The sequence below is a fragment of the Toxorhynchites rutilus genome, chromosome 2 (assembly GCF_029784135.1).
Source record: "Toxorhynchites rutilus septentrionalis strain SRP chromosome 2, ASM2978413v1, whole genome shotgun sequence".
NCBI lineage: Eukaryota > Metazoa > Arthropoda > Insecta > Diptera > Culicidae > Toxorhynchites > Toxorhynchites rutilus.
The window spans coordinates 4,525,836-4,586,783 of NC_073745.1; the positions used below are offsets into that span (position 1 = coordinate 4,525,836).

The 60,948-nt window shown below is 39.2% G+C and overlaps 2 protein-coding genes and 3 long non-coding RNA genes across 5 annotated transcripts; 3 read left to right on the top strand and 2 right to left on the bottom strand.

Moving 5' to 3' along the window:
• Positions 1-32,840: 32,840 nt before the first annotated feature.
• LOC129769775 (cyclin-dependent kinase inhibitor 1B) lies at positions 32,841-47,174 on the top strand. Its single transcript, XM_055772243.1, has 3 exons — positions 32,841-33,759; positions 33,864-34,309; positions 45,224-47,174. Exons 1-3 carry the CDS (start codon positions 33,605-33,607, stop codon positions 45,388-45,390), a joined length of 768 nt encoding a protein of 255 aa, XP_055628218.1. The 5' UTR covers positions 32,841-33,604; the 3' UTR covers positions 45,391-47,174.
• A 974-nt stretch (positions 47,175-48,148) lies between these two features.
• On the bottom strand, positions 48,149-50,306 carry LOC129768865 (uncharacterized). Its single transcript, XR_008741751.1, has 3 exons — positions 50,120-50,306; positions 49,911-50,006; positions 48,149-49,845 (listed from the first exon to the last, which is right to left on the bottom strand). It is a non-coding gene; the product is annotated as an uncharacterized LOC129768865 (long non-coding RNA).
• A 715-nt stretch (positions 50,307-51,021) lies between these two features.
• LOC129768866 (uncharacterized) lies at positions 51,022-52,399 on the bottom strand. The gene is made up of 4 exons (XR_008741752.1): positions 51,803-52,399; positions 51,700-51,746; positions 51,406-51,463; positions 51,022-51,220 (listed from the first exon to the last, which is right to left on the bottom strand). It is a non-coding gene; the product is annotated as an uncharacterized LOC129768866 (long non-coding RNA).
• A 3,910-nt stretch (positions 52,400-56,309) lies between these two features.
• LOC129764254 (uncharacterized) lies at positions 56,310-57,131 on the top strand. The gene has a single exon (XM_055763172.1). It carries the CDS (start codon positions 56,310-56,312, stop codon positions 57,129-57,131), a length of 822 nt encoding a protein of 273 aa, XP_055619147.1.
• Positions 57,132-57,689: 558 nt separating this feature from the next.
• LOC129768881 (uncharacterized) lies at positions 57,690-60,306 on the top strand. Its single transcript, XR_008741754.1, has 2 exons — positions 57,690-59,679; positions 59,735-60,306. It is a non-coding gene; the product is annotated as an uncharacterized LOC129768881 (long non-coding RNA).
• The last annotated feature ends 642 nt before the right edge of the window (positions 60,307-60,948 follow it).

Genomic DNA, 60,948 nt, shown 5'->3' on the forward strand with positions numbered 1-60,948 from the left:
ACACTATTAATACTTAATGGAAGCTTCGAAGTTTTTAAGGATTTACCCATAATAGCATTCATATTTTTCCAAAGTTTAGAGTGAGTTGTATTGATCAGTAGATTTTCAAAATAATTTCGCTTGGTTTGTTTCTTGGCTGAATCTATTTTTTTTAGACGTGTTTCAAAAGCTCAGATGCTCGCACATTATTTGGATTTCTGAGACATTTCTTCAAATAATTAGTTTTAATTTTCATAAGTCGCCATAAGTCCAAGTTCATCCAAGGGCACTGTGTGTCTTTGGTGTTAACAGTTTGAGTCACAGTTCTACAACAATCTTTCAAGATAGTGTTGTAGCTTGAAATAATATTTTCGAAGCATTCGTTCACATCACGAACTGTATCTATGCTATCCAAATATCTTTTGAATTCGTTCTCAAGTTTATCATGATTAATTATGTTTTTCGATAGAAGAATCCGGTTGGAGCCAACATCCAACTTGTATTCTGATATGATTGGAGAACGATCACTGAGGTCACTAAAAAGAGTATGATTGCAAAGTGTTAAATAACTGTTTTGGAAGTGACAATTTCAAAGCTAGTATCATTCAATGTGTGATTATTAATTTTATCCCAGAAATTCATGTTGAACTTGATTGTTTCTATCAATCAAATTAAAGTTCCCAAACCACTCTACAATTTGTTCTTTGACACCCAACTTCTATCTTTCTCAATGTCGCTGCAATATCGATATAAACAATGCCTGGTGAAAATTCAAGCAAAATCTTCAAAAATCACGATTTTTACCCCACTGTACATATAGTAGCCAAATTACAGTTTGACGTTCAAAGGTCACGTTTTTTTTGAGACAAATCATATTTGAAATGTAAAAATTGTTTTTTTTCAAACTGTATATAATCGAGTCGAAAATTATATATAATCGAGTTCGACCTGTACATGATTTTTAAAGGTTAAGATCTGTACTTCAATTTGTTTTTCACGCAATCCTGCTATTTGTTTTCGTTCGCCTTCTACAAGCGTGTGTGCATTACGTATCAGCCCACCTTCGTGTCTATTGTGCTGGGTAGTTCGCGGTGTTTGGAAATGGAGTCATCTTTCATTAAATGATTTAGTTGAAACGAATTGAAATAAGCAATAAATAACCGCTGAAAAGCAACTGCAGTGTCGAGTCAAACATTAACTAATTGGTTTATCTACAGGAATAATTTATTCAATCATGAAAAAGTAATCTGAAGAAGTTCTATACAATTGAACGGAATGATAAAAAATCTCGAAATGAAATAATCCCTTATTCTCGAAAGACTTTTCCCTTCGAGATAAAGTCATAAAAGTTTCATAGATTCATAAAAGTAAGATAACCAACAGCATCTGTCGAACTCGACGGAGCACAAGTTAACGAATTCCATATACCACACCACCATCTTCTCACGCGTAACGGCAGATCGAAGCCGTATTCGGGATGCAAAATAAACCCGTTGTCTTTCCACCTCATTTCGCTGATAAGATTCAACCTGGAATCCGTTAACAGGATTTGCCTTACCGTGAAGGGTGTTCAGACCAAGACAGAATCGAAAAATTTAACCCTATAATCCTGTTAGGAATTACAACATAAAACGTTATCGAACACGCGAAGCGAAACAATGCCAAAAAATTGGTGCCAATAAAACCTACTTCTAAATTTTGGGTTGCGCAACGAAGAGCATTGCAGCGTTTTACAACCCAAAGCCGGGAATCCATGCATACTCACACCCGGTCCTGGAAGCGATCGAAGGCAGCACGGACGGATGGAAGGAAGACTGCAATTAATAGGAATTATTCCGGAATACGAAACACGATGAGCGGGCAGAAACGCATTACGTCCATTTGATATGGTACATAAAGTGCTGGGTTTTATTACGAAGCCGCTTGCGTCGTCTAGGTTTGGAACGTTTCGATTCGAGCCGAGTAAAAGGATTCTTGCGGAGCCTCGCGCATCATGAGAACGGAGCGTAGTCGGACAGCCATCGGCGAGGATGCGTTGGGAATGTTATCCGTCTCAGATTTCTCAGTTCATTATTTGTTCCATACGCTATCCGGTAAATGAAATTGGAAACTAATTTAGCCGTCCTTTTGTTCCACCACGAGAGCCGACAGTGGGGCTATGGTATCGAATCGGTTACAATGAGTGGCGTGATGATGAGATTCGTTTATTCTGAGCAGCAGGAATTTTCAATTTCGTCATCCCTGTGGGTGAGACCACTATTGATTGTCACGTGAAATTTCCGGTTTAATACCTCCAACAGATAAATGATGCACCCAGCAAACAAAAGTTCGGACGTTAGGTCATTTACAACCACACGTGGGTATAGCCTTTATAGGCGCCAAGTTGAAGGAAGTCTAACTCATCGACAAAAGAGGTAAAAGTATAGTAATTTAAAGTTACACGCACGGCTACCAATCCACGCATATATATTTTACGATCGATGCCACGTATCCTTGAGGTGGTGAAGACGGCGAAGAGGTAAGCATTGATCGAAGCTTAAGCCGGAAAAGAATTGCGTGTATGGTAAGAAGCCCCCTTTTCGATTGAACTTTCCACTTCGTTCTACCCCCGGCGGAAGAAGAGTGCAGCGTTAATGCATAAAAATGTGAGAAAATTATAGAGAGGAAAATACCACAAGGAGATTGGTTACATCCTCTGTGGCGAGCCCCGACCGAGTCCATCCGCTCGATCCGAGCTTGTGTTTCGAATGTGGTGCTGGTGCTGGCTGGTGGAGTAACTCTTTTCGACCTTGAAATTGTGATAATCTCCGTGGAGAGAAAGAAAAGATGTGTGGGAAGCAAATAAACAGTGAAGTTCTTTTTTTTCGTGTGCAAAGGATTCTAGTTGTTTGCGTTTACAGCTCCCGGCTACTTCAACGTGAGAAATGAATTAGCGGTGCCTCATGGAAACGGAAGGCTATATTAGAAAAATCGATAATTTCATAATTATCTAGCCGCTTTCTCTATTCTGGTTTTGATTTCAAGCAAATCGTTCATTCTCCCGACCTAAAAATATTCTTTAAATAGAAATATTCTTGAGAGCGATCAACTTTATACCTTTATGGCAAAAATGTATAAAACCATTTTTCATTTCATTTCATATTTATTCTTATTTTGCAACGTAAGACCAAGTCTTTTTTATGTTACATTGAGTTGTTCCTAGTAGAAAGTGCCATTTATCAATTTGGATTTACGAGTTTTAAGTTATACAAAATATTAAAAATTTCTTATCAAAAAATGCTCTTTACAATACACAAATATACTAACTTAACTGAAATACTCTTTACATCCTCGTTTGAAAGCTAAGAATGATTTTTGATTGGAAAGATATACAGGTAATGAATTCCAATGTACGACACCTCGAACAAAAAATGAGTTCCCGTACTTGGTTGTACGATACCGCGGTAATATGTATTTTTTGTAACGATTGCTCCTCATAATTTGAAGTTTACTGTGCAAATAATTCGGTTGTTTTGTACTCGCGATGTTATGCAAAAGAAAGCAACAACGAAGTTTGCTGAAATGTATTAATCGACATCCAATAAGTATATGCTGCAGATGTGAAACGCTAGAATACCGACTTAAATTAAAAACGTAGCGTATACATGAGTTTAAGGCGACCTTTAATTTATTGAAGGTCGCCACATAAATAGAGTCAAGTAAAAAATCGCATGCTATAAAATACGGGAGAATTAAACTTTTAAATAGCATCAGTTTTGTAGCAGTGGATAAGAATGAAGAAGTTCTGGAAAGAGTTCGCAAACAGGCATATATTTTTCCACATTGTGACATTACATGATTGTCCCATTCGAAGTTTGATTCGATACGTATACCTAAACTGATTGCGCTGTCGACGAATTGAACAATCTCATTGTTCAACAACAAAACCGGTTTTAGTGAATCGTTTAAAGAACCACCAATAAAAATTGCATTTGTTTTATTAGCATTCAGGTCTAGTTTATTTTTGCACGCCCATTCATAAATTCTCACTATGTCTTCATTAATTTCCTGAGATATTTTAATTGCACATTTTCCTAAACAATTGTAATATATTTGCGCAGACCAGACAGCTTTTAGAAGTGTCCTTTGAATATGAGTAGCAATGTGCGATGAATATTTGTGGAATCAGGTCGGGAAAGATGAATGAAAGAGATATTTTGACATTCTTATTCTCTCTGCTTCATGGAAACATACAATTTTTTGTAATTTTAGCGATACTTAGATGACATTTTTAGTGTTAACAGAAATCTTCGAAGATGAAAAATGAAAATCGACTCTCCTCTCAGTAGCTTCACTTCGACTAGGACTACTTCAGCATTCGCCGTCAACATAATTTGAATTGACTAGAAAATGAATTGAGCGTTGAGAGGGAGGATGACTGACGAACTATTTTAGTCAATGATTATTCTAAATGACGTTACTAATGAATACAAATCTGCCTCTTCATTCAACTAACTTCAATCCACACTTCTACTGCCCCCTGACACGAATCTCTTTACCCGCATACACAATCTTATTTTTACGTCCATATAAAGTGAAATGAAAACTTGATTTCTGATGCAAAAAAGTAGTTACACCATTAATGGACGGTTTATTGTCTACCCAACTAACTTAGACAGTTATCAGGTATGCCATAAAGGCCCTCGCGTTAGTATTAGTTAATAGCATGCAAACTGACGTGCAGTTTGGGAGGAATTCTTAACAAAATTTTAGTTCATTTTGTCTCCAGGTTCAATTTTGTGAAAAAAACATACAGAAAAGCGGGTTTATATCAACAAAATTCACAAATTCGTCAGTGGTTCTGAACACAACACTGCACGCTATTTTATACGTGTAAATAATTTTCTTGTGCGATACAAAAAAATCTAGCTCACCTGGAGTTATATGTCAAACCACGTTGAACTTAAACTTACATACATACGTGATACATGAGAGAGAGAAACGAATTCATTTTAAAGAGGGTCAATTCGAAATGCAATGAAGTCCATTTGACGGGAAAGAACGAATTGTGATAGTCGAGTCGTAGAGGAAGATAGCGACTAAACGCCCGACCGACTATTGAGTCATGTTGACGGAGAAACTGCTGGAAGAAGCCAAAAATCATTTCCAATTGAATACGAAGGGGAATCTGTTCATAGTCCGCTGACTATTCTTAGTTGAATATGACTACGCCGAGCCCTGGCTAACAGTGTCGATGTACGTGACGTGGAAAAATAGTTTGCAATCAAGCAACAATTTACCGAAAGGCTACTGCTCAAGGACTAAAAGTACAACTATTCTGTAGCCCTTTTTGTCACTTCAATAATGAAAATAAGTCACAATAAAATTAATTGAAAACCAAACAGTTTTATGATTTTATTACATTTTGGCTAAATAAGATATTGAAACTGTGAGTATTTTCAACAATTATTTGTTTCTCCAATATAAACTTCAAATTCGATGCAATTGATGATTGATGATTGAATTGAATCTTGAAGCTCCAAATGTAGAAATTTAAGTAATTACAACATAAATTACGAGATTGCTCATTGTGATGCTGTGAACGAAGAATAGTAATTATAAGAGCAGTGTTTCAATGATTTTTTTATATTCATATATGGTCGGTGCTAAGTCAGAGCGGACCAAGTCGCAAAATTGAAAATTTCCAGTTATTAATTACATTAGGTTAAGTATGTTGTAAGCTACATTCCACCTTAATCAGATCTGGAAAACCACGCGCACAGCAGGAATAACTTATCGAAACTGTTTTGAACGCTCAATGAAAACCCCTTATAGCACCAAACTTCAAACTCGTTTTTCTCGAAATCAGTATAATGTCACATGGTCCAGTCTGACTTAACACCGATCATACTAAAAGCAGTACTAAAAAAATGAAACAGACTTTTTGTCTGATCACCAAAAATTCATTTTAAGTCGTATGTTTTTAAAACTCTCGGGGAATAAATAAACACATTTTAGCTATGTTTTTGGAAAGTTGGTTTATTCAACCTCCTCTCCTAGGCTTAATGCCCACTCCTTGGATTTAACGCTACCCATTAAATTCTTTGCACCACTTGCACCATCTTTCTTGCACACTTTCATCCATTCTTTCGTCAAATCCTGGTAGTTTTTGAATAACTTCCTGTTTTTCGGAGCCTGCCCCTGCCACACCAAGTGCTTCTTGGGAAATTTGTTGACTTTCTTGGCGACTCACATACCAAACGAATCGGGAATTCCCATAGTCTGTATATGGTTTAAATTGATGAAAATTGGAAACATTCCCATTTTCTCATATATTTATTCTGTCCATTTGTGTGCTTTCCCGAGCAGAGCTGTCAATAACGAACAACGAAGGGGAAATCGTAAGATGTAAAGTCTCCGTGAACAAAGTAAATGAAGAAGAACGAAAGGGAATATTTGCCTAGAGTATAAACAGTGGATCTCGCTGAGGCAAACTTTCATTCTTCGTGAGGAAATCGACTGAACAACATCGTTGCTGGGCGAGCCGGACAGTGAGGGATCGAGTGCCTTTCTCAAGGCAATGGGGGTGCAAGAGTAATATTATGGAGAAAGTAAAGTTTTCCAAGGACCTGTTTGAAGGTTGGAGACGAATGAACTGAAGAAGTTTAAAGTCTCAAGCAAGGAAGAAAGGCAAACTTTCCGTATCGTTCAGTATTCAAAGCAAAATTCTTTCTTGTTCTGCGTCATCACATGACTTCGTTTCGGATTGAGCTGTGGACGCGACCAAATTACTCACTTGCTGATGTCTCTGGCATTACAATCATTGCATCAAACTGACGCCATTGCATTAAGGTTCTGAACTACACAATTGTGTTGGGGATCATCAAACTAGGCTATCGTCAGCCCAGCAAGAAAATAGATGTTCTGGAATTTCGTCACTGATTTGGTTTCGCATGACGGTAGGAAAATTCTCCACAGAGGATGACAGCTAAGCTAATCCACGGCTTACAGAGACAAGGCTAGTTCTTTAGCGAGTAAACATTTTTTTTGATGACGTCATCCGAATTGTCAGTGTCGCCAGTTGTATTTTGTTTTCCGACTTACGCATAAATGTTCCGGAAATGAAAGATCGAATGGTTCAATGCGCTGTGAGCGGGTGTATGAATTATGAAAATGACATCATCGGGCCAAAAAAGAGATTCTTTCGCTTTCCGAAAAACCGAGAATTATGTTCTTTGTGGATAAATGTTTTATCAAATTATTCATGGTGCTAAATATAATCAACTATATTATCAACGCACAAACTTACAAAGCACGAAAAATAAAAAATAAGAACACATTGTTTACTTCAACGACTCAGATGACGTCACTAAAAATGACTGATCCGGAGTAGCTAGCCTTGTCTCTGTAAGCCGTGAGCTAATCAGACTGGCAATATTGAGAGGAAGGGCTTCTGTTGAGAGGAGCGCAAAACGGAGATAACTGTGTGTATATTTAGTTGCTATTTGTATGCGTAGTGGTGCATCTTTGTACTATTGTATAATGTTCTACTCCCCAATACATGTGTATCATTTGTATAATATATATGCTAGAGCCAATATGAGCGAGCGACAACAGGAGACACATTGAAATGAAAGCATATGAAAGCTTTTTGTACAGTTTTCCAAATACACGGCTCATACAGAGAAAATATATATTTTCGTTCATGTTCTTCACTATCCTCATAGAAAAAACTTTCCAACTTCATTTTATGATGAGGTGTAATATTATCACGCTTCTATATAACAGCGCTGGCAGCTATATGGATAGCGTGGTCGTGTGAAATAGCTTTGCATTCCAGCCGCCCTTGGTTCGATACCCATCGACGTCGTATGGACATTTTTTTGACACAATCCCAAATGAAATGAGAAAAGCAAACAGAAAGAGATGTCTGCTCGCATACATACAAACCATTCTTAAGCTTTTAGAACAGCTCATTATTTACGCATTTGACCCTCCAGCACACGAAATGGCATCATTTCTGCCAAAGGTGAAATGTTTTCCGCCAACGCTAGTTTGGGTGTAACTGCTCCCGTGTGCATTGGCACTGTAACGATACAACAATCGCCTGATTATTTTATGCTATGATTGACGATGGTGTGGTGTTGCAAATTATGCAGTCGTAATGATAAATATAAACAAGGAGAGGAAATAGCGGGAGAGAAATATTCAGCCTTTTTCCAAACAGTTAACATTGTTTGTTTCCTGTCATCAATGCATTGAACTGACGCTATGGTGAAGCAGGCGTTAAGGTTGTGCACCAAAAAATTATTTGGGGAATACCAAGTTATTCAATAAGTTATATTAATTTATTAATTTATTTGGGCTTGCGTGCCAAAACTGCTTTAAACTAGGATTGCATTTGCGCTTATCTTGATCATAATGAAGCAATGCTATTCTTTTCGAGGTTGTTGAGATTAACAGATAGAGTTTATTTAGTTTATTTTGTCACCAAGAAAGTAAATGTCGATCTGAAATTTTGTGTGTGATTTGGTTTCGCCTGTCAGTAGCAAAACTTTCTCCACTGAGGATGACAGTTGCTCTTATATCGAGCATGTATTGTTATGCGAGCACAAGAATGAATCATCAAATAATTATAGTCAAATGATTCTACAATAAAAAAAAACATTTCAGGGCGGTCCAACTGGTAGAATGGTTATTTCAAAATTTTCGTAGCATTATAAAATAATATCCGCAGTTATAAACAAGCGACTTGAATTAAACTACAGCGTAGTTCTATGTTAACAATGCGGTCGTGTCTTGAACACAACCTCCTATAACTTTTGTTCGGAACGTCCAGGTGGAATGTGGGATCTGCTTGGCGTCCGCTTTAATGTACGTCTCGTCGTCCATCACGATGCATTCAGGGTGCACCAACTACTCGCGTGGCTGCACGCAACCACTGACCTTCTTGGCCTCGTCCCAAATCGAAAGGTTCGGATTGCGCTTGAAGAGATCCCTCACCGTCCTTGCCTTCACTGGGTCGGTCGTCTTCGCTTTTCTTCCGCTGCCAGCTCGCCGCTGGATCATCTGGGTCTCGCTGAACGATTTTACCATACGAGACACGGTCGAATAGTCAATTTCCAACAGCTTCGCGATCCACCTGTGGGACTGGCCTGGATTTTCCACGACCGAGCTCATATTTTTTTGTCGAAGCATTTCTCCGAGCCATCTCGATAACCACTTGACAGATTATGACGAATTTTTGCACATTTTGCAAATTTTGTTTTCATGCAATAAAAAGCTATACACAAAAGAAAATGTTGCAAAAGCATTGTTTTTGTTTTGATTTTGATGTACAGTCTACCGCTAAATTTAGTGTACAAATGCTCCTTGACGACACTTTCCATTTATTTGGTATAAAATATTTTGAATACATTGATCCTTTTGAAACATATTTATTGCTCACACATTTAACAAGCTGTACGTGCAATAAAATTCCGAGAAAAGTTATCTGCTAATTGTTTATTCCTAAAAATAAAAACAATCCCTATTCTAGGCATCGCAAAACCCTCAATTTCTCCGAACCTACTACACTCTGTCCAACTTCCATAAGACCAGGTGATGATCTTGCTGTTTCGTGTCATTGCAAACAAACGGTGACCGGAATAAATCGCCACAGTAAACAACTGCAACAGAAACAACCGCTTAGAAAAAGTGTAGTAGGCTAGAAATATTTGGCGCGGGAAAAACATCATGTGCCTCACATTTCTATTATAAATTTATTCTCTTGTTCTCGTTTTTCGAAATTTATTCTGAGGACAATGTAATGGGGACGAAGTCCCCATTTGGCGAGGATAAGGAATCGAGGCGGCCCATGCCGCCAAGATGACGCAATCCGAGTCCACCGCCGACCCGCCGTCGGAAGCGGCGGTGTCTCGCACGCAAACCTGGGATCCACTGATTGCCCGGTTAGTTTGAAACATAGGATACGATCCTTTAGCAATGTCCGACCGAGCTCTAGCGAGCGTCGGACGGTATACGTCTGCCCGGGGCGTTACGTTTGCCTGGGGCGATACGTTTGCCCGGTTAATTCTTGTTTTGAAATACAATACCGCGCCACAATATTTATAGCCTACTACACATTTTATAAGCGGTGGTTTCTGTTGCAGTCGTTTTCTGTGGCGATTTATTCCGGGAACCAAACAAACAATGCTTCAATTTATATTCTAGTGTAGGTATTGGTGACTACCATACAATTCATGATTTTCATATGTGTGTGTGCAAGCGCTGAGCGTAAACGAATGTTTTTGTATTTTCAACTGTCAAGTTTCTATAAGACCAGTTACATTTTCCGTTGTTCTAGTTGTTTTGATCAATTAAATCTGGCAAATGCCGAAAGGAAAGTTCTCACGGAGAGAGAAGAAAGACAAATCGATGCATTCCAACAAAAAAATGTTGATATCAGAGAAATTCATCAAGTAGTGCTCAATTGTTTGGCGAATCCTCAAAGATACGGTAAGAAGGAGAGAGCTCCACGTAAATCGACGCTCTCTGACCGGGATAAGCGGGAAATAGCTAGAACAGGTTCGAATACCTAAAAATCGCATGCTCAAGATAGCTTTCACATCATTCAAGGATTACACACATGTTCTGGAATTCTCTCTCCTACCGTTTTTGCGTGGATATCATCACAAAAAATTCACATTCCAGCAAAACAATGTTACTATTCGTACCAGCAAGTAAACTAAGCAATAGATTAAGAACCAAAAACTTAATTTTTTGGACTGGCCGGCTCGCTCTCTAGACTTGAATGCTGTTGAAAATCTTAGGGGGGATCCTTGTACGCAGAATCTACACTGAGAGGAAACGATACACCACGATTGAAGAGCTCAAGGTCGAAATTCCGGAAAAATGGATCCATGGATCCAATCAATTCAACAGAATTTGGTAAATAGCAAGGTTACTAATTATTGACATGTAAATCAGCCGATCGTTTTGAATTTTTCATTGATAATATTTATGAATTTTGAAGTGGTCTTATAGAAACTGGACAGCTGAGATTATTATATTTTAGCACAATAAATAAACAAACAACTCTTTTGAACGAAATTGACGTTAAATATACTTCATTCTAAGCATTCAACAATGTATGAATGTATCTTGTTGAAATTCTAACTGTTTGTGTTGCAAAGAAATAGAATCAGGATGGTCTTATAGAAGTTGGACAGAGTGTAGTCTTGTAAGTATGTTTCTTTGCCAATTAGCGTACTTTTTTTCATCAGTGATTGTTGTCAACACTTAACCATTGCTTGGGCAGTGTTGGTTTTGGAGAGTTAGTGGAAAGAAACAGATATTGTTACACGTACAATGATAATAAATATGAATCGTCGTGGAAAGGCATTGCAGGAAATAGCAGCTGCTGTCGGAACAACCCACTCTATATAAAGAAAATAATGAACAAGTGGAAATACGAAGGAACCACGGAAAATCTCCCGGTAGAGAACGCAAACTGATGATGAACGGGTAATTGTTCGAACATTACGAAAGAACCCTATTTAAAGCAAACATTCCTGAATTGACTACCGAAGTAGTCGACATCATTGGAAGACCTCTGCGCAGACACTGTCCGGGCAGCAGCATACAGGAACAATCTGAGAGATGTTGGCCGTGAAATGTTATACATCTCAAAAGTGAACATGAGAAAAACGACTACAGTTTGCTAAGGCGTATGTAAACAGACTTAAAGAGTTCTGAAACAAGGTTTTTTATACGGATGAGCCGGAAACCAATATCTTTGAATCGAATCAGTCACCAGAATTCTCGCCTCGGTGCTTGCAGGAAGTGCTGAACGCCAAAGGGGGGCCATACCAAATTTCAATTTTCTTCTTAACCCATATTAGGCCAAGCGTTCGAAAAATCGAACAGCAACTTTGATAATTTTTCATGTCTTTGGAAAGCTACCATATGGTAATGTTTTTGCACTAAAAGATAGCTTACCAGCTACCACTTACTATCAAGTTCACTCAGTTTTGTATAACTTTATAGGGCAATAAATTCGATTTAAAGCAAGTATGTTTGGAACGTGTTTTTAATTTCAACTAAAAAACCCAATACAATACAACATTTTGTGAACTTTTATAATGTATTACTTTTATAAAATAACATACATTGCAATATGGGGCATTCGATTGAGCCTCATACAGGAAAATAACAACCGGGAAAATTGAGTGTTCGAAAAATCGAACGTTGGTCATAACGAACATTTTTTTCTGATGAGTTAATACCAACACATCTAACATCTGCAGCGCTTTTTGGTTCATTTACTTTGGAAGACGGAAGTTTTTTCATTTGTTTTTGCATTCTCATTTGTGAATGTTTGTAAATATCAATTAATTCAGTATATATTATTGAAAATCTGTATGATTTTTTGTCCGTAATAACCTTAGGTAATGGTGGCCCGTGGAATTTCGTGTGTAGGGGAGGTGGAAGAAACGATCAGTACGTAACGGGTGTTGAATAAAAAATGAGAATTTTTTCAATACCTTTCAGTAACTCAAATAAAGAGCGTAAAATTTTCTTTCTCCAAGAAAATTGTTCTTTGGGCTCCCTAGAAACAGTAGGCGTGTTTGGTTTTGCTAGTTTGAATTTAGTCAAAGCAAAGATGGCGTCGAAACAGCACGTGCTCCGCGAACGCATTGTACGGTTCTACGAAACGCATTTCCAGCAAGGAAAAAAGTTTACGGTGGCACATTTTAAGGAAGAAAATGTACCTGTCAGTACGGTATATCGTATCCTGGGTTCCCTGAACGTAGAGCGGAAGGTCGGAAGTGGTCGTCCGGTGACGATAATGACGAAGCAGAGGAAGACATCGTTAAAAAAGCTGTTTGACAACAAGGACGCAACCAGCCTTCGAGACGCCGGTCGGAAATATGGCTGCTCCCACGAAGCAACTGACTACAAGAATCCGGAATTGTATCCGGAAAATGGACGTAAGTGCCGTACAACGTTCTTGTGAGAGCATCGCGACAAAGTTGCGTCGACCAGCAGACCACGGCCCTTACTCAAACATTCACTGACATTTTTTTGGAGAAAATACATTATGTTATTAATAAAAAATACTGAAATCGATGAAAAAAAAATATTTTTTTTATGTGATTATGTGAAATTCTCATTTTTTATTTAATACCCGTTATAATTAGGATTTTAATGAGATTGCTAGTGTGAATATTCTTTCGCCGGACCGAATAATACCCACCCAATCCTCGATTCCATTGTTTTTTCGCATCATTTTGGTACTTTGCGGGTATTGGAAAATGTTTTTTCGGGAAATGGATACTTAGAAAGAAATAATTCTTAAGCATAGACATTTGTCCACGGCCAACAATAAAAACAACAGCATATCCCTGCCAGTAATAAGTTGAAATTACATTAAATAAGAATTGTCACATCTCATCTTAGGTGTATTTACTTAGGTTTATACTTAGAGACCTCTATCCTCCTGTGCTTGTTCGTTCGTGAATATAAAATGGATGCATTTGAGAATACCGTATATTTGCTAATTGAACTGATTTTCAGTTCGCGGTATGTTTGTGCTTGCCAAAAAAAAAAGTGCGGTTTTCGGCCAAGGTTCGATTTTTCGAACAGTCATTTCCCAGAAAATGGAAAATGGGAAAAAAATAATTCTTGAACATTGGGGTTTCTTTACCATCAATAATCCAAATTACAACAATGGCTTTCTTCAAAAAAAATATTTTTTACAGCTTGGTCGTTAATGGGTTAAGAAAAACATGAACTGTACGTTCAATTTTGCCACGTCTTAAATGGAGATTTTTTCTTTGTATTTTAAACATGAAGTAGAAATGTGACCATTTTATTTTTTTTATCACTACATGAGAGTATTTTTTTTTTTATAAATTCGTTTATTTTTACAGGCTCAGTTACATAAGTTTAAAGGAGCCGAAATCTTAAATATATTTTTAAAACTATATATATGAACAATTTTCTTAAATCTATGGTTAGTAATGTGGGAAACCGATTACTCGCGGTGGACTCGAGATTAGAAGGGTGACATATTTTTCTCAGGAAAAGGATTGGGTATAAGGAAATTATTACAATGTTGATAATCACACACACTAAATTCTTAAATCTATTCGTACATCTATTGTGAATTTACATTTCATTCTCCTGTTTATAGCAAGCGGACCAATTACTCACAAAGGAAGAAATGGAGGGTATAAGGATATAAGGATAATCACACACGAACATCGATAGATTTAAGGAAAACATATATTTGGGACATGTAGTCAAGGTCTAACCGAGCCAACACATCTCTTACCGGCACATTGGGCTGCCTTCCTCTAGCCCGAAGGGAGTTCTCTAAATTCGATCTGGCAACAAGATACACCTCACACGACCAAACACAACATGAGAGTAAAATGGATCGATTTAACGATGAATATAAGTCGCATTTAGTTATTTATTTTTCAACCCCGAAAAACTCAACAATAACAAACCAGCACGAGCTGTATACTCAATTTTGCGATTGACTGTATGTACGATATATGAAAGTTGTATGGAAGCACGTCAGTTTTGCGTTCAAACTGTGATTATTCAAAATCGTTTTTTTAAATTGCTCAAATGTTGTCGAACAAAAAATAACGCATAACGCATTTCAATCATTTTGAAACTAAGAGATTCCTCCTCGGTCCACAGAAAAATTGCACAATTAAAAACAATCTCTGTCACACATCCGTCTGCTATTTTCCACCGGGGGATGATCGATCGCATTTTAAAGATTGATTATGGCCCGCCTCGCCTTCTGCTCGCGCTCGTAATAGATTTGTTTCCAAACAGTTCCCCCTTGTCGAGAAGTCCAGCGAGCCGGAAAAGTCACTTCATAAAAACTACATTTACACAATTTACGGTGATGCTAAACGACATATCGCACCTTTAGCGCCTGTCTATTTTTTTTTTTTTGCTTTCTTCTCGCTAGATTGATTGAGGACAGTTTTATCTCGTTTGGAATCTTGTTCCTTTTTTTTTCCACGCAACAAAGAATAGACGAGTCCAAACTGCATCCCGATCAGGCGCGGACCGCTTTCTCCGCTCTGTTTTCACAAACTGCAGTTTGAACCGTGTTTTCGGTGCGACAGTTCGTCATTGTGTTGATGTCTTTCTGATGATGAATTAATTTCATGCCTCGGAATTGATTATATCAGACAGTGGAAGGAATCGTTCCCAATCCGTTGTTATTGCTCGGGGTTATGAGGGATAACCGGCGCCTAGTTGTGTGGATCTCTTCAGCTGGTAGCTCTACCCCTGCCAGCCGGATGTTTTGCCCCAGCCAAAACCAAAAACGGTACCATCCATTATGTTCAGCGTAAGAACTTTCTCTTTTGCATTTCGATACCGATTTTATGTCCCGCTAGAGTACTTTTATGCGTTATTAATGATTAGATTATGCATTCAACTAGTCACGCTTGTCCATCAAGTGGCAAAAGGACGCATATATGTGATCCGAATGGCTTACAACATACCCAAACTTCGCTTCAAACTGATAAGCGTAGCGAATTGTTACATCAATTCTAATGAAGGAAATCGTAGAATCGGTTGCAGCAAGGGAAAGGGTTAATTTTCGTTCGGAGCAGAAGCATGGGAAACATAAGATGCGGAGAAATTGATTTTCCCTACGACATTCATCTCTCCGTTTCTCTCTTCGAGTGGCCACTTGTACGCGTTTGTAAGTCCGAATGCTTGTGACCCATTTTTTCGGGGCAAGAACATTACTCATCTGCACGGCGCTGTGGGGAAAGTTTACGGCTGCTCTAGTCGTGGCTGCTTTGCAGGACATTAATGAACACCAGAGGAAAGCGCACAACCGGTTATTATATGCGTTCCCCGAATGCGTTGATTCGTTCTCTCGGAATGAATTTATGACGGTCATTGCTGCCGCGAGGAAGAGAGATGCTGTGGACCCTCGACTTAGGTGGTAACGTTTTTAATGTCATTCTTTGTTTCATCCCAATTGAGGAAATGGGGAGTTCAGTTGTTGTGCCAGAGATGTACGATAATTATAATGCCCGGGACTGTGCGCCTCTGAAGTGAGGGCATTGATCTGTGCTTGCATCTGTGGATTCCTCGTCGATAAAGCGATTGCGTGAGCAACGGACAAAAATGTGTTAACACTGATTGCTCGAATGATGCTGGTTTTCAGGTGCAATAGTCTTACAGTAATCTTTTTCAAAGAAATCCGCTCGAGATGTGGTTTTCTCTGAATCAGAATTCATAATCCGTACTGAAGAAGCGCTAATAGCAGTAGTAGCAGAAATGGAAATTGAACAATTCACTTTCAATACACAAAAACTTCGTAGAACATGACTCGTTTTCAAGAGAAAAAAAATAGAAAGTTGGTTCCCAAGACACGACCATATTGTCAATACTGTACTATGAAATTATTACCGGTAAGAATAACCATTACAGAAATTGAAGAATGAACTCCTTAACTCCTTAGTACAAATATTCGGTAGCACTGACAAGGGCCGATGAATAAATACTGAAAGGCGTGGACGATTTGCAAAATAACAAAAAGCCAATTTGAGCAAATTGTCAAATTAGTTCTAAGCATTAACATGTTATCGAGTATTCAAGGTCTTTCAGATTAAACGCTCACGCAACAAATTTTTATAACTTCTACAAAAATGAACTGATTTTTATTTTTAAAAGATCAAAATAAAGCTTATTTTAGGATATTTTCTATGTGACCACCCCTTTTTTCGATAACGCGTTTTAAACGATGAACAAAATACTTCATGCACAACTCTGCTGCAACATGCTGTTGAAAATCTGAGTTATTTCTTCTTTAAGTTCCTCCAAATTTTGTGGTTTATTAACATAGCAACGGTCCTTCACGTACCCCCAGAGGAAGTGTTCGACGATGAGAAATGTTGAAATTCTTACCATAGGAGGACAAAGTTTCATTAAGGCTTCGGTTGTTCGAGTAATACGATTTCATTAAAAATATTAAAAAAAAATATTAAAAATTGCAAATTGTACATCTTTACACTAAAAACCATCCGATCAGGCTGAACGAGTAGCCGAATATTATCGTCCCGAAGTGGAGAAGGCACTGTTAACATCGACGAAGCGAAAAAAAAAATTAAAAATAGCTATTCGATTTTTTTTTGCGTGAGCGTTTAGACCCTGCACAACTAAATAGTTTTTTGGTATCCTTAGCAAAACTACATCTGCCACGTTCCCAGAAAAAATAATCTGCTGTGGAACAAAATTTCACCTTCAGTTCTTCACCGATAAACTCACTCTCGCCACTGGAAAATGCCTTCGTCACATACGACTTGAAATGCGCTGCTCTTTGACGCCACCTTTACTTCAGAAACAACGAACTTAACACATTCCCAAATTTCCCAGTTCTCCTCTGGCAAAAAAAAAATACAGAAAGCATCGTAATTTTTTTAAATAATATGGAAAGTGCTAATACTTTGCGTGGCTTTATGAAAACATCTGAAGTTGGTTGTTTCGTGGTTCATTCTTATTCTCATGAAATCAACACACAAGCCAGCTATATGTCGCGAGCCACCCGGATACTCATTCCACCGGGTGGCGAACTTTTCGCAGTTAACACACTCGGTCACAGGCTATTGTATTTGGTTCCCCTCAGCACCATTATTCCACATTTCTTACCCGCTTCTGTCTATTTTTGGCAACGTATAAAAACAACAACAATGTGTGCGTATGATGCAAAAATACAGAAGCACTCTCCACCATGAGAATCGATGCGGTGCTTCCACCGAAAAAAAATTGCACTGTTGTTCGCCACATCTTCCATTCTCCCTGTGTATCGAACAAAGCCTCAGTGGTACATTATCTGTACATTCTGTCAAATATATACCGGGAATTTGTGTTTTAAAAGAAAATGCTTTATTTATCTTCTAAATTTATAATAGGCCCCTTCTGAAATAATACATTTTTTCGAACGAACAATCCAGTTATCAAAACACTTTTAATACCTGTATTCAGCTATTGCATTCAATTCCGCCTGCGAATGACGTATCTCTATGGTAGCATGTCCGAAACAGAACCTGAAACTATTGAGAACCAGAGCAGAGGGTCCAGAGGATCTCTCAGGAGGATGGTTGTAATAGCTGTTATCCATGGTTATTAAGCAAAGAAAAAAATAGATAAACCCCTAATCACATCACTCATCACAGTAATTCCAGATTCTCCTTATCCATTCTCACTAACAATTATTCCTTCCATGATAATCGCAAGGGAACTACGCTATGGGGGTGACCCTTCTGGATGCTAATATCATACCAACATTCCTTCACTTCCTCTGGTGACTGTAACGACGTGGCCGGCATCGTTGTTGACTATGTAAAGCTCGAATCATCGAATCTTGCATAATGAGGATGATTCGCTACTCCCAACCGTCACTCAGCGGGTACTTGGTGCAATTTCGCTGGTTCCGGTTAATCACGGAGAGCAACTACGAAGTGTACGGTCTACCCAAGCTCAAGATGAAGCTGTATTCAGCTATTGCATTTAGTTCACGCAGCGAATTCGTTTTTATGTCTTCTATGCTGTTAAAACGGGACCCACGAAGCGGTAATTTGTGTTTCGGAAATAGGAAAAAGCCGCAAGCCGCAGAGTAGAGGGCTTGTTCAATCATATTCGTGACATATTTGGTCAAAAGTTTGTTTACAATAATCGATCGATGAGCTGGTGCATTATCGTGATGCAAAAGCCAAGTGTTATATTTCAACAAATCTGGCCGGTTGCGACGAATCTTCTCTCTCAAACGCTTCTTAACACCATGTTAATATAGGTTTGGGGAAAAAGAAATGTCGTATTTCTGATCGAAATTTGACGCTTTATTTAACATACCTAAAATTGTCCAATTTAAGTCAAATATGCGCCGTTTTGTTCGCAAACTTGATGCCATTTAGAAGGCAACTTCATTATCCCCCTTTATAAAACCCCCCTCCTTATTTGCAAAAAACTCAGACAGCCAGTTTTCGCAAGCCTCTTTTGAGGCCAACTTAGTATCACCAAGAGCGCTTTGCATGGATCGAGAGATATGATAATCAGTTGGAGCCAGGTCCGGACTATACGGTGGGTGCAATAAGACATCCCATCCGAGCTCCCGTAGCTTCTGGCGGGTCATCAAAGATGTGTGAGGCCAAGCGTTGTCCTGGTGGAAAATAACACCATTCCTATTGAGCATTTCTGGCCGCTTCTGGTCAATCGCCTGCTTCAAACGGTCAAGCTGCTCACAGTAGAGAACCGAGGGTCTGGCCATAGTTGAGCAGCTCATAACATCATATGCCCTAAAATTTGGTTGGCATATAATGCGCCTAACTGGCATATGCATGCAAAAGTGGACCCGTGGCCGAGTGGTTAGCGTCCCACACTATCATGCCGGGTTCGATTCCCGTTCTGGTTGGGGGATTTTTCGTCAAAGAAAATTCTTCCGGCTTGCACTGTGGTCACGCGTATTCTAGAGCTTGCCACTCTAGAGCACATTCAAGGCGTGTTATTCGGCATAGAAATCTCAACCAAGTATTAATGAACGACGCTAGTTAATGAATACGTTGAGACGGCAAAAGTTCCACAGGGAACGTTAACGCCATTCAAGAAGAAGAAGATGCAAAAGTGGAGGCCATATGCATACATGGCAAATGCTCACCGAATTTGTTTGGATGAATATGCAACTTTGACTGGCTATAATAGCGATTATGTTGAAATTGAAGCGATCTAATATGAATATATTCATGAATTGTCAAAGCACCAAATACGACTTTTGCCATACTCATATACGATTTATTACAGACATAGAAAAAAAAAACAAATGGCGCAAAATATTTTCGTGAAATGTTTATTATAGCCTCACGAATCGCCATTTTTATATATGAGTATTTATGTTTATAGAAATAATAATTGTTTGATTGACTTGTGTTGGGAGTGGAATATGAATGTTTGAAATGGCACAGATTGATGTTTGGTGAAAACTGCTCCGATGTGGGTTCGAACTCCGGTCGTCTGGATTATCATCAACCAGCTATCTCGCGCGGCTATCTGAAATTTAATTCAACAGCGATTAAAACTTTCGAGTGCATCAGCATTTCATTGACATTTCAATATGATGTAATATGTTCTTTATTAGGATCTAATATGATTCACTGTTTCATGATTTTCTTCAGCATGCAACACGATTCACTACAGTACTGAATCGATTTAAATTATACGCTTATACGTCACATAAACTGCATCAGCATATGATGCGGATTAAATATACTTTACGACAATGTGCATCATAAAATTATACCGAATTGCGACTTAATTTGATAATGGTATTTAAAATCGAGTTTTTACATTTTATGCGATTTCAAATATACACGAAACATACTTTGATTTATATTATATGCGATTATGATTTATTCGGATTTCTTGTAAGACTTGGCACGTGCAAAATTATACGATTTAATGTTTGCTGTGCCTTCCAATTCCATCAAACACACAGCAAAACCTTCCTGGCCGTCAATCAGGGCTTGGTGTTGGTTTGGGCCGGCTCACCGCGCTTCGACCACGACTTTTTTCGCTTTAGGTTGTCGTATGTGATCCAATTTTCATCACCAGTTATCATCTTCTTCAAAAACGGGTCGAGTTCGTTTCGTTTCAGCAGAGCATCGCAGGCGTTGATTCGGTTTAAAAGATTTTTTTTGCGTCAACTCGTGTGGCACCAATGCATCCAATTTTTTTTGGAATCCAATCTTTTGCAAATGGTTCCAAACGGTGTTACGGTCTATACCCAGTTCCTGGCCAATCGAGCGAGTGCTCACATGCCGGTCTACTTGGATGATTTCAACGATTTTATCGGTTTCCACGACGATTGGCCTACCAGTACGGGGTGTATCTTCGACAGCAACTACACCAGAACGAAATCGATCAAACCAACGCTGTGCTGTGCGAATCGTTACAGTATCGGGTCCATAAACTACACGATTTTTTTCGTCCGCCTTCGTTGCAGTTTTACCTCGCAGGCAGTAAAAACATAAAATATGGCGAATTGGTGGACCCCATCTTTGACGCGCTATATCTTGAAACTGTGGTTACAAAGCAAAAATATGTCACTTTTATTCATTAAGGTATTCAAAAATGTGCACGTATGTGCATCAATACCCAACGTCATTTTATTCGTCAGGGCTTGGAGTATACGGAAAACTACTATTCGAACTCGGGAACTCTCGGGAACATCACTTTTTATACCAATTTTTACAGCGCAATTTACTTAATTTTGTTCTGTTTTCTTCATACTTTATCTACTACTAGCTAACCCGGCAAACTTCGTCCCGCCCATTTACTTGATTAATTCTCGAGTAATGCAGAAATTTGTGTTTTATTTGTATGGCAGCCACCCCTAAGAGAGGGGGGAGGGGTATCTAACCACCATAGAAACATTCATTGCACCCTAAAGTTTCCATATGCCTAATTTGGTTTAATTTGCTTGATTAATTCTCGGGTAATGCAAAAATTTGTGTTTCATTTGTACGGCAGCCCCCTCTAAGAGAGGGGGAAGGAGTATCTTAACACCATAGAAACATTTATTGCATCCTAAAACCTCCACATGCCAAATTTGGTTTCATTTGCTTGATTAATTCTCGAGTAATGCAGAAATTTGTGTTTCATTTGTATGGCAGCCCCCAATTTGAGTGGGGGAAGGACTGTCTAACCATCATAGAAACATTTATTGCACCCTAAAACTTTCACATGCCAACTTTGGTTTCGTTTGCTTGGTTAATTTCCGAGTAGAGCAGAAATGTGTGTTCCATTTGTATGGCAGCCCCCCTTAGAGAGGGGGGAGGGGTCTCAAAATATCACGAAAACCTTCCCCGGCCCCAAAAACCCCTACATACCAATTTTCATGTCGATCGGTTCAGTAGTTTCCGAGTCTATAAAAATCAGACAGACAGACAGACATCACTCCATTTTTATATATATAGATAGATAGATAGATAGATAGATAGATTGATGTTTATTTGCATTATATTAATTTGTAACTCCAAACGATGAACGAATAATACACTGTGTGTCCCGAAAAACATTTCTTTCTCGGGCAAGAGCTTCTTACAATAGCACTGGTGTGAACTTTATATGTTGACACATGGCTGCTTCGGTTAGCTCCTCTAAGAACAATATCATGATAATCATTTCCCACCGTTTGTAGCAGCTGACGGTATGTGGGAATAAAAGTAAACCGTAACATTGTCTTTAATACATTTTTAAATAATAATGGTCTTCGGTGCAGGTGTTGAATCATATAAGCTCTCAACGCTTCGTTACTCACGGGGCTTCACATGATCTTTCACCACCACGAGCCGCTCCAATTGATTCAGTTCCTTTGAACCGGCTGAGGGTACGGGTTGGTTTTTTGGCGCGATCTTCCGGAATACGAAACACACGTGAACACTATGAGCCCACTAATTTGATCCACCAATCGAACACAATTTCTCCCGGCATTTTATGTTTGTTTTTTGTTGACAGTCAATGAATCTCAGCGCACACTTCGATTCGAGGCGTCCACGCAAAATGAGTGGTTCACGGAATGAGAAGTTTTGATTTAATGAACGGAGAAAAGGTGAATTTCTGATTTATTTTTCCGTTATTCATAAACTGTTAAGAAAGTGGCAGAGAGTTGTGTTTCAAAAATTGTTTTGATACAAGTGGCTTGTCGTTTGAGGCATTTTGAACTTTCGTTCCACTTTTGTTTTGAAATATTATTTCCCTTTCTTTTTTCCTGTTTTAACAAAAAAAACTGTTTCTCAGTGTAGCCATTTGTCTTTTTCGAATGAAGTTTATTTGTTTTGTAAATTTAAAATGTCAAATTCCATTATTATTAACAATTCTACCTCTGAAAATCATTCTAAAAGCTGCCATCGTTGCCAAGTTTCCTAGTAAAGGAACGAACTCTGCAATTCTGCTGGTTGATACACGGATATACTGCTTACGATGAATATAATGTCTGTAAGTATTCACTGACCCCGACGCCTTTTCATAGAAGAATTTTCTCACAGAAATTATATTACGTTCCGCTCGACTTATTCCGGCCACTGAAAGGAAGGAGGGACGTTCATTTTGTTCAAGAACTGCAGTCGTTAGTCGAGACGCTAGTCGGTTTGGACTTCTAGCACTTCATCGCTTACCGCATGAACAATTTTGATGCGAGTGTTGAACACACCTTCATCGGTTAGTTTTGACATATGCCTTTTCAAAAAGGAAGTTAATCCAGGATGTGTTATTTGGGAAATGATGCAATGAACATGTCTCCAAAATGTCACTCTAATTAGGGTAGTTTGGGAAACGAACTAGAATAGATGTCTCGGCAATCGCTCGCGAGGAATTTCCTACATTCCGTCTCTTCTTGTTGTTTTCATCATCATTCGAAATCAATGGTGAGAAAACAAAAATCCCGACTGTGTGGCGCAATGTGGCAAAAGAAGACATTCCATCTGAGACAAAAATGGCCGTGGTTGGCAACAGCTCGTCTCTCATGCAACCACAATCAATCCAACACTTCTTCACATCCCACCATGCCGCGGAAGTGACGGGAATGGCGGTTCCCAGTCTCACACAGTTCAGCCGAGCATGACCGTCTCGAGCACTTGCACTTGTCGGTCAAAGTTCTTCCCATTCATTTTGAGATTTTCAGCAACTTCTTCCTCGCTGAAGATATTTATTTAATGAGTTATGAGATATAATCTTGATTTCGGTGTTCCTTCCTCCTGCAGAAAAGCCGTTGCCTACAGGGAAACCAAAATGTTCGTTACAAATTTGATAGCCTAGCGCTTTGCAGCAAAACGTCCGTCGCGATGGGGACAAATCATGTGGGTCTATTGTCTGGGACGCACTGACCCTGAATCAAGCAGTCGGTTGAGCAACCCGCGTGGAAGAGCCTTGAGTGAAGAGTGATTTGCAACTTGTTATAAATGCACTCATTTCCGGCCAGCGCCAGCGACAGACACTTGTAACGACAACAACAACACATTCCGGTGACCGTTGCAACACCTCGGTGCTTATTTTCCCAGAACCAGCTCTGTGGCGGGAAGTAACCATTCTCACGGTTACATCTGAAGGTACGAACGGACGTATGTCACGGTTGGAAGGATTGAGAACGGTTTTTTTCTCGTTCCACGCCCAACCGTCCAATAATTCACATGCAATTATCATATCGTTCACGTTGTTTTTAATCGTCCGGCTGAACTCGATTGGAAATTGCTGCACCCTCGGCGGAAGTTTCGCTCAAGCGGAAAATATTGTTTGATTTGGGTGGGTGGAAAAATGTAAACTCTGAATGCGAACGTTGGATTCGAAGCTTCCGAATGTGCTTCTTCATTCATCATCTCGCAAATTGAAATGCGTGCCTCCAATTGCCTCGTCTGTTTGTATCGCCGTCAGTTCATCTCAACACTTCGGATGGCATCACAATTTATCAATATGAGCCATGTGTCAATTTGCAAATAGGGGCGATGGGTTCGCCCTTTCGCGATCGCTCCGCATATGGCTCAAAGTGTTCCGTTTAACAATTTCTCATCGCCCCTTCCATTAACGACTCCGGCGTTGTGCAATAGTTTACCCACCCAGAAATCAGACACCGATTTTCCTTCTCGCTCCATAATGAAAAGATGAGGATCCTCACTCATTGCATCTTTGTAGGCTTCTCCGGAGTATCGTTTGTATGTCAGCTCATTAATCAGCTGACGGTAATAACCTCGGCATAACATATGTCCCGTCTTCAATTTGCTTCTCCAGACTACCGATCTGTTTACTTGAAGGGCTTCATCAATACTGTAGGCCTCCGTGTCTTCGACCGAGGAGCGGTCAAAGATCCCTATCAGTTGGTTGATTGATGCCGGTGGGCGTAATGTGACCACAGAAACATGTGAAAATAGATAATCTTCAGCACACCCACGTGAATGACTCTTTGTAAAAAAAATTCTGCGTCATTCCTATTGGAGTGACTTAATTACGGATGGAATGATAAACTAATTTTCAGTGATTCATCCGTTCCTTCAATTTTTGTAAAAGCAATCGTTATTCATTATCCTAGTACTTGATTCTTTACAGCTTAATCATTCACAATGATAGCTGCGTTCAATTGATAACTTGGGATGATTCTCGGAATGCAACGAAACTGATTGAGCGGAGAAAATTGTATCAGCAATAAAAAATAGATGAGCCCAAATCATGATGCTTATAAAGGCGCAACATAATTCGGTGAAACTGAAAGAAATCGATTAAGGATAACGATGCCGATGCAGCGCCGAAACAATCTTTGTCTACTAACCCAGTTTTACAACAAACTACAATAAAAATAATTCGGACCAGCCATATACCCATAAAGTTGTTGAGTGCAATAAATTCAGTATTTGATCTAATTCCGCTGTGAGTGCAAACAAAAAAAGGAAATCGACAAATTATCAGACACACAGTTGCATACAAGTTGGATCGTGGAGTCCACCCCCCCAACGAAATCCGGCAAATGCTGATGCGTCACACACGCTGCGGATGGACATGCTGCAACCTGAACGCACAGGTTAGCTCCACGAAGCGTCCACACATATAATAATCCTGTCCAATAAAACCGATTCGGTTACGAGGAACAACAGATCACATAAAGAAGCGTGAGTGTGTGGGGATGATGAGTCAGGAAGAAAAAAAAAACACATCATCTTGGCTTGGCGTAGTCAGAAGGAACGCAATAATAAGATTAACTGAAACGAAAAAAAAACTTCCAATTTGATAAAGGTAACAGTTTCGAGGCGGACGACCAACCAAAAAGCAAAGCAAACTTCCAGAACAGCTAGGAATCGGGAATTAAATGGAAAACGAGAAGTCTCAGTTAGATGTTTTTTGTCTGTTGTCGAGGAGTTTGTCGTTTGTCCTCTCCGGTCTGACAGTTGGACGGACAAGGATAGCAACACAACATGGATATAGATTTAGTTGGAAACAAACAGATTTTTTTACGGGTTTCATATTCGAATTCTCTGGAGTCGAACAAAACCACGCGGTAGCCTGAATCAAGCCTTGATTGTTGTTTTTTTTCTTTCTCTCGTTTCTACTTTTCAATATGCATACCATCACCCGATTATCTCGTGTGAGATAGTTGGGGAATGGAGATGACTTCATGCTTGTTCGGTTTACGATAAGCTGGATAATTTCATATCTATGATTTTGTTCTCTCTGGAGGATCAGAGCCTATTTCGCAACGCTTATTATTGCGGTAATTCAGCACCTTTTCAACTGATATAAAGTGTAGGTGAAAATCTGTGTTTTCGTATAGCATTTTGAAAACTAAGCTTGTTGCCAGTATATAAACAAGTCAAATAATTTGGGATATCATAATGAAAAATGAAATGTCAGGCCACTATATGTACCATATGTATGATTTCGATAGTTCATATTGACAATTTTGGATTCTGTAAATCTGACATCGACAGTCATCTGTCATCATTCAGGTTTGCCTTTTTATCATGAATAATTCCACGCATTCCCAACGTTTCAATTTTTTGAATTTGAATTTCTTACAATTTTACAAGAAAAGACGGATGGGTATGTTCGGGGACATAACCAAAGAGACGTAGGACTACACCAAAAGTTGCCAATTTAAATAACTTACCGAATATTCGAGTAGTTTTCTATATCTATCTACTATTACATCTCCGACGCTCCCAAAAACATCATTCCCAAACAAATAATTTACAAACTATACTATTCAGCGTCTTTCGCAATGCAACAAATACAGTTCTCGCTTTTGGAAAATTTCTTCTTTCCATCCAGCTTGCAATGTGTCGTACTTTAAAGCCGCTTTCAATTCGCAAACCATACATAAATTCCGAAAAAATGAATGGTCGATATGAAATACCTCAACCACCAATAAGCTCAAAAATACGTCTAAACTAACACAGGGGCTGTCCACATACCACGTGGACAGAAAAAGTACGATTTTGAACTCCCCCCCCCCTCCCCCTCCGTGGACAATCGTGGACATTTTCATACCCCTGTCCCTGTTGTCCACGTGGACATTTTTCATTATTTTACTAGAATAATTGATGAAATAACCGAGATGCGTATAAACTATGTTTTAATTCTATTCAACTTTATTTGTTTCGAACTTTACTAGCTATACCATGTCAAGCTTTGCAGTGGCACATTGAGGTTTTATAGCAGAGAAATGATTAGCAAAACAAAACATATGTAAAGCATATGCATATGTTTGTTTTTGTATTATCTGCGAAGATATAAAGTCTATCTGGTTTCCCAAAACGGAAACGTGCAAAATAGAGTTGAACAATCCGCATCCGAATTTAAACCACACAATTGCAAAGATTGATTTTGAGTAACGCCGATTGAGTTAAAATAAATGGATTTAAAATCATTATCAGATACAATTTTGGTTCATGATTTTTTAAACACCTTCGAAAAATATGTTGCTATCACATAGAATACATATTCAATACTAGAAAGTACATTTACGTTCACAGCTTTATTTCAAAAGTGTGCTTATTTCATCTGGAAATCATAGAGCTTCCTGAGGTGTTGGCTGTAGCAAAAACAATCCTTGAAGTGTATTGTATATTTTTTTATAATATGAGCCCCATCAGTACCGAACTTTTTGAGCGCACACAAACGAGCAGAACAATATTTCATACATAAATTATTTTTTATTAATAAAAACTAATTTCAAGGAAAAAAAAAGATAAAGTAGGAAACATACACTGATATATATAGATCTACATTTAATAAAGACTAACTATTCTCGATATAAAACAACATGTACACAAAGTTATATCTCATGAAAAACCATTTACGCATACCATGAAATCTCAATCCCTTGGAATCGTTTAATTTTAAAAGTTTTGGGTTATGGGCGTCTATGCATACTCCGTAACTATGAAAATTCGATCAAAGGAAGTCGAAAGCGATGGGTTTTGGTTGTCCATTTGATGACAACATGCTGATGATATTTGTGGAACAGTGGCCTCGAAGTCTCCGCAGATTACAAACTTTAGTTTGATCCAATGGTTTGATCGATCAGAACGAAGAGGCATGCATACGCGCACAATGCATCAATTCATTTAAGTCGATGTTCGCATCCAAACCGTCTAAAATTATCGGCCGATGGAAAGTCCGCAGTCTGCGGAGGCTAGCGAATGAATTATGTTTTCGGGAAGCAACAAGGATTTTATTCTACAAGGGGTGTGGCTTACAATATAATTTTTCGCTTGTATCCAAATTATATTCCGCTGTTACTCTGGTTGCTCCTTTTACTCGGAACCATTTGAGGAGCACAAATTGGACCAATCAAAACGAGACACATAGTGCATTTGGACATTGCTTGACATTTCACAATTATTCAATTGTTTATCTCACGAAAAATAAAATATTATTCATTGTGATGTATGCTTAGAAATATTGTCTATCAATTGATGCAAACATCTTCGATATTTTTCATTTTTTCCTACTTATTCAATGCCTAGATTTTCATTTTACCCCCTATATATTCTGTTTAGACGTATTCCTGCGCCAACAAATCTCGCGTAACTTTTGAAAAGGTCCTATGTAACAAATGTAAACAAATCGAGTTAATGGATGCACGCTATTAGTTTTCAATCATTGAATGTATTACAAAAACAATCGTTCACGTATCTATCTTCTTCATCTTTTTGTCGCCGATACAAAAAATATCCAATGTACAGATTCGAATTTTAAGCACCCGGCTGTTACTTCGGACGCCACTCTTCTCCGACGGCCGAAACGTCCGAAGTAACAAAGCAGTCAAAACAACTCGCAGTCGTACTTCGGTCGTTTTGGAATTTGTTTCTTACAGGTGTTGTTATCGATTTCAGTGCAATTCAACAAGTGATAACAATAATAATCAGTCTTTAGAACGAAATGCTGATATTTGGACTGTTGTTTATTAGTTAGTTTCAATTTTTTATAGTGCAACGTAATATGTCCAATGTGCAAACGCGGGCAGTCAAAACGTCCAATGTAACATTTTTCGCTCCGAGGCTTCAACCTTAATCTCAAATCACGGAACAATAGTTACGATTGGTTTTACGAAGTTATTCTTGACAGCTAGTGGTGAAAACAGTGATAAAGATTGATAGCTTTTAAGACAATTCGCGAAATAATGTTCGGGTCTCCAACTACGTTTTTCTCGAGTTGGCGAAAATGTTACATTGGACCTTTTCAAAAGTTACGCGAGAAATGTTTTTATTTCATTTTACTCTCGGTGCGCATTCCCTCAAAGCACCACAAGCAGCATTTTGCATACAACTCGAGCCTCGAATTGCCTGGCAAATGTGTTTCTTCGTCCCCCCCATGTTTGTTTTCCGTGAACAAAATGAATCGATCGATTGTTATTTCTGTACGGACAGTTTTGTTGATGGCCTCACCATTTGTTAACATCTATGTGAGAAAACAGGAAAATGTCAAATTTCTCTTGTTGATGTTGGTTGACACTTTTCTCGACCGCCAAATATTTACAGTGGCTATTAGCAAACGTTTTTGGCTAGCGCTGAAGTAGGCGATGCTTGAACCGCCATCTTGGTGTAAACATGGCCACCAACTAGACGTCGAACATGCCGTACTGAAATAATTTGGCTACCATCTTAGTCCAATCCAAAGTTTGCGATTTGGCGCCCTAAAACCGCAACCACAAATCAACCGCAAGATTGTCGTGCCATCTGGATCTATATCAATGAATCTATATCGATACGATTATTCGCCCAAAAAAATATTCGATTATTCGACTAATCGCCACGCTGAGAGAAATAATTGATTAGATTAATTTTACTCATTTGCTAATTTGCTAATTATTTTAATTACTAGTGGTACTGCGGGGGCTGTTTGGTTTACCAACGTGTTTGAAACATCTCTTCATCAGCTTCAAAAATGAAAACAAGCTTTGCATCGTGCAACAAACTCTTACATAATACATAATAGAGGTTAACTTTTTCGTATCAAACAGATTCTCTACGTAATAGGATAACGCGATTCTTTGCAATTGTGGAAAAATCATAAGTATCACAAAATTGATAGAAAAATGGTTGTCATGTTTTCTTCTAGTGCTGTTTTTTTTCATTGATAAAAGAGGTAATTTTAACAATGTGAATATTGAAAACAGAAACGTTTCTTTCTGTATATTATTTATTCTGGATATTATGTATATTTATGATATACATCGCACAATTCCTCACGCTTTAAAAAGTTCGGTTTCTCCAACTTCGTCATTTCCATGCAGGTGATTGCTTTAAGCCACAATTGAATCGCGAATCACGTGAATCCACATCCACATTGGTGTTCTGGCTCTACTGATCTTTGAATATCGTTATTCTTTTGCTGCTGTTCTGACGAATTCGCAAGTGAAATAAGATTGTTGTTATAAATTTTTGGACCAGTTGGTTGAAGAGTCCTGGTTTTTACAATGATAGTATCATTCCGGCTTATTCTATATATTCGATATTCATGGAGACGTAAACTGGTAGCGATTGATAGTAGAATATTCGCTCACTCCATCAGGATGAAGAAATCACCGAAGTACTGTTATCGATGGATGATATAGTAATACCATGCCAAATAGCCGGTCGCCTAAATCTAGTCCAGTCCAGATTCTAAAGTCCCTATTGATTAGATCATGGCCGTCCGGCTTTTATGAACTGATGAGTTACCCTATCGGATAACCCAACTATTACGGTGGTTTTGATGCAAAAACAGCAGTCGAAGTTTCATTCGTGTTGATTAACGCACTGTCTGAATCAGGCCTCTCTGAGAAAAAATTTCCCAAGTCATCAAACTTCCGCCTCCAAAGTTAAGATTCGAAAAACTACGTTACTCGTTTCGTACGTCATTTCAGTATGAGGCAATCCTATTTGAATTAATTTTCATCACAGGAGATCACATTAAAAAATAAACCCGATGGAATTAGCTGTTTTCCGACTCGCATCTTTGGAGATAAAATTTTGATGGTTTGGGAAGAATTTTCTCAAAGAGGCCTTTATCATAACAAGAATATCCGGAATCGAATGGTGCCATCAAACGCACACAAAAAATACAACTAACAAATTAAATAAAATATTTTATTCGATGAATCAGCACGAGCACAAATGGTTCCGAAGAAAGCAACGATTACTGCTCGTGTTTTTCTTATCTGAGCTAACTTTTTGTATCATAAACGAAAGAATGGATCAAATTGTTAAAAAAAAAAAGTATAAAAAACTACAGCTTCTTATTTACTGCGCATCGGATTTCATTTTTTTTTTTCACTCGCATTCATTTTTTTTTCTACTACCTGAAACAACATTTGTACTGAAAACACCTCTAAAACAATTAAAACTGCAAAGGTCGTACCGGCGTTTTTTCACTGAATTTGGATCAATCATTCGACGCACATTATTCGTTCGCTTCGATTATTTGTTGCACAGTATTCGTTCGATTAATAATAGAGTTTTGTAGAAAGTATTCGATTACTCGATTAATCGAACGATTACCGGGGAACACTATCTATGCCAATATTTATTGGACCCAGAGTACTTTCAGTATAATTTAGTGTTACATATTACTATCCACCGGAGATATTACAAACTTGCACCCCAGTAAAGAAACGAAAACGTACTCCTATGTCTAAATCATTGATATCCGCAGATCGTTTTTATAGGCACAAAATTCACCAAACAAAATGTTGTGGATGCATTGAACTTTTGCTTTTTTGAATATTGTTGATTATGTCAAAAGATTATGTAACTATTAATGTGTGAATTCCGGCTTCATATGCATACGCCTGGTACAACAAAAATAAGAGAACGAATCCTAGCAGGGGATCCAAAATACGAATGTTACAAGGCTAGTTAGTAGAAATTGTCCTTTGAACCGAAATGTTTACTGTTTTAGTGTTAAATAAACCTAGCTATGGAATAAAAATGTGAAAAAAATTAGGTTTAAGGGTTAGATAAAAAAAACTCCTTTTTAGCCTTCGAACACTATCAGTACCATTTCCGCGTCATAAACCAGAAAAGAAATGCGAGTTTAACCCTATGACGCAACATATATAACTTTAAATATTATGGAACATTTATTCTGAGTTAATGTGCATTTTTAAGACTTTTTAAACACATAAAAATCTAGGCGATGAAAATGATAGGGTTAGTGTTTTTTTACGTTTGCAGTTCAGCATAGATTAAATATTTGAATAAATATATTGCAAGGCGCTGTTTAGAAACAAAACGCCCAAACAAAAGAAAATCTTTTATGGCTAGGTTCTAATTGAAATACCTACTTAAAATTCTAACACAATACTCCCCACCCCAAATGCGCTGGTATCAAACACAACAAAGGAGATTTAAATCGTTTGCTTTCGTTGTTGAAATTAAAAACACGCACGAAACGGACAACTTGGATCTACGCCCACCCCTCCTTCCACTGCTTGCTTTCGCGTGTGTTGTGATCACGCTGGGGGATAATAAGCACAAGAAGCAGTTTCTCTCATTCGACGCTGCCTACCATGTTTATCACTGCAATACAACAACACGAAAAACAAGCTCCCTTCGCGACCCAAGCATTGCTTGTATGCGTCCCTTTAAAATGTTTGGCATCATTACGTCCATTCACAACTATATGCAACGGTAATGGATCGAGGGGCGCTAGAAGAGTATCAAACCAATGCGTTTTGTGTGTGTTCAGCTGTGGGTTGGACCCCCTGCTTTCGTCGTTTCATACGCTTCACGCATCCGCCATGCTTGTTTGCTTCATCGCGTGTGTATGGATTGGTGCCAGCAGCCACGGACCATGGTAGCTGTTCTTTCTGCTTGCTGCTACATTTCCGTAGCACCTCGTAACTAGTCTCGTTCGAAGCGTCAGTTGAGTCGAAAGTGGTTCCCATTCCTCGGCCGACGGTGTTGACTTTCTAATATCGAAGTTTGTGAAAATTGTATATTTTCCCAATTCCCACTCGAGGGTGTTTGCAGCAGAAACGAATACAGATTTTCGCTAATAGTTGAGTGCTGGAAACGAATAGTAGCGGTTTCTGTTGGGTTAATAGTTCCGAGAAAGCAGTGCTTTTTCGTTGCGTAAAAACAACCTTCGTGCTTACAGCAAAAGTGACGTCACGTTCGGGAAAAATAATTTCATCGAACAAAACCCATCAAAAGTGATAGCAAAACGAGAAAAACTACTATCCATAGTTGGAACGTGAATATTTCTAGCTTCTGTGGTGGAAATTTGCCAAGAAAAAGTGTTTTTCACGGCGAAAATTCATCGTTTTGTGAGCGATTCAACCTAACCTCAAACATAAATATAAATATACGGGTTCGTGTTCGTCAGCAGAAAGTGCGAAGAAGAAAAAATCCGATCGCTCGCTTGCTTGCTTTGTTCGGATGAACCGAACGAGTTGTGTGTGATATCATATTTTTCCGTCGTTCGCTTTCTGAGAGAAGTGAACCAAAAAAAATAAAATCCAACTGTGTGAGATCTAACAAAATAAACAATTGCGACAGTTTGTGTCGTCGTTCCAATTTGACTTTGAAGAGGTGCTTTTTCGCTTGCTGTGTGTTGTGAAGCGTAGAGACAGAGAAACACGCAAACAGGACAAAACATGAGTGCCAGAGTGTATAATCCGATGATACTTTCGGAGATATCGAAACTGCGTTCGCCGGCCCTCGTCCGGAGGCCAGTTTCGGCATCCAGTGTTTCCGCCGCCCGTGTCAAGCGTGATTTGTTTGGACCGGTCGATAAGGAGGATTCGAAAAAGTAAGTTCTGATCGTGTTTTGTATAGCATTTGAAGACCTTAAATAGTTTTGAATTTTTGTTTGGAACGGGAATTGATATTCACATCATGAATTTTCTCCTATAGATTTATTGAACGCGAATTGGCCGCTCACAATGATGTCCTCAGCAAGAAATGGGGTTTTGATTTCCGCGCTGGCCAGCCTCTGCAGAATCACGATCAGTACCAGTGGGAACGCGTTCCACCGACTTCGGCGCCGGCGTGCTTCACCGGAATGGTTACTCTGACCCGGGCCGCACACATTGTGTCACAATCGTCCACCACATCGGAGGATTTGCTGGATCAACGGGCTGAGCGTGAAAACCGAACGGATTTCAGTTCCCTCGCGTCGCCAGTCTCCGCCACCGAATCCGACCACGAGATGGACAGCTGTGAAGCGGTGAGGACATACCCGTTGGTTCTGCGCAGTGATAAGCTGACCACCATTATCAATAAGACCAACATCACTAGCAACAGCAGTTCCTCCTTCCCAGCTTCGGCAACCCGAGCGAAACGTCAACAGCGAATTACAGGTGAGCGAATTTTCCTTTTTTTTTTTTTCTTTCATCGATATTCGTCAAAGTTTGGGGTGAATTATGGAACGTAAAATTATAATTAACCAGAAAAATGCCTCGAAACACAAGACGACGATCGTCATTATTTCCTTCCCCCTTTTGAACGGCGTGAAATATCGGTTTCCTTGGAGGGGCGCGTGAGGGAGGAACAACCATGAAAGACGTAAAAATTAAAATAGTTAAGACGCAGCGAGCGTCTCACGCTGTGGGGGAGACGCAAGAAGAGGTTGTTGGTCACGGCTGCACGAGTTTTTCAACGGTTTTTTGTTCCAGCACTGAGACTCTGAGTCAATGACGACCCGATCATCATCTGTTGTCTGTTGCGTTTACCCCCGCAGATAGATATCTGCTCTTGCGCTTATGCGCTAACCCATACCGAACCGAACACACACCGCATCCTGGGTGTATCGAACGGAACGACCAAATTTCCATATTCCACCCTCTGGATTTTCCCCCTGTGGTTTTGCCTGGTTTGGAATTGTAAGCCGCTGCCGTTGCATTGCGGTGCTGCAGCTCACACACATGGTGAGGGGAAACGGAAATTAATACCTTTCCGCTGAAGAGAAAGAATCAAGAATGGATTAGACAAAAACCGATATCTGTTTTTCTAGCAAATGCGCTCGCACTCTGGATCCGCGGTTCATTCTTTGTTTCTACAGCCTTGTGGAACGTTGATTCGGATTGCGATCCATTGTTGGCTTGCCATACGTTTGGGGAGTAAAACCATTATTCGGTCTTGCAATTTGTGCCCATTCTCCGGTGGATATAATTATTGGTTTTCCGAGCAATTATGTGCTGTTAAAAGAATAATGGAACCTATTGACTGAGGGATAACCAAACAATACCTGATTCTCGAACAGGGCGCCATCGGTTCCCCCGTTTGTTGAGGACGTGTGCCTGTATGATTGTTTGTGGGACAGCTGCCTGACGAACTGATTTTCTTTTTGCGTACGAATCGACATGCGATGTGAGAAGTGGAAAAATAGGAGGATATGGCACGTTTGAAAACGGTCAACGATCCTATGAGAGTGATCTGCTTTCGAACCATTCGAATTGATAAAGAAAAAAGAAAAGGAGAGGAGAAAAGAGTATCTTTTTCCACGGGAGATGCATGTTTCTTTGCGAGCGATTTACATCAACGTTTCGGTCGGTTAATGATCCTACAATTAAAATGCGGTAAACATGCAATCGTTGAAAGCGTTGTGGAGGGAGATATTGTTTCAAATTTTACTGAATTGTGAAGTCACAATGGAAAGATAGCGGGAATTTCACCCAAAAATTGTTTACTGTACTGTACTCAGTAACCAACTTTTTGGGTGTTCTTTTTTATGTTTTTGTGGCCTCTTCTTAATGCATAATAATACCGAAGATATTCAAATTGAATACGACATAATAACTATCTGCAGCATTAAAAATAGAATTATAATACAACATGAAACTGTGTTGTCGCTAGATCTTTTTTTTTTATCGGATCTCACACATTTCGTTTGCAAGTCTCGATCCGACCAAGAACACATTCAAAGGGTTCTATCCTGTGCGTCCTCGAAATAGTTGAGGTTTTCTCAAAAAGTTGAAACTAAAAATTTATGTCAAAGACGCATTTAATTGTGCTAGCTGGGAAGTTATAGCAGATTCGTTAAGCCGGGCTTATACTACACGGGTTGAAAAGTCCCAGTATTTGTCAACATATGGCGCCTCTAAAAAAGAACAAGATCCATTTCGAGATGGTCATTTGTCACTAGCTTATGTGTGAAGTTTCATGACATTTCGTTTATTTGTTCACAAATTACAGTTGTTTAGTGACACTTAAGCTGACCTGAGCATTCGTATCGAAAAATGAAAACAGAGGAATATTATACTTGTTTTACACGATTTAGCTTTTGCACAGTTTATGAAATAACAAATTTTGAAAAACTTGAAGAATGTATATCTGTAGTTCATATGAAAACAAGTAAAATAGGATCATAGTTTTGACTACGAGTGCAATTTTATGTTCCAGAATTGGCAGGTTATCAATTTAGTAGCATTTTTGGAGTCTTGATGTGTGATTTGTGTAAATTTTTCAAACTCTTAGAATCCCTGCATTATCTACAAAAATGAAAAGTAAAGGAAAGTTATATCTTCGGCTTTCGGCTGATAATTTTAATAAATTTAATGATAAATAAAGCAAAACAAATCTACGCAGCTGTTAATTGAATCTTTTATCACTAAGTCTGAAGTCGAATCTGAGATCTTCCCGACTGTTGAATCTGAATCGCATCAGGAATGCTCAAGTGATAAGGATGACTTTATACTAATCAGAATAAAAAGACTGGTGACTTATTACAATTTAGTTTCTTGAAGAATTCTTTGTTTTATATGTAGCCAAAATTTATAATAGATTCTATAAGTAGATTTTTATAGCTGTTTTACTTGAATAAATGATTAAACTGGGCACATATCGAGAGTTTATTTCGTTTTACACGGTTTTACATAGCAAAATCTGAGATTTCATTCTACACGGTTTTATCGGGAACCTATCTTCAGTGTAAACCGAGGGAGAGGTGTATTTTGACAAACATGATGGAAAAAGCCTCTGTACAGACAATTCAGTAGTTGATGAAATGTTATTCCACTTCTGGTTCTTCAAGAACAACAGTTTACCGGTGGTTTAGTGAATTTAAAAGGAGCCGTACAAACACAGCAGATGCATCTCGCTTTGGAAGGCCAAAAGAAGCAACGAATCCAGAAATCGTAAAACAAGTGCATCGACTCGTTTTGATCGATCGTAAAATGAAGTTAGGCGAGTTAGCTGTGGGACAAAGCTATTCTATGGAAGAACATTGAGACTGATGGTGCATCTCTGGTTGGTTATCGTGGTTTGACAGTTCACTCAAAGTTACAACTGCGTAAGGTACTGTTCATTCACTGCGTGATTCATAGACAGCATTTAAAGGGTGTGTCACATCAAATTGCATCAAAGAAAAAACGCTGTAGAAATTTAATTTTTAGGAATTATATCTTCAGCTTTCGCTTATAATCAGATAAGAGTGTATAGATCACGTTGGCCATGCTTCACTGTCAATTTTTCGTAAATTTGGAAAAATGTCGTCGAACGAAAAAGAGCGTCGTGAATTAATCTTGCGCACTCATTTCGAGAATCCGGAGTTGTCACATCGGGACATCGGTAAGATGCTGGGAATCGTCCAATCCACGGTCAGCAGAGTACTAAAACGATACTTCGAGAACCTAACCATCGACCGGAAGGTGAAGAACGGCAAAAATGGATGCTCCGTCAGTGAAAAAGATCACAAGCGCGTAGTTAAGCAGTTTAGACGTGATCCGAGAAGTTCGGTCCGGGATGTCGCCAATAAGCTGAATTTGTCAAGTTCATTCGTCCAGCGGACCAAGCAGCGGGAGGGCCTGCGTACATACAAGGTTCAGAAGGCTCCTAACCGCGACGAAAGGCAAAACATGGTGGGGAAGACGCGAGCCCGGAAGCTGTACACCGAAATGCTGACGAAGCCGCATTGCCTGGTAATGGACGACGAAACCTATGTCAAAGCGGACTTTCGTCAGCTGCCGGGCCTGTTGTTCTTCTCCGCAGAGGACAAATTCAGCGTTCCGGAGGAGATTCGCAAGCAGAAACTATCCAAGTTTGCCAAAAAGTACGAGGGCCCGACCATGTGTGGCAAGCGATCTGCTCTTGAGGAAAGCGGAGCTCCCCCTTCGTGATGACCGGCACGGTAAACGGGCAGGTTTACCTTAAGGAGTGCCTACAGAAGCGCTTACTACCACTATTGAAGCAGCACGAGGGCCCGACCATCTTCTGGCCGGATCTCGCTCCGTGCCACTATTCAAAGGACGTGTTGGAGTAGTACGAAGCCAACGGGGTCACCTTCGTGCCAAAGGAAATGAACCCGCCCAACGCGCCGGAGCTTCGCCCAATAGAGAAATATTGGGCGATTATGAGGCAGGCCCTCCGGAAGAACCCAAAAGTTGTCAAATCGGAGGCGGACTTCAAGAGAAACTGGATTTCTGTTCAAAAAAAAACTACAACCTGACGTTGTACAGAACCTTATGGACGGGGTAAAGAGGAAGGTGCGAGCATACGGGCTTGGGCTCGATGTATGAATAAAAAGAAAATGCCAAAAGTTGTTTAATAGTTTTTATTTTACTGTCTAAAATTTTCAAAAGGATCGGTCTACTGGGCGAATTTCTACAGCGTTTTTTCCGTGATGCAATTCGATGTGACACACCCTTTAGTAGTAAGTTTAGTAGCTACACTCTGGAGTTCGCTGACCACCAAGAGGCTCTTGTTTGGCAAGATTTCCGGCTTTTCCGAATTTGTGTTTAAGCTGCAGGGTGACGATTTCAACAATATCAATAATCTCAGCCCTTCTGATAAAATATTAAAAATAAAATTTAGGCAGAAAAGAATATTCGCAGCTTCCTCATTTGTCAGAATTATCACAAAAGCGTCAAGAACATGTTATATTATCTAACATAGACGCATTACACAAAGATTTTACTATAATTTTTTAGGTTTTTCAATATTTTCAAATCCCTCAATGGATAACAATGGAGTACAACCATGGCTGTCATACGTTCTGGTTACAACGCAATATAGAAGCACAGTATCCTTCGATGTGGGACATTGCTGAAAAATACCTTCTTGTTTCTTCATCATCATGTTCTGTTGAAGAAGGCTTCATTGTGGTTATAAACAACCCGAAACCGAAGGAATCATTTGTAAATCAACGTACGCAGAGATTTAAAGCTTTTACTAACCAATATTGAACCGTGTTTTGGTATTTCAATAGTTGCGGATAGGTTGGTTTGCGATTTGACTGTTTTGTCAGTTTATGAGTAATTTGTATTAATAATTGTTAATTACACTTGATATTTACTAAATTTCATCTCTATTTATTTTGTTGAATATGACTCAACACTTTTGACTGGTTTGTCACATTACTTCTAAAAACTAAAGATGGGATTTTCAAGAGAATTTGGCTATAGGGGTTTGAGGTATGGCTTAATTCTGGAAAAGGGGTCTCTTGCCCAAAATAGTTTCAGAACCCCTGTACTAAACGAATTGAGATCGATGTTATTCATTGTTATCATACATTTCGAGAATTAGTAACGTTTCAATTCTGGAAGACAACAAATTCAAATTCATGTAAAAAAGGACAAAACTTTGAATAACTTGCCGTACGTATTTATTCAAATTGACTCATAAGAGTTAGCTGAGTTAATAATCAGCAGCTTTGATGTGGCCTTAAATTTACTCGATCGTCCTTACTTGGGCATTCATACGAAAATCCCTTTCTAATTCCCTAATGAGATCAGCTGAGCTCAAACGGACGCTCATAACAACACATTTTGGCTTTCCACCACATTACCTGATAAACATCTCCCAAACGGTTGGGAGCAATAACCTTAACGAAAACTGACCACTCGACACGCTTTGTTTACGAATTAGAAATGCTCATAAGCATCAAGTACCGTAGGCGGCTTTCTCTCCTGCATACAGGAAAAGAAAGAACAGAAACCCAACAGATCACAGGAAAAGAATCCCTTTTTCGATACCACCCTTGCTGTTGTTGTTGATTGTTGGTGGTGGCTTACTTTGCGATCTTATCTTTCGACCTACTTCCCTGGAAAGAAGCATATAAGTCGGTAAGGGCGCAGATAATTTACAACAAAGTGCCACTCCTTGTTGTTCTGCCTGTCTTTCTGCCGTCCTTCTCCAGTCCACGGTGTTCGTTAAGGTGTATTAAGGGTGCGGAACTTTCTCCCGTGTTGTACATTTAGCCACTGTATGTTGTCCTTCCGTTGCAAACTCAATCGGGGAAAATCCGAGGTAAATTGGTGTAACATATGTTATTGTGTTTCACTGGGGCAAACGGACTGTAATTTATAGATTTTGCCACCTCGGGTCGAAAATTTGACTGCAGCTTGCGCGCGGCGCTTCATCCTGCGTGGTGAGTTTACATGGCATGTGCCATATAGGATATTGAGCTTGCCGCAGATGGTCGGTCAGTTGGAAATGTATGCACCCTTTTGCCCATTTTCCTGCTGCTTTCGAGATCATCGTCGTCTCAGTTCGCCACGTCTCATCCATTATGCATGAGATGAAAAATGCACTCATTCACGGTGCTCTCCTCCCTGCCGGAAAGCGAGTCATGCACACGAGCCATTCGCGAACAGCTGGCAGAGGTTGACAACGGCAGCAGCAGCAGCAGTAGGCATTGAATGAACGCTGCGGTAACGCACAGACGACGGGCAATAAAAACCCATGGCATACTTGTGTGTTGTCCCTAATTCGTATGTCCCCACGGAGAGCGATAAACCAACCATACGCGAAAGCATGCCACAAATTGATGTTTTTTTTTTGTTTCTTCCGATACTGGCGCCGTTTACTACGCATTTTAATAATCACTCCGCGAGCATGAGAGCGTATCGTAGATTACGATATCCACACAATTTATGAGCCGAAAACAACAACGCAAAACAAAAAGCGCCGAAATGCCGAACTTTCCGTTTGCTGTTTGATGATGCTTGCTGTTGAAGTAAGCGATTTTTTTTTGGTCAAGGTTACCTTCCAATTATTCTATTGACAGGCATTATTTCGGTAGGCTTTTTTTTTTGCTGAGCGAAGCGAACTTAAGAAGTTGTTTTCGTTGGGATTGCACAAACACTTAACTCAAGGTCCCTGTTTTCGTTTCGAACCCCCCTTGTAGAGAATTGATCAATATCTGTTGTTTACCAAGAATCCGGATCGGAAGCTCTTCGGCGCGTAACAAACACATGGCATGGCCACTTAAAATATTGACTCTATAAATCAGTAACAGCTCCCGTTGATTGAGTAAATATCGGTTCGGAAAAGGGGAGGCAGATGTAACTAACAACAGCTGCAGGTGTTTTGCTACACTCTGATCGATACCCTTCTTCCGAGGGCAAAGAACGATATTTACGCATGCTCCAATCAACGTCGTCGAATCTTGTGCTGGTCGTGCTTGTTTTTTCTGGGTCCACCTGGCCTGGCCTATCCGATTTTACAGTCTCTCTCTCTGTTTTGACTGCATTTTCTTCGGTGTAAAGCCTGTTTGCCAACTCCGTATCCCAAACCGGTGGCCTCGTTGTACTCGTGGATAGTATTACCGCTTCGCGGTCGATTGTGTTTTATTGAGTTTCTCATTACAATTTTGCCTGTCGATGGAGTGTATAACCGAATTGGGTCAACAGTTGCACCGGTAGCTGAATGAAAATGCGATTGGCAATTTTAGTTTGGGCTTCTCGGCTCGCTGGTATAACTGCAAAAAATACAGTTTTTTTTCTATATATATAAAAATCTCGTGTCACGATGTTCGTGATCGAACTCCTTCGAAACGGCTCGACCGATTTCTGTGAAATTATGCACAAACAACTTGGTAGACATGAGCATAGGTCGTAAACTATATAGTCAACTTTTTGGGCATACGGGCGACTAATTATTCAAATATTAGGCTGCGGTCTATCAACATTGACTGTACCAAAAAAAAACCATTAGAAAATTAATGTAGTACCAAATGATCAACCCTCCTGTTCTCGCGCGCAAAATCATAACTCGTAAACTCGCGCAGGGTGTCACAGACTGTGCGTGTCGCTGTAATTTAGCTATTGTGCATTTTTGAACATGATTGGTATTTATTTAAAGTAAAAAAAGATATAATTAAAGGAAAAAAAAACTCCAGAAAATATTTTTTCTTCAACTTCATTCAGATTCAATATCGTTGATTTTTTTTAAAGGAAATTGTCATTCATGAACATACAAAACTTTTATTTTCCATAAAAATACACCAAGGATGATTATTATATTCCTCAATTACCTAGAGGTATAAGAACTAGAGATGAAACCATATCCAGTAACTATCCGTCCGGATACCGGATATTGGGAAAAAATCAATAATTTCTCATAACAAAAGATAAATTATATATTTTTTTTCAAATTAAGTTAATATTAACTCATGACATTAATTCACAACAATAACACTATTACTTTTATTATAATTTTTTTAACCGACCGATTACGCTCTGCGTCTTACCCCAGGCCAGTTTCAGACAACAGTCTTTCACTGCAAACACTACTGCAAGCAGTTGAAAGATACACTCTAGTAAACCTTGCCAATTGGGGGTACTGCTTAGAGTTTGATGACCACCAAACATAAGGAACGTGATCGATTTGAAATGTTTTCGCATAACAATCGATTTTGTTAGTGATGGAATTGTTTATAATGGAAACTGGCTGTCATTTTCATTCGCCACTTCGTTGAAACTGCCCCAAAAAATGTCATGAGCTCCGCGTGTAAGGTTTAATTCAGTTTCTTTACTTTGTCCATTGCCGTTGGAGGTGACACTACCCTAGATCAGCTGGCGAGCGCCTAGAAATACCTACGCGGACTACCGTTTGTCCACCCCTGCTATATATGATACAGCTAGGGTACCGATTATTTTACATTTAATTCCGATTAGGAATCTATATATATAAAAAAATGGAGTGATGTCTGTCTGTCTGTCTGATTCTTATAGACTCGGAAACTACTTAACCGATCGACATGAAAATTGGTATGTAGGGGTTTTTGGGGCCGGGGAAGGTTTTCGTGATATTTTGAGACCCCTCCCCCCTCTCTAAGGGGGGGCTGCCATACAAATGAAACACAATTTTTTGCATTACTCGGAAATTAATCAATCAAACGAAACCAAAGTTGGCATGTGAAAGTTTTAGGGTGCAATAAATGTTTCTATGATGGTTAGACAGTCCTTCCCCCACTCAAAGGGGGGGCTGCCATACAAATGAAACACAAATTTCTGCATTACTCGAGAATTAATCCAGCAAATGAAACCAAATTTGGCATGTGGAGGTTTTAGGATGCTATAAATGTTTCTATGGTGTTAAGATACTCCTTCCCCCTCTCTTAGAGGGGACTGCCGTACAAATGAAACACAAATTTTTGCATTACCCGAGAATTAATCAAGCAAATTAAACCAAATTAGACATATGGAAACTTTAGGGTGCAATGAATGTTTCTATGGTGGTTAGATACTCCTCCCCCCTCTCTTAGGGGTGGCTGCCATACAAATAAAACACAAATTTCTGCATTACCCGAGAATTAATCAAGTAAATGGGCGGGACGAAGTTTGCCGGGTTAGCTAGTGCAGAATAAAAAAACTAAATCTGATGTTTTAAAAATACAAATAACTATTTTTTACCGCGATCTCCTATTTTTAATCGCTATTTTAGTATTTATGTATGAAAAATATCTAAATAATTTAATCGTCGTTTATTTTTCAAACAGAAATGACAGATGGCGCTACATCCGCTTCTTCGAACTTTCATCCACACATTTCATCTTCAATTCGCCTAAAGCCAGGTGCATCGCCGGCGAGCTGAAAGCCTTTTTGAATGAACTATTGAAAATTCTACAAATCACACAAACAAAAAATGATAATCACGCTATTAATTGAATGCGCATGTTATTGAAGACGTAACTGGAATCATGGTAGGCGACTGTAGAACGACGCGCTAGATTGTGATTCGAAAGGAGAAACATTAATCTGGAGAAAGAAATTTTTAGACGAAAAATTCTCCGGCCGTTCTGAACAGAAAAGACGGATATTGCATAAACATTAAGCAACCAGATCTCGCCACAATAACTTCATTCATTATTCATTATGAATTCTTATTTCGAATTAGTCATTCTACGATGTCGTGGGCTGTCGCAATAATTCATTATCAAAGTTTACTCGAAGGTAGAGTGCGGACGGCTGCGATCCCTACGAAGTATTCATTCTCTCACGAGACGTTGTCATGAGCAACGCCGACACAACCTTTGCTATAGCCAGGCCAAAACATGACATTACAGCACGTGTGTTCAAACAAAAAATCCTTGATTGAGAGGGAATTCCAGATCCGTCTCACTCAAGTCCAGCCGAGCTGTGCAAATGTAGCAATTTTGCCACAAAATTCGTCATAAACTACATTCAGCTTCATGTTTGATTTCTTTGAAGCGAACATGATAATAGATTATCGGGTGTAACAAACACGCTCTCCCGTATCAAATAAGTGTTATATATAACAGGGTAACACATTATCTGCAATTGGGAAAAAAATCTTGAACGAAAGTTGTGTCTGTGATAGTAATGTTATATCATGGATAAAGTTTTGACGGAAATGAGAGGTTGTTTAGAAGAACAGTTAAGTTAGAGTCAGGAATGTGTCTTTAGTATTCAAACAACATCGAGTAATAATTCTATACATGTCTTTAGCATTAGCATCTTTTACACTTTTTACATACATTGAATTAAGGCGATGAATGGTTTGTTTATTTTTATTTTCCTCGGCGGTCATCGTCTATAGCACTGCATTCCTCAGTATGTGATCCCATCCGCACATATTAGTGTGATCTTCCTAATAGAATGGGCCGTAATCATACTCGGAAAGATACGCTATGAAATGGTTGATTGCACTGATATTTTTGAATTGCTCCGCAACGAAATAGCGCTGCAACATAGAAGAGGATACCATAGATGAGTCACGAGCGTTTCACGTTTGTTTATCGAAAGACAATGCACCATCACTTCCGGCAGCATAAACATCAAACACACTTTCGTTGAAATCGTTTCATTCGTTCTATTTTATTGATCACATTGGATTAATTTTATAGAACGTTTAAACATTTAAAAAACACTTACGATACATTAGTGATTTTTTATTGAACAACCAGATTATGTACTAGAAATAATTTATATGGTGGAACAACGTTTGCCGAGTCAGCTAGTTTTATTATATTTGCTTGTAAATTGTATTCCACCAAACACTAAATCTTGTCTTCTCTATCTTTTCACTTCCAGACTATCTGAAGGAACGCAAACGCCTGGCCTCAGGTGCCCCCAAAACCGCATTGGCCAAGAAGGCTCGCCAGATGTTCACCACCACATCCTCTGCATCCTCGTCATCTTCTTCGTCCGGTGCGTTGAGTTCCGCGGCGCCACGATCGAGGACAACAACTTCGGAATAAAGTTCCCGCGGGGTAACTCGTTTCCACAACATACACATTTCTTTTCTAAAAAGACCTGAATGCTAGCTCTAGCGGTGAATCCGCGTATGTGATGCTGATGATGCTAGGCAGCAATCCGATCTCACCGAACCCATTCTGTTCGTTGTTTATTATATATTACGCATACACACACAAATGCTTCTTTGTCGTCATCATTCATATAATTTTTTTGTCTACACACATTTACAAATGGACTAGTTTTTTAGGCGTATTTATACACCCTCTTTTTTGCTATTATTTTTTGAAAACAGATAAATCATCAAAAAGATTACTATTTACAAAATCAGTGGAAACAAAACAAAATCAAAGGTACAGTTTAACACATTTGTGTGTGGTAGGTTCGCAGCGATCGAACAAAAGGCCATTTTAAATTCAAAATAGTACAATAAGTTTTGGACTGTAAGCTTTAGGCTGTAGGATTGGAAGGGACTCAAAAGAAGGCAAACGGAAAATCGATCACGAGTTAGGGCCATGTTCTTCTATGCACATGTATATAGAATTTCTCCCGTGAAAACCCCACATTGTAAGAGTTATTCTAGCAAATTGTATATATACTTTATAAGTAAACAAAATTCAAAATATCGGCTTGTGATCGATTCACTCGGTAGACACGTAAAATGGTGTTCTTTCCGATGAGATTGTTTAGGTTGCTTATAACAACCGAACAATCTTTTCGGAGACAAACGCATTCCGATTGATCCGACTGTGTGTAAATACCGCTACTAGTAGACTTTCACAGTGAAAAACACTTGAAGTTGTGATTTGAATGCTATTTGCACAGCGAATCATGATTCCGACTGAATTTTCCGCATCTTTCTCAACTATTCATCGCATCTGTTAAACTCTGACGAATGCTTTCGTTCCCAAATCTGCGGCGACTGTCAAGGCGAAATGATCTCAAAAACCCAGCATGCAATATCGAATACATACCCGCTGCAATATCCACTTCTTTTGAGTGCAATACCATCGCCATAGCAAAAAAAAAAAAGGAACGTTAGCATTGGAATGATTTTAATATGCCATTGAAACTATCTAAACCTAGTAATTTTAAACTCAAAACAAAACAAAAAAAAAACACGAAATAGCTCCAGAGAGACAACCTTCGATGGACAAAGTCACACGTGCCAAATCTCGAAACTCGAAGGTTGTATCTCTGGAATGGTTTCGGAGACAAAAAAAAACAAGCCCTTCAAAGCAAAAAGCAAAGCTGTGTATTTTTCGATTTCCGGACATGCCGGGCTATCGAATATTCGTCTTATTCATTTTAAGTTCCCATTTTGAACCGTACTAATAACCACACTAAATATGTTACACAGAGAGGCATTACCGCCACTAATATATTATCTACGAAAGTTCTATGCAAAATTTGCAATGTCTTATTTATTTCTACTCTTAAACAAAAATGAAAGTACCTTGGATCTTGTGTTTTAAATCTTTCTTTCCCTCTTTCCTCCCACGCTCTGTGGATTACAACAAAACAAATACGGTATCAGTTTTTACAAAAGTAGATTATCTACGCTAAATACTACGCGCGTATAGCTGTAAGGATGTTAAATGAACAAACACATGTTGTATATCGAAACGCACGCACCCCCGTAGTTGATAAGTGTAAGTGATAAGCTGGAAAATAATAATATGATGTATTGTGTTTGTGACACTTTCGAGGGACAATAATATTCTTCACGCTGGGGAAACGCTGAAAAACGAAAATTGAACAGTAATAATAAAGAGTGCATACAAAATAAGAGCAGTGTGATGATGCTGCTAAGGCATACCGAAATGTGTGATAATCCCAGAAAGCAACGTCCCGCGAGGAGGGGAAAAGATTAAACTTAATATTTCCGGTCGCGCTGTAAAGAGATTAGGATGAGTTATTTTCTGACATTGACAGTGACCAGATGATGGGAGGTTTACATATGCGTTGGGTTTTTTTGTGCGATCGCTGTGAAGAAGATAGGAAGATGGATCGCGGCTGCTGGACATGAAACGGATGTAAAATTTCAGATGGTAAGATTATAGGAGTGAAAAGGAATGTGAAGTAAGACATGGTTGGTAAATTAATAATATATATTTTTATTTGCTTTGCTTAGAGAGACTAATTCATGCAGTTATTCGCCTCTGTTAATATATGAAGATTAATCATTATTGAATTCATTATCTTGGATGAGCAGGAAATAACACATAGACGCCAGATTAGTTCGATTTCAAAAATATCCTTTTATTTTCCATCTGTTTGGAAGATATCCAATAATCCTCAGGTTGTATCCTTCTGTTCTGTTGCAACAGATCCCGATTAGTTTCTTTTCTATCACCACCTTCCTATTTCTTCTCCTGTCTTTTCGATTTTTTATCTGTTGATGATGTGATAGAATAAGTGCGACTGGATGATTGTTAATCCGATTAGACATTTGCAATCGTCCATTATATTCACCTTGCATTTCAGGATATACGTAATTTCGAAGAAAAAAGCCGAAGTGAAGAGGTAATGGTCGAGTAGAAGGTGATGATCTGCCTTAAAAATGATCTACATTTGTGAAAATGTCAACTAATTTAAAACTAAATGCATAATTTATTTAACATTGTGCGTTCCCATCTACTACTAACAATTACAGTACATAAGATTACATTGGAGTGAAGTAGAGAGTTGACTTCATAGGCAAAGGCGCGTTACGGGCCATAAATATTTGAACCGGATGGAAGTAAACTACTGAGGCAATGAGGCTTCAAAGGCTATTTCCGTGTGCACATTGAAACAGGTATAGAACGTTATTCAATAAACAACTCCAGAGACGCGTGGATAATCTTCTTTTTCAATTTTCAGTTCATCTAAATCTGAGGCGTCATGATGTCACTATTACTTTCATTTGTTTAAGAAAACATCGATATGGAAATCGGCTTTGGAAGTACCTCGCCTCAGCAGTTTCATCGGTGTTTACTCGTGGTGGGTTTACAAAAGGGACTTCAGCAGTGCCATTACGAAGGTATACACCCCGATTCTGTACTCGGCCGGATTTGCATTTCGTTCGAGTTATAGGGTCCTATTATAGAAATCGAGGCGATAAGAATTTTGCTCGTTAGACCTATTTTACTATTATAGAAATCGAGCAATTCGATAGCACCGAGCGAGTGATAGCTATCGATTCAACCCAGTCTACTTTGTTGTGCAAAATTGGTCCCAACAAATGGTGTCGACAACGGTACCGATATCGTGCCATTTTGCAATGATTTTGTCGACCTACCCTTCGTATTTGACCACCAATTATGAGCCAACATTGGGCCAATCTGGCACCGCGTCGACCACACGCAAAACTGCTCGACCCTTAGGCCGATTACACATTATCCGGTTTCTGCCGGACCGGTTTCAAAAAACGCCGCTGGGTTTGGACGGAAAACCGGATAACAATGTGAAAGAGACCTCGCGCTATACAAAACCGTACATCTCTCACATACAAATACACTACACAAAACTGTACATCTCTCACATAGACATGCATGCATTTATTTATATAGTGGATTGACAGGTACACATTGCTGCAAATATTCCGGCTACATGCAGCTGTTTGCAGACCGAAAATTTTAAAACCACAGCTGCTGCGGCAACCACGAGCGTTTTCATATTGTGTGGCACATCAGGAGCATGGTCAAAGTAAGAGCAGCCCTCACGGCATTAGCGCATCCTGGATCATAACGGTATTCTTGCAGCACCTATCGTAAATACTTCCGCCCCACTTTAGAATAACTAAATTTAGTCCAGTTGCGGTGTAGTCATTCATACGCTCAGTTATTTTGTTTCTAAACATACACAAATAGCATGATTTTTTCACACGTTCTGTTGCCACATATTGGTTCAACAGTCTCAGAAACAAGTGTACAATTTTAAGACCGAAAAAATAATAACATTCCGTAAGAAGCTAGCGGCACTATTTATTTATATGTGTAATGTGTTCATTTCCTGTGATTGTCTACGAGATAATATATGCCCTTCCATTCATTCTAGAGTGTTTTTTATTTCACCATTACAGTAGAAATCTGTACGATTAAAATAACATCATAATTCCTTCCTAAAAATAACAATGATTCATTCAAATGCTATCCCATTGCTGGATCCGAAGATCCTCGTCCAGAAACGGGCTCAGCATATGCCGCAATTCGTCGAGCACCTACTCTTGGGGCAGCGGTAGCTTCTCGAGCGCATAGCAAATCAACGCACAGCTATTTATACGTGGATCTTGGGCAAAGAATGCCTGACTCAGATATTTTAATTTGAGATTTGGGTGATTTTGTTATGACAGAACCGATGCTTCGGTGTCGGGCATCTCGATCACCGATCACAGATCGGACATTTTGGGCTAGAGTTCCTCAAGCCGAGCCTCGACCACCTCGTCGTCGATCGCGACCCAAATCAGGTCAAACTGTCTGAAATACCCAATAAGAATATTAGGAGAGCTATTTTTGATGTGCTCAAATAAACAAAGACTGACCTCCTCATAAAATCTCGATAAAGTCGCTCAAAATATGCCCTTTGAAGAACCAGTTGGAGATTTGTTTGACATCATCGAACTTGTTCAGTAGCGAATCTGTGAACAATACAAAAACGGAAGATAATTTAAGAACTCGTAGTTGCTGTGAGCTAAACATAAACAGAAGTTAATTTAATAGCTCGATTAATTTGTCAGAAGACACTACACACCGTTGAACACAATCCATGGCAAAACACTCCATGACGACCTCGTGTGCCTGTGATCATTGCTTCGCTTTGAGCAGAAACTTTCATCACTGAAATTTTTCACTGCAGCTGAATAAAGAAGCGAAATAAAAAATTCAGTGTCCATACCACTTGCAAATTCTGTTTGATTTCGAAATCAACAAACAAACGTCAAATGGCACACACATACTAATATATGGGGCGAAAAATTGCCTGAATTGTACTAATACTAACAGACATGAAAACAACTGTCAATTCGCGTGGAGGTTCGTGCTCCGCTTTTGGGAATTGATAGTGATAATTGATTTTCGGGTGCAGTTAACACATATTTAAAAATAAAAATTATGAATGAAAATTAACATTTTCTTATAAAATATGTTCTTAATGCTTAATGCAATGCAATTGCACGTTCTTTTGCAAGTGATGAAAACCCCCTGAACAAGAATTGTGTTTCATAATAATTTCATATTACAATGATGAGTTTTAGTGACAATATCAAGAAAATTATACAAAAATGGTTAAGTAAGAATCAGTATTACGAGTTTTAAGTGATCACATAATATAAAGTAAAATTTTTCATTAAAAGTTTGAACAATTTAACTGTCTTAAGGTCTGATATTCTCATAGAGAATGATTTACTTTCCCAAACCGGTGTCTGTACCAGACGTCGACACAATACTACTGTCATCGCGTATAATGCTTGTCCGGTCACCGGACATTGCAGTCGCAGTGGACGGCTGCATCACGGCGCCGTGAAGAGGTTGGTACGGTCGAAATTTGCCATTTGGGATTCGAACCGGTCCGGTGGAAACCGGATAATGTGTAATCGCCCTTATTATGGCTCTGTTTCTTTTCAAGGAAATGAAAATAAAATGTAATGAAAGAAATACCGTTGATAAAAAATATGTATTTTATTTCTAGAAAAAGCAATTTACACTTAAATACAATTGCAACTTATCGGTTATTCACTTAGTTTTATAATGTACATCTAAATATATATTCATGTTAAAAGTGTGTGTAGTATATAATAATATTAATGTGAATGCCTGCTGTCGGTGGAGCGGTGGAAGGCAATGTAAGATTAACCTGAAAATAAATAAAATAATTACTACGAAAGTACATTATACGTTAGAGATAATAGGAACGATAACAAAAACGATTCCTTGGTCTAGAAAAAACCAGAAACAAGGAACCGTTTTTACTATTAGGTCGATTCCGTTCATAACAAAAAACATGAAAACTATGCAACAAAAATAAATCATTGTACTCACCTGTATTTACTATGATGCCTGTAGAAGCTGGAGCAATAAAAGGCAATGTGAAATTAACCTGAAATAAAAATAATAAATAGTATACATGTATATAATATATTATAGCCTATAGAAACGATATTATTTTTATTATATTACCGGAATAAATATTCGTTATCAGATAACAAATATTTATTCCGGTCACATCCCTGGATACGGGAAAATTATCCGGCACAATTATTTTAATAATTCAACTGCCTCTATGTCTCTGCCGACCAGATTTTTCTGATAGAACAGTGAAATAAACTTACTCACCTGTCCTATCTGTCTAGTCTGCAGTTCGGGAGTTCGATCAAGCCAATCTGAAACGAATTAAATTGAGTTTAAACTGAAAATAAAAGCAATTTTCAATACTTACAAAAATCGTTTCTCTTTCCAAAAACTGATGTGTTGTGTTTTGACAGTTCAATGAGGAAAAAAAAGGCTGCTGTGATAGCGATTCGCTCAATTCGTGTAGTTTTATTGTGATTATAGCAGAAGCTTAGGGTCAGTGCTGTCTGCGGGGGTGGCAAGGCGGGGTAAAATTTCGGCACATTTGTAGCACTTTTCGTCACTCGGTCGACACTATGCTTATAACCGCTCGAAAATATAGGAATCTGGGAAGTGGCAGAACTTTTCGAGTTGTTTGGTTCACTTGTTGCATATCTTCAGAGAATTATTTTGTTTTGGTTTGCGTCCCTGATATTTTCCTTTAGGAAACATTTCAGAAACGCTTGAATATATGCAATTTTCAACACATGTTCGTTTGTTTTGATCAGTATTTGTTTTACGGTGCTGCCAGAATAGTCTATACAAGGTAAGTGTTCAATCCAATATTATTCATAATAATTATGTTATAATTTACAATGCAGAACTTACTTCCAGCACATATTTCAGTGGCTCAAAACGAGTGGACAGACAAATCACCACCTGTTTGAACGACTCGTTGAACCAATGGAAGCGAATGTAAACATTGCTCGAGGTATTCGTGGAGGCAGTTCAAATAAAATCCCGGTTAAGGAAACGTGGGAGGAATTCAGTGAGGAGCTTAATGCGCTGAGACCATCAATGCGTCTTGGTTCAGAATGCCAGAAAGTAAGTGTTTCTTCTACGATACATACAACTTCATAAGTAAATTTTATCATATTATTTGAATTACTATCAAACGAATTTCCTACCTAAAAATGTCTTATTGCTGCTAGCGTATGTTAGTACGTGTTACTTTTGTCAGCAATTTTCTTTTTTATTGCTATACTATACCAAACTAAAGCTAAAGCTGAAATGTCTTGCAAAACAATAATGATTTTTTTAAATTACAGATTTGGATTGACATGAGGTGAAAAGTAAATAAACACTAGCACACAACAAGCGAGAATTCAGGGCCAAAGGTGGTGGCCCAATACAATGAAGAAATTGCCGCCGCTACAACAAGAAATCGACGCTTCGTTGAGGGAATATCAGTTTTCTCCAAAACATAACCATATTAACACTTTTGGAAATACATTTTCATAGCAGATGCCTCAAAAAAAGATTTGGCATCCTTTCTATAGTGCTTCATGACACATTTCAAGCTTGTTTCAAAATATTTCATCACAACCGCTGACATTCGAGCTTGCTAACGAATCGAGCAGTTTTCCTCGATTTCGTTTGGTTCACTTGTTGCATATATTCAGAGAATTATTTTGTTTTGGCTTGAATCCCTTTGGGAAACATTTCAGAAACGCTTCAATATATGCAATTTGCAACACATGTTCTTTTGTTTTGATCAGCATTTGTTTTACGGTGCTGCCAGAATAGTCTATAAAAGGTTAGTGTTCAATCCAGCATTATTTATATTAATCATGTTATAACTTACAATGCAGAATCTAATTCCAGCGCATATTTCAGTGGCTGAAAATGAGTGGCGGAAGAAAAAAACCAAATCACCACTAGTTTGAACGGCTCCTAAACAATGGAAGCGAGATTGCTCGAGGTTCTTGTGGAGGTAGTCCTAATATATTCCCGGTGTAGGAAAATTTGGAGGAATTCAGAGAGGAGCTTAATGCACTGAGACCACCAATGCATCTAGGTTCAGAATGGCAGAAAGTAAGTATTTCTTTTACGATACACATAACTTTCATAAGGGCCCATAATTTCGCTTTCCCTTATTTCGATCGTTTCGCCCATTCAATGTTCGAAGAGAAGCAGATCGAACGAAATGCAAAAATGGGTGGGATATATCTATGATATAACTGCAAGGTTGAAGTGGGACTGCCGTTGGCTTAGTGAGCAATTGTTTGTATTGATTAAATTATTGATTGAATGAAACAATTTTCGAATTCAATTGAATTCAACATATTTGCTTTGTAATTAAAAAGTTTGAACAATTGTCATGTAAGATCAATTCATGCATTGAAATAGATTATATTCTTCGTAACAAATAAATTTGATGACTATCCTTTTACGTTTGATGGCTATGGTTATCAGTATTTTGCCTAATCATCAAATGGTATGTGATAGATCACACTATGTTTTGGTCCGAACCCACCTAAAAATCTAGTACCGCACCATACATATGCAAAGCTTTGATTTGAAATAATTCTATTATTAAGCTTTTGAATAGCTTCTTGCATAGGAGTTTCCGTAATAGGTATTGAGCACAATAAATCATTATTGTCGATTTGAATTCCAAAGTGAAGAGACGATTATCCGAACCTAGTGAAAAGTTTTATAAGAAATCCGAACCTGCTACAACATAATTTGGTGCCGTGACCAGGATATCGATTTCTTTCCTGATAAATCGTTTGTTGAGAGCATTTCCGGAAAATTTGAATTAATCCTGCCGTCGAATTGGAATTTTAATCGTTTGGAGGAAAGCTGCCATCAAAGGAATCATTTCATTTTGAATTTATACAAGGCCTACTTTGAATAGGCAGCTGGTACGTATATTTCCAACTGCGCAGAAACAAATCGCTGGTGCTTTTAGATCGTGTTCTTTTTATACGTTTTCTTGGTTGCCGTTACACCCGTGAGAAACATCTAAATCCTGTAATGAGTGAGCAGCAGAAACTCATCAATCGACGAAAGGTCCTACTTTCCAAACTGGGGAGAGCGGAGGAGTTTATCACCAACTACAATCCTGAGAAAGACCAACGTGAACTACCTCTACGCCTGGAGTACTTGGACAGTGTGTGGAACGGATTAGAAGAAGTTCAGCTACTATTGGAAGATGAGGAAACCACAAGTAAGGGTATGGAAAGCAACGAAGAAATTCGTTTTGCTTATGAATCTCTCTACTTTAAAATAAAGGCTGCTCTTCAATCTCGTTTACCCATTCCATCTACTAAAAACGATTCTCCTTCTCCTATATCTGGGCTTTCTGGACTGAAACTACCCACTATTACACTGCAAGAGTTTAATGGGGATTACAGCCAATGGTTGGCTTTCCACGATACTTTCGATGCTTTGATTAACACGAATGTCGATGTTCCAGACATCCAAAAGTTTCACTACCTTCGTGCTGCGGTCAAAGGTGAAGCTGCTCAGCTTATTGAAACCCTTGCTATCAGTTCTGAAAATTACCGTATCGCATGGCAAACGCTGATCTCACGTTACACCAATGATTATTTGCTGAAGAAACGGCATATTCAGGCTTTGCTGGATTGCCCACGTGTAAAAAGGGAATCCGCAGAAGCTCTTCATGGTGTTGTGGACGCATACGAGCGTCACACAAAAATTCTTTGTCAGCTTGGTGAACCAGTTGACAACTGGAGCACTATACTTGAACATTTGCTATGTATGCGACTTGACGATATAACTTTGAAAGTCTGGGAGGATTATGCTTCTACCGTTGAAACCCAAAGTTTCGCTCAGCTCACCGCATTTCTTCACCGTAGAATACGCGTCCTCGAATCAATGTCCGTTAACCACCAATCGCAACATTCCACAAATTCCAACGATCACTTCGCCAGTTCTCGTCGAAAATCTTTCCAACGAATTGCATCACATGTAAATGCCGAAACACCGCAACGAAAATGCTACGCTTGCCATCAGCAACATCCACTGATAAAGTGTGAGCGATTCCATAGAATGAATTTACCCGACCGCCTAAGCTTAACCAATAACCACCGCCTCTGCCAGTATTGCTTCCGCAATGACCACTTCGCCCGCAACTGCCCGTCCACCTACTCATGTCGTCGCTGTCAGAAGAGGCATCATACTCTGCTTCATCCTGGGTTCTAGCCCGCTGAACATCCGCATCATCGTCCGTCATCACCGCCGCCCCGAACCAGCACCAACGTATCCTGCCAACAGAATGCACGTTCCATCGCCCAAACCGCTACGACTTCCAACAATTCCGCAGCGTTCCAGTCCTGCAATCCAGGTCCATCCTCGAGTAGTATTGTGTTGTTGTCCACCGTCGTCCTATTGGTCCAAGATTCCACCCAGCCCGTGCACTGCTAGATAGTGGTTCGCAAACAAACGTCATGAGCGAAAGATTGTGTCAGTTACTTCACCTAAAACGTAGCAAAATAAATATTCCCGTATTTGGGATTGGCGAGTCAGCATCCAATGTTCGCCATTCAGTTCAAACCAAAATTTGATCAAGAATAAATAAATTTAGTATGGACCTAGATTTCTTGGTTATGTCACGCATAACAACAGATTTGCCAGTGGTATCGACGCCCCTTGGAAGCTGGTGACTTCCAGAAAACTTTTTATTAGCTGATCCATGCTTCAACGTTACCGGAGTTATCGACATGTTATTAGGGGCTGAACATTTCTTTTCATACATGAATACAACGAACAGAATTAAACGTAACAATTTATTACTAATTGAGAGCGTTTTTGGTTGGGTTGTGAATGGAAGGAACGAAGCAACCATCACGCCAACGACAATATGCAATATGACACTTAACGATCCTCTCTACGAATCCTTAGAGCGGTTTTGGCGCGTTGAAGAAATCACAAATAAACCAAATTATTCGCTCGAAGAACAGCAATGTAAAGCGCACTACGCAGCTAACGTCGCCAGATTGTCAGAGGGTAGATACGTCGTCCGTTTACCACGTCATGAGAACTTCGAGCAGATGATAGGCGAATCGAAGGCTACAGCACTTCGTCTTTTCCAACTCCTCGAAAGACGTTTGTCGAATGATCCACAGTTGAAAAGCCAATACGATTCCTTCCTAGCCGAATACCTCGAGCTCGGCCATATGCGATTGGTACCTGAAAATGAAGAAAAATCAGAAATAAGTCATTACTTACCACATCATCCGGTTTTAAAAGAATCCAGTAGCACTACGAAACTCCGAGTAGTGTTCGATGGTTCCTCCAAAACATCGACTGGATTTTCGCTAAACCAAGCTCTCCAAGTCGGACCAACTGTGCAAGACGACTTGCTAACATTAATCATACGATTTCGCAAATATCCGATCGCCCTGGTAGCGGATATCGAAAAGATGTACCGCCAAGTTTTGCTAGATCCGCGAGACACTCCGCTCCAACGAATTTGTTGGCGTTTCAACTCGAATGAAAAAATAGCAACTTATGAGCTGCAAACTGTGACGTATGGTTTGGCTCCTTCTTCGTTCCTAGCCACTCGCACACTGCGACAACTAGTTCACGATGAAGGGCAAAATTATCCTCTCGCTGCGCCAGCGCTCTCCAAATGCTTTTATATGGATGATTATTTGGGTGGCGCACAAACCATCGATGAAGCAATATAAATCCGATTCGAGTTGAGCGAATTGCTGGAAAAAGGTGGATTCCGTTTAAGAAAGTGGATGTCCAACAACAAAGCAATTCTCAATGATCTCAATCCAACGCTGTTAGGATCCCAAGCTGCATTGGAGCTAGCAGCAAACGGAGCAACCAAAACTCTCGGAATTAAATGGGAGCCAATTTCCGACCAACTATGCTTCGATTATACTCTGGTGCAAGGGTTCGGTCCTCCAACGAAGCGATCCATTCTGGCAATGCTATCCATGCACTTCGATCCCTTGGGCATTACGTCACCTCTAACAATAAGAGCGAAAATTATTCTCCAGGATTTATGGTTATTACCATGCGGTTGGGACGATGTTGTACCTGATAACATAAGATCAAAATGGGACCTGTACTGTTACGATATGGCGGAAATATCCTCGTACAAAATCAGTCGATATGCATTTCTATCAAATTCTACTGTGCAATTTCACTCCTTCGCCGATGCCTCCGAGCAAGCATATGGAGCCTGCATATTTGCCCGTTCAACAGATGCTGCATGGAACATCCGAGTAGAATTGATTGCCTCCAAATCAAAGGTTGCTCCACTAAAACGGTTGTCCATTCCTCGCCTGGAACTTTCTGCGGCTGTTTTGGCGACGAGACTGTACAACAAAGTAGTCGAAGCATTCGACATGTCGATTGAAGCCTCCTATTTCTGGTCCGATTCGTCCGTGACACTAGAATGGCTACGCTCACCGCCCCATACGTGGAAGACCTTCATCGCCAATCGAGTTTCTGAAATACAAACAACACAAAATGGAATATGGAATCATATAATGGGAGTTCAAAATCCTGCTGACCTGATCACGAGGGGAATGAAAGTGAGAGACTTTATTCGAAGTGACTTGTGGCATCATGGATCATCCTGGTTGAAGCTCCCGTCGCAAGATTGGCCAATATCCAAAACACAACGAAGTCATTCTGAAGAAGTTCTAGAAAAAAGAAAGATTATTGCTGCAACTCTCCTAAGCATAAAACCAAACCCAATTTTCGATCGTGCTTCGTCCTTCATGCGTCTGATAAGAGTAACCGCATACTGCCTCCGATTCATAGCATCGTGTCGTCGTGGAACATCCAGTGAACCTGAAAGAAAAACCAAAATACTTACCGTCGAAGAAATATCCAAATCCCGCATGAAACTCATATGTTAAGCCCAAGGAGATGAATTCAAAGAGGAGATAGAAAACCTCAAAAAGAAGAAAACTGTATCAAAACATTCTAACCTTCGACTTCTCAGTCCATTCATCGATACAGAGGGAGTACTGAGGGTTGGGGGGAGATTGAACCTTTCAGAGCAGCCTTATCTAGTAAAGCACCCTATCCTACTTCCATCTTTCCATCCACTAACAAAAATAGTAGCCCGACATTACCACGAGAAAGTGCTGCATGGTGGCGGCCGTGTCACCCTTGCAGCCATTCGTCAATAATATTGGCCCATCAGCGGCCGAAAGGTGATAAGCCATATCATCCGCAACTGCTTTCGATGTTTCCGTGGCAATCCAATGCCAGCAAGACAACAAGTCGGTCAACTTCCATCCCAGCGCGTCACACCTAGCAGGCCGTTCACTGTGTCTGGCGTTGATTATGCTGGCCCAGTATATTTGAAGCCAATACATAGACGAGCAGCACCAACGAAAGCATACATCAGCGTCTTTGTTTGCTTTTCCACCAAAGCTGTACACATCGAGCTCGTCGGGGATCTGTCCACGCTTTCGTTTTTAGCACCTTTAAAGCGATTTATTTCCCGACGTGGCTGTCCTGTCCATATCCATTCCGACAATGGAACCAATTTTGTGGGTGTTAGAAACGAATTAAACGAATTATATAGATTATTACAGAAGGAAAAACAAGACGGTGAAATTACCTCATTCTGTGCAAATAACAGCATCCAATGGCATCTGATACCGCCCAAAGCACCTCATTTCGGAGGATTATGGGATGCTGCAGTCAAGGTGGCAAAAAGGCATCTGCATCGTCAACTACGAGACGCCATGTTATCCTTCGAGGATATGTCAACAATATTAACACAGATCGAGGCTTGCATGAATTCACGTCCGCTTACCCCAATGACGGAAAATCCTGACGATTTGGCGATTCTAACTCCAGCTCACTTCCTCATCGGCAGCTCACTCTCCGCTCTCCCCGATCCAGACCTCACGCATATTCCAACGAATCGATTGGACCACTATCACTGTTGCCGCTGGGTGCACTGTTCCAAGTATGCGTTCCAAATGGTCACCCTAAATGAACTTGACGGCAAATGTCATCGACGAACGCGCGGCGTGAGAGCTGTCATCGAAAAGAAGAGAGAGAAAGAGAAAACTATTTCCGGCAACGAACGCTAAAGAGAATACAAGTTCAAACTTGAAACAGTGAAGAATATTTTTGTTAGATTTAAAACGTAGATTACAAAACTCGTATTTGCTCACAATTGTAGTTGAGATACCGTTGTATTTGTTGAATCAGTGAATTTCTTCCAAATTTATTTATCGTAAGAACACCGAATGTGTAAGTAATTGAAAACTCCACTATGGAAGCCATATTTAATAAAATATATTTGCAGTTTAAAGCTGCGCTAAACCTATAGTTGCAGTGTTTTTTGCTGCTAAGAACCCGGTGTCCGACAAAGAAAAATCATCGTTTTTCGCCCCAACAATCACTACATCCAGCAACGCGTCCAACGATTTTGGCATCAATGGAGAACGGAGTACCTGGTAGAGCTGCAAAAGGAAAACAAACGCATAATACCCAACAACGCGATCAAACCCGGCCGAATGGTGATTCTCATCGATGAATACTTAGCTCCAGTCAAGTGGCCTCTCGCCCGCATAATAGACGTCCATCCTGGCAAGGACAATCTGGTTCGAGTAGTCACGCTACGCACATCCAAGGGATTCCTCCGCCGTCCGATCACGAAGATTTGCTAACTGCCCTACGAAGAGGAACTAGCAGCAACAGCAGACCGTAGAACACCAAACCAAACATTGTAAAACACAAGAAATATGAAATCAACTTACCTGAGCTTTTCACTACACAACACTGGTTATAAACAAATCACTAATAGCGAATTCGTTTTTAAAACTGAGTCAGTGCCAAACTGACTCTGTAATAAAAAAACGTTTTCAGTTTCACGAATGCGGTGTTTTGTTGGTGTGCGTTATATAGTCTGATTTGTTTATATTCGCGACGATAAATGTACAGTGTCGACGTCTAATGGGGATATTAATGCTTGGGAGGTAAATTATTCTCTATCAGATCAGCAGCAGTGCAGTGTAAAAATATAAAAGTTTGAATTAATGTTTTCACTTCATATTGTTTTATTACTTAAAACATGTAGTTCTGACACTTACTTAACCATTTGTCGATGCATTTCCTGGTTTTTCCACAAATAATTACTATTATAATATAAAATCATCATTAGCCACAGTTTTCGTTCAATATGTTTCTGTGATATCGAAAAAAAAACCTCTTATTTCATCACATGAAATAAATATTCGATACGTTTAAGTAAATTTTCATTCATAATTTTGATTTTGAAAGCAGGTTTATTCCACCTGAATATCCATCATTATTTTCGCCTCCCAATGAAAGCACACGTAGCTTAATGCCGTCTGCTCGAATATACTTTCAAAATCAGAATCCGAATTGGATTACGATTCCAATAATACAAAAGCAAAAGCAGCAGGTTTTTCATCTTCATAGTTTTTATTTTTAGATTTTCCAAAATATACTCGGAACTTGACAGTTCGGTATAGTTGTATTGGTGAACCCGAGTGC

What these genes read in the sequence shown, in the direction of transcription:
- LOC129769775 (XM_055772243.1), top strand. Translation starts at nt 33,605, where the DNA reads ATGAGTGCCAGAGTGTATAATCCGATGATACTTTCGGAGATATCGAAA. An exon ending in GATAAGGAGGATTCGAAAAA is followed by an intron (nt 33,760 to 33,863) that starts GTAAGTTCTGAT and finishes TTTCTCCTATAG; the next exon opens with ATTTATTGAACGCGAATTGG. An exon ending in ACGTCAACAGCGAATTACAG is followed by an intron (nt 34,310 to 45,223) that starts GTGAGCGAATTT and finishes TTTCACTTCCAG; the next exon opens with ACTATCTGAAGGAACGCAAA.
- LOC129764254 (XM_055763172.1), top strand. Translation starts at nt 56,310, where the DNA reads ATGACACTTAACGATCCTCTCTACGAATCCTTAGAGCGGTTTTGGCGC.